Here is a 72089-nt window from a genome sequence, read left to right as displayed (position 1 = left end):
GTTTATCGCGGCTCGGCGGGCGTTGGCGCCGGTAGCTGACCCTCAGGGAGCCGCGGCGGTTCAGTCAGCGGCAGGGCGGCCTGGCCCGTGGCCCCGGGCGCTTGCGTGGGGCCGGGCGGCCGCGACCGAAGCTGAAGGCGGACGGGGAGCCGGAGCGGAAGCGGCGGGGGCGGCATGGGACCCGGCCGCGGCCAGGTGAGCGGGCAGCCGGGCGCAGGGCTGTCGTCGCTGCGTTTCCCTTGCGGGTCCCGCGCGCGCCCTGGGGCTGCTGGAACCCTCGGGAGGGGCCTCGCGGAGACCGTGAGGAAATTCAACAGCAGGAAAGGGCTGAACGGTCTGACTGCCGGATTGTCTCGGCCGCGCAGCCGCCGCAGCCCGCGCCACCCGGCAGCCGCGAGCCGGAGATTGCCGAGACGCTGCAGGCCGAGCACTTCCAGCTCTGCAAGGTGAGCCGGGGCAGGCGCGCGGGTGGCGTAGCGCCGGGAGGGAGGTAGCGGGCGCGGGTGGCGGAGCACACGGCAGGGCTTCGTGCTGGGCGGTGTCGGGGTGTGGGGCAGGGGAAGTAGCGCGGCGCGGGTGGTGAGGCTCCGGGCCTGGGAGTGGGGTGGTTGGACGGGGGAGCGGGGCGCCGGGCAGGGGAGCGGGGCGGTGGGTGCAGGGAGTGGGATGCCGGGCGCGGGAGTGGGGCGGCGGAGCGGAGTCAGGGAGCGGGGTTTTAGATATTTCTCTGTGAGGGCTTGGGCCTGGCGGGGTCTTCTGAGTTGCTCCAAGCACCTGTTAGGAGGGGGTGCTGGCCTCACATACAGTGAGCCCCTTTGCCTTCCTTTTATTTTTTATAATTTTTTTTTACTGTGAATATGACATTTATACAAAAAGCAATATATTTTGAAGCAGATTGTAAGAAATAGTTATCAAACAAGAGTTTGATATGGGTTACAATTCCACAATTTTGGGTTTTCTAGCTGCCCCAAGACGCTAGCGACATAATAGAAATAACAATATAGTGATTTAGCAGTCATGCTCATTTGTTACATTCTAAATTCTCTGTTGTAACACCTCCTTCTCCTTTCACCCTTCTCCCAATCTTTAGGGATATTTGGGCTCTTCCCTTTCTAACTTTTTCATGTTGCAAAGGGGTATCGGCAATATAAGATAGGGGGGTGGAACTAGTTGATGTTCTTGGAGAGGCTGGTCCCTCTGCGTTTCAGGGCTTACCTGGCCTAGGAACCATCTGGAGTTTGTAGGTTTCTATAAGTAATCTTAGTGTGTGAAGCTTGTGTAGAGTCTCTGATAAAACCGTGGGTGTTCTTTAGGGTTGACAGGAATGGTGTTGGTTGGGGTTGGTAGACCATGGTAATTAGCAGTATCTAGCTGAAGCTTGTGTAAGAGTAGCCTCCAGAGCAGCCTTTTGACTCTACTTGAACACCCTTAGCCACTGATACTTTATCTTGTTACATTTCTTTTTCCCCTTTTGTTCCAGAAGGCATTGTTGATCCCATGTGCCAGAGCTAGACTCATCCCTGGGAGTCATGTCCCATGTTCCCAGGAAGACTTTCACCCCGGATGTCATGTCCTACGAAGAGGGAAAGGTAAAGATTTTACTTGTTATGTTGGGCTTAGAGAGAGAGAGAGGCCACATCTGAGCAGCCAAAGAGATGCTCTGGAGGTAACTCTTTGGCATACCTATAGGTAGGCTTTGTATGGCTGCTACATACATGAGCTTCACAAGAGCAAGCCTCAAGATCAAGAGCTTTGCCTATTGACTTAATATTCCGTAACGTTTCAGACAGTATCAGGGGTTTCCTTCATGGCAAAGCTTAATAGTTCCATATTTTTATCTCCCGTTCCTCGAGGGACTTTGCCAATACATTTTACTTATCTGGTCAGCATACTCTGGAATATATCTGGCGTTATATAAAGCTGTACAGAATCACAAGACCTCATTACCATTCTGGACTCTGTGTGCTTGGGTTGTTTAAATGAGCTATCTGTACATGTTGAGTTAGATTGTGTGTTGCAGAAAATTTAGGTTTTGGACAGAATAAACTTCTCTTCCTTTGATCTCATATAGTTGGTAAAGTTCTGAATACAATGCTGTCCTTACCCGTGTATTCTGATCTACCTTATTCCTGACCTGGTTGGCTTCATTCTTATCTCTAATTCAAACCTGATCTCTTTTTCAGTTTCTTTAGCAGTTGTTGCATGTAGTAATGCTGACTTTCAGAGCTACAGAACTCCAACTCTGAGTCTTAGGTGTCACAGGTAGCCAAAGTTCCAGGGAGGTGCTAGATTCTACATATATAGCACAACATCTCAAAATCTAGGTATAACATTTGTAGCTCTTGACTAAATGTGACTACTACAAGACCTTAAAATCCACACCCAAATTTTCTTATAAATATTTTCTATAAGAGACCATACAATATTCTTTTTTTTTTCTGGCTTATTTTGTAGAGCATAATGTCCCCAAGGTTTATTCACCTTGTTGGTTGCCTCACGACTTCATTCCATTCTGTAAGAGCACGATATTCCATCCTAAATACATACCAGAGTTCACCATTCTACTTCTCAGTGTATCTTTCAGCCAGCTCCTTCCATTGGACATCATGTATAATGTCCACTGTCAACAATCCATCTCTCACATTATCTCACTTAGTTGTATAATCATCAGCACTCTCAAGCTTTCACAATGTTCGTTGCTGTAAAGAGAAAATAACAGATAAATGTATCCTTACCAATAGAATTTCCAAACCTCCCCTTAACTCTTTTCCCTCCCTCCCAGTTATTTAGCACTGGTATTGCTGTGGTACTGGTGATGTCTTCCTGTTAAACATATACCACAGTGTGCAATAGTTGTTTTTCCCTTGTACTCTGATATTATTTATTCTTTGAACAAGATTCATACCTTTGGAGTAGTTCATGCAAGAACTTATTTGTATGTATAGTGTCATCACTAGAATACATGGCTCTATACAACCCCTTTGGATCATGTTCACCTTCAGTACAGCAGTATTACTTACAGATCCACTAATGAACTGCCTTCAGTTCTGTCGGTTCCTTACATTTAAGTTCAGCCTCATTAGCTGACCATTCACCCATCTCTGGCTTCTATGTATCTCTAGGTCCCCTATATTCTATATTATAAGCCTCTGAGTTTATCTTTACCAGGGTCATAATCGCGGAATAATAAGGTATCTTTCCTTTTGTGCATGGCTTATTTCTTTCAGCATTATGCCTTCAATGTTCATCTAAGTTGTCATATGCTTCAGGACCTCATTTTGTCTTATGCTGCATAATATTCCATCATGTGTATGTACCACATTTTGTTCATCCACTGGTCTGTAGATGGATGCTTGGGTGGTTTCTATCTGTTGGCAGTTGTGAATAATGCTGCTGTGAACATCAGTGTGCAAATATCTGTCTGTGCCACTGCTCTCAGTCTTCTTTGAAACTTCCTTAACTGGAATTCTATCATTTTGCAGTAAATGTCCAATAGTATTTGAAAAACACAGTCGGTCAACTGCTTCTTTGCCTATTTTATAATTGGATTGTTTGTTCTTTTCTTGTTGAGTTGAATGTTTTCTTTACGTATACAGTATATCAAGCCTTTATCTGATACACGGTTTCCAAATATTTTCTCCCATTGAGTTGGCTGCATCTTCACCTTTCTGACCCCTTTGCTTTCTGACTGTTGCCTGCATTATCCAAGTCAGAGGCTCCACAAGTGCAAACTCCTGTGTACCAAGGCACATTATCGTGATGGGTATTTTTTGATCCTGTGAAAAAGCATTTTCTTTCTGGTGAATTATAATGAGTACGTTAATGAAAGTGCTTAATTAGGTACCTTTGGGTCTATTCCATGATGATACGCCTATTAATGAAGTAATCAGCTTGTTGGAGACCTATACTTTGTAATTTTATTTGAAATAGTTTGCATTTGTACATTTTCCTTAATATTTTCATTGACGCAATAGATAGCTTTAAAGATAAAAGTGGATGTGAGTTTATTTTTAAAATTGTGGCTTCGTAGATGTGTGAACATTGTGGTAAAAACACAACAACCTTATTTTCACTTATGGAACAGAAACAGTTGAAAAATGAATTATATGGGTAAAAACAACTCATCAGGCTCTTTAATGCCGAATCCATGTGCACGGTGTCTGCTTTGGAATTAGATTATCACATGCCCCTTCTGGGCAGATAGGCGTAGCGTAACTTCATGGAAAGTGTTGTCTTTTAAACTTCTAGGAAAAAAATATAGTTGCCCGTCTTTGCATTGTTTTTCAGTATCAGCAGGTATGGGTATAACTTTATTCAGTGAACAAGACTAATTTCCTCTTGATTCTGTTCTCTGGGCCCCCAATTAGTCCTTTTGGAAGTTGTTTTACAGGCAGACGATGAGGGTGGTGACATGGGGAGCTTATGGCATCGGATTTATTGGTGCCATGATGCAAAATGCGTCAATCCACAATAATTTATAGCTGCCTCAATGAGGGAGAATACAGTGTGTTTTAAATAGAAAATAGCTTTTTTTTATTTAAAACTTTAGGTTTACTTAATACACTATGTTCTCTGTAAATATATAAATATTCCTCGAAATTGTGTGCTTGTTATAGTGAAATAATGCTTTGTGTTTTCTTTTATCCTTTTTAAAATTAGGAATTTTTAAAAATAGCTTTTGATCCTGTTTTCCTTTCAAAATTAGTACCGTCTGAAACTTGTGTGGGTTGGCTTCCTGCTGAGGCTCCTGGTGCGCGGTGACCCCACCCATGGCCTCTTGAAAGTGTGCTTTGTGTCCTCAGAAGCGATGTCCCTGCCTCCCACAGGGCTCTGCAGCCATGGCCTCGGCTGCAGCAGTGCTTCCTGCTGAGGGCTTTTCCTTTGAGTTTTCTTTTTGTCTTTTGACAAGGGAAAATAGTGTTGAACCACATTTTTCCATCTCTTTAGCCTTCATACTATATTTTTCATAATGCTTTATTTTCTTTTAAGATTTGCTTTGCTGTACTTGAGAAAACAACTTAACCATTAGGCATCTGAGAGTGGATGATGGGATAAAAGATAGATTTAACTTATTTCATCCCAGTTACTACTCTAATTATATATTGGTATACATGCCACAGTTTCTTTTTCATTTTGAAGCTTGCTTCAGTCACATTAACAGAATCAGTTGACTGACCTAGTTTTTAAAACACTATTGGACTTTTATTGTAAATGTTAGAATAGAGTTCTTGTTAAGGAAGTTTTAAATGCTGACCTAAGAATTTTTTGCAGTTATTCTTAGCATTTTGTTAAGTTCCGCTGTGGAAATAGTGTGCAGTGCAGTTTCTCTAGGGTAGTAGACTAGTGGAATGTTAAGGCTGTGAGTCAGCAGCAAAAACAAAGTATAATCCCTTATAACCGTGAAGTGTGACTGACTTTTTTATTAATTAAAAAAATTTTAATTATTAAAACCAATCAACACAATATGAACATTATTTTTTTATCACATAGTTGTGTATTCATCATCATGATTGTTTCTTAGAACATTTGTTGGCAAAAAAAAGAAAACAGAAAAAAACATTCATACATACCATACCCCTTACCCCTCCCATTCATTGATCACTAGCATTTCAATCTACTAAATTTATTTTGACATTTGTTCCACCCATTATTTATTTATTTTTATCCATATGTTTTACTCATCTGTCCATAAGGTAGGTAGATAAAAGAAACATCAGACACGCGGTTTTCACAGTCACACAGTCAAATTGCAAAAGCTATATCTTTATACAACCATCTTCAAGAAACATGACTATTGGAACATAGGTTTACATTTTCCGGCACTTCACTTCAGCCTCTCTATTATACTTAACTCAAAAGGTGATATCTATTTAATGCATAAGATAACCTCCAGGATAACCTTTCAGCTCTGTTTGGAATCTCTCAGCCACTGATGCTTTATTTTGTCTCATTTCTCTCTTCGCCCTTTTGGTAGAGAAGGTTTTCTCAATCCCTTGATGCTGAGTCCCAGCTCATTCTAGGATTTCTGTCCCATGTTGCCAGGAAGGTCCACACTCCTGGAAGTCATGTCCCACGTAGAGAAGGGGAGGGCAGTGAGTTGTGTTGTGTTGGCTGAGAAAGAGAGACCACATCTGAGCAACAAAAGAGGTTCTCTTGGGAGTGACTCTTAGGCCTAATTTTAAGTAGGCTTAACCTGTTGTTTGTGGGGTTAAGTTTTGTTCTACAGGCAAAAAATACATGATCTTCAAGAAGAGGTTTTAAATTGATGTTTGTTGAGTAGGTGAAATCAAAGAATAGTTTCTCAATTCTGTCAATATACTTTGTTACTGACAAAGGTTTCATATTGCAAAGGTATTCAGAAGTTGTAATATACAAAATGGAATGCCCTGCATGATATTAAACTTTGGTATACCAAAGATGTTAAAGTATTTTGAGCTATACCTGTTGATTCAGTTAGAAGCTAGTTCAGAGAGGAGTTGCAGATTGGAATGTAAGACCTGTGAGGAGATATCAAGAGAATTCACAAATGATAGATTTGAAGAAAGGAAGTCTGAAAATTACTTTATGAATCTTTTATATATAATGCTTAATTATATGTAGGCCTCCAGTGTTTTCAGCATTTCTCACCTGTGACTGTGTGTTAGAATCTTTTCTGGAGCTGAGAAAACAAAACACACGCACAGTGTCTGAACATGAGCTGGATTTCTTCTCTGAAGTTTGTGGCTCAGCCAGCCTGGCAGGGCCAACATCTGCCTTTTTGTTGCCAAACCTCCATGGATGCTCCTGACGCAGAGCACAGGGTTCTCACGGGTGGGTGGTGGGTCTGAAACATGGTGGTGCAGTGTGTTTAGAAGGAGGGGTCCCTTGTAAGCAAGCCTGAGACTGCACATCTCGAGGACGTGGCCACGGGGTGGGCCTGATGCTGTGCCCTGTGCCCCACCGGGGAGCGAGGCCCATATGACTGGCAGCCTGGGACCTGCTGGCACTGGGGACACCAGGCCTGCATCGCAGTGCCCCCTTCCAGCAGAGTGCCATGGCAGTGGGGAGAGCATGTGCTTCATTCATTACTGGACTTTTGGAAAATATCATCCTTATTTTCTTCTTCAACCCTGGCAGCATATTACTGTATTTTTAGAACCTGTGCAAGATATTAGGGTTTTCAGTCACTTCTCATTTTATATATATTCCAGCTTCCCAATCCGAGGCTGGAAAACCGAGTTTGTCACTTCTTTAGAGGTTGGAAAAATATCATTACTTTCTTTGTCTTCATCCTCATTGACAGGAATTGACGAGTAGATTCTCTGAGGAAATGCATAATCTTTAAAAACTTTTAAAGAATTCAGTTAGTACATACTGAGACTGCGATCTGATAGCATCGCATTTCCCACAGCTTCAGAGGTTGCCAGTGTGTGTGTCATATTTCAGGCGTGCAGTGGTGCAGATAGCCAGGTGTCTAGGAACCGCAGCCCGCTGGGGACAGCTGCCCTCTTTACTGTCACTGCTGCCCCGCAGGGCAGCGTCCTGGCCAGAAGGGAGGATGTGCGGTGAGGCGCTGTTGCTGTGCTCGACTGGCCTGGGGATGTAGATCCCTGGGGCGGCAGGGCTGCCAGGGACCCTCCGAGGATCCTGTGCAGCCCCCAGGGAGAGTCTGAGAGCAGGGCCTTCTGCCACCCTCTCGCGTTGGCTTTCAGGAGGATGGCCCTGCGCTCTCACGTGCGGCTCAGGTGCTCAGCGCACAGGAGCCCTCGTGTGCGGTGCTGAGTGGTCCCACCAAGGCGCTGCTCTTCGAAGGCGCGTGGCGTCTGTTTCCTTATGTTATTTCTCGGCTGTTTTCTCTTCGCACTTTTGTTATTTCTCTTTTTTCCAGTGTCCTTGTTAGAGGTCTGCTGTTCTGATAAACCGTTACATGGTGTATCTTTGCTTGCTCTGTGTGCCCCTTCTCTTTTTACGGTGGGATCTTGGAAGGACGTGGCGGCAGAGTTACTTGTTCAGCTTGCCATCTTGAATCAAAACCTCTTTTCCCTAGTTCTAAATCCATATATAATATTTTAAATTGGGATTTCCTGAATAGTTTTCATCCACATAATATGTGGATTAATGTATATTTTAAATTATTAGATGGAAACATAAGTGATCAAATTTAGAAAAGGAATGGTATGTTTTTCTTAGGATTTTAATTTATACTTTTTTCTTGAAGATATTTCTTTATAATCAAAATTAACTTAAAAGAACACTGTATGTTTTTTGTTGTTTCTCATCTTTTAAACACTTCCTGTGTTTAAATTTTGAGTGAAGTGAAAATTTCAGTCTGAAAATATGACAAAAGGAAATAAGGAGTTTACTTGCAAAAGGCTGAACTGTAGTCATATTGGGATAAAGTGTGGTCCTATTGGGATAGAATACCAAAACTTCATTGTTTTAAAATATACAGGCTAGTGGTTTTTAGTATGTTCACAGAGTTGTGCAGTCACTGCCACAGTCTGATTGCAGAATACTTTTGTCCCTCTCAAAAGAAGCCTTGTCCCGGTTAGTAGTTGACCCCAAGCATCTGTCCCCCCCCAAAGCAGTGTAGATATCCCCAACAGTCTGTCCACACCCAGGGCAGCATAGCTGTCCCCAAGCGTCTGTCCCCCCTCAAGGCAGCGTATCCGTCCCAAAACATCTGTCCCTGTTCTTCCCCCATCCAGGGCAGCATAGCTGTCCCCAAGTGTCTGTTCCCCCCTCAGGGCAAGTAACCATCCCCAAGCATCTATCCATGCCCCAGAGCAGTGTAGCCATCCCCAGGTGTCCATCCCCCCAGGGCAGTTATGCTGTCTGTGTGCTCTCTGTGGATTTGCTTGTTTGGGGCATTTCTCGTACAGGGAATCGTGCGTATTAGATGACCTTTTGTGCCTGGTTTCCTTCATTTACTGTGATGTTTCCAGGACCCACCAAGCAGCTGAGGGTTTCTCCACCGCATGGGTTTCCACATTGTCCACTCATTGGGGGACAGGCATTTGGGTGGTCTCTGCTTTGGGGCTGTTGCAGTTAAAGCTGCTGTGAACACTCGTGTGTCACTTTGTGTGGACCTGAGATTTCACTGCTCTGGTGGAATAGTTATGGCGTGGACAGCTGCAGCATGTGGTGACCTCTCAGCCTCCCTGGGGCAAGCCCCTCAGCCATGGGCTTAATCCTTTCCATCTGTCCATGCCCTTGAATTTGTAGGCATTTTGTTGCAGATTTTTGACCCTGTTCCTAGGGGATTTTCCTTAGTTTCTTGCAATGTCTTTGAGGCTGGTGATGTTAATTTTTTAAATGCTTGTTTAGATTGTATTCCCAAGGAAGCAAGTTCTTCTGCAGTGGTATTTTCCAGGTCTCACCAGTTCTTTCATATGTGTTTCATATTCAGTTTTTCACTTGCAGACACCACTGTGGTTGCCATTCTTGCTGCTTGGCCTTTGGACAAATGTGTACAAATGGAATTGATAGATTATGAATATATCTATAAGGTTTTCAGTACGTTTTTCTGAATTATCCTCCAAACAGGTTGTAACAGTTTGTATTTACCTCAGAGTGTCTGAAGGTTCAAAGGACCCTGAATCCCTGTGGATATTATTATCATTTAGAAAAACAATTGTCAATTCTTGAACTCCTTTTCCATTTACTCCTCACCCGCCTCTACACGTCCCTCTCCATCACTCCCTGCCCCGACCCCCACCGCAGAGGCAGGGCTTCTGCATCTGTGCTGTGCTGTCTCACACCTGCTCCCTCTCTATCTGCCGAAGTTTAGGAGTTTTTTAAAGAATGTTTCCTGTTGCCAGTCTTTAATGACTCCAATTATAGGACATCCCTTTTCTTAAACCTCTTTTTGGCCATTGTCTTTTCATTCACTGCCAGGTTATGTTGTACTCTTAGTAGCATTATTTGTATACGTATTATTTTATAGCATTTATATATAATGTGTGTATTTTCACAGTATTTTGTAATTATTTTTCCCACTCTGCCATTGTTCTGTGAGCTTTTTGAAGATAGGGTATTTACTCATTCCTGTTTCATATTCAGCATCACCATGGGCTGCCCCTCGCATGTCACCTTAGGCGCTAGAATGTGGCATCTCCCCAGTGAAGACTCTGCGCAGAGCTGCCCTAGGACCAGCACACAGCTCCAGTGTTCCCTTACCCTGCCTGGGAGGAGCTCTTCATTGCAAAAATTAATATGCTTTTGGTATCACAGCTGTCATGGAAAGTGAGTTCTAGAATAATATTTCTTTGATTGGCATTCCTTTTGCCACCTTTTTGGTTTATGTTTACTTGCTACTAAAAATCACATTTGGTCTAGTTTTTTTAGTATCATTTTAGTCTTATACCAATCTGATTTTATTAACTACTCATGCAAAATATTGATTGTAAGTGTTTCTTGTATGTTCATTCTCCAGTTTTAGGAGGACTTAAATTAAGGCTTAAAGTGACGTTAGCGTATGAAAATTGACTCTTAATGTGTTTTTCTTTGGTGCATAGTGGGGCTGGTGGTTTATAGTGTGGGTTCCAGGGTGGATCTGCCTGGGTTCAGAGTCCTTGCCTCCCCACTGACCGGCTGCATGGCCTTCTATGAAACTTCACCCCATTAGACCTGAGTTTCACCATTTGTAAAACCAGGACTTAGAGTTGAGGGGCTGTTGTGAGATCCACACACACAGAGTGCTCAGCTCACCTCACTGTGGCAGCTTGAGAACGCTGGTGTGCTAAGCTGCCTGCCCCTTTCTCCATCTCCTCCCACAGCAGCCATTTCAGCAGCAGGGTCGATGCTTATTTCAAGTTTGGTGGTACAGTATCATAAAGTGAGTCGTTTTCCTTCCCCTGCTCTTTGTTCCTGCTCATCCATCCTCTACTCTTCCTGATTATTCGTCATTAATTGCTCGTTTTGTTGTCTTATTTCTTTCCTTATGTAATTCTTTGTTCCCTGTGCCGTTCTGAATCTGTGGTGGACCCCAGAAAAGCCATGACCTTTGATCCTCATTGAATATTGCTGAGTGGGAGCAGTTTGATTGTTTCCATGAAGCTGTGACACACCCAATTGTTTTTACTTCTATCTGCTCTAAGATACTGGAGACTAAAAGAAATATCAGTTAATGATTCAGCAATCATATTTGTTTGTTAAACCCTACCTTCTCTGTTTAACACCACCATCACCTTTGATCTTTGTATTTCACTCTTTAGGGGTATTTGGGCTATGGCCATCCTAACTTTTTCATGTTGGAAGGGGCTGTCACTAATATGGGGTAGGGAGATGGAACAATCTGATGTTCTGGAGAGGCTGGGCTCTCTGGGTTTCAGGACTTATTTGGCCCAAAGACCCATCTGGAGGTTATAGGTTTTTGGAAATTTACCCTAGTGAATGGAACCTTTGTAAAATCTTATATATTGTCCTAGGTATTCTTTAGGATTGGCTGGAATGGTCCTGGTTGGGGTTTAGCAGGTATGATAGGTAGCAAGGTCTAACTGAAACTTGCATAAGAACAACCTCCAGAGTCGTCTCTCCATTCTCTTTGAACTCTCTCAGCCACTGATAGTTTATTAGTTACACTTTTTCTCCCTTCTGGTCAGGATGGAATTGTTGATCCCACGGTGCCAGATCTGGATTCATCCCTGGGAGTCTTCTCCCACGCTGCCCAGGGAGACTTTCACTCCTGGATGCCATGTCCCATGTAGTGGGGAGGGCAATGATTTCACTTGCAGAGTTGGGCTTAGAGAGAAGAGGCCACATTTGAGAAAAAAAGAGGTCCTCCAGAAGTAACTCTTAGGCATACCTATAGGTAGGCTAAGCTTCTCTGCTACCTAATAAGCTTCACAAGAGCAAGCCTCAAGATCAAGGGCATGGCCTATTGAGTTGGGTGTCCCTAAAGTTTGACACAGTATCAGGGGATTCCCTGTAGGTAAAATTTAATAGTTCCATATTTTTTCTCCCATCCCTCAAGGGACTTTGCCAGTGCTTTTTGATTATCTGCTTAATGTATTCTAGGATGTATCAGACATTACATAAAACTTTTTAGGATTAAAAGACCTCTTTCTTATTCTGGTCCTCCTGTATTTCAATTGTTCAATTGAGCTATCCAGACAGGCTGAGTTAGATTATGTGCTACAGAATATAAACCTTTCTTCCTTTGGTCTCAAAGAGTAGGTGCTGTTCTAAAATATAGACAGTGTCTTCCTTACCTCTGTGTTCTTAATTATCTTGATCGGCTTCATTCTTATCTCTGAATTCCAGGTTATAGATATATGAAACAGCCTCAAAATCCAGAAATAACAATTACCAGTCCAGGCTAAATGTGTCTGCTGTAAGAGCTTACAGTCTAGGCCTTTAATACACATTTTCTAAATGAGACCATGCAATATTGTTCCTTCATTTTTGGCTTATTTTGCCTCATTAGTTGTCTCACTGGTTCATTCACATTGTTGCATGTCTCATCGTTCTGTTCTGTGGTCGCACAATATTTGATTACATGACCACACCATCGTTTGCCAATCTCCTCCTCAGTCAGTGCCTCCCTCAGCTACCTTCACTCATTAGGCATCAGTATAATGCTCAAAGTCCACAGTCCATCACATTGTCAATTTTAGATAATATCATTGTTTCCAAGAGAAAGATAACCAATAAACACACCCTCACCAAACAGAAAATCTAAACCTCCCCTTAGCTCTTGTCCCTCCCGCATTATTTCCCTCTGCTTTTGCTGTGGTAGTGCTCATGGTTTCCTGTTGAATACAGCCCGTAGCAGGCAATAGCAGTTTTCCCTGTTAAACTTTAGGGAAAATCATACCTTTGAAGTGATTCTTGTAAGAACTTGTTTATATTTGTAGTGTTAATCAGTGGGACACATGGGTCTGGACAACCCATTTCAATCATGTTCACCTTCAATATGGTGATATTACTTACAGACTCACTAGAGAACTGCCTTCACTTCCATCTGTTCCCTTGATGAGGTTACTTTGAAAGCCGATTTCCTTCACTCATCTGAGGTTTTGTATTTGTTCTTGTTCATCAGTAATTCCCCTTCAGACCAAGGCCTGGACCTGAGGCAGGGATGCAACTCCACAAGGACCCGTTTGGAGCGGGCAAGCAGTTTGCCAGCCTGCACTTTCCACTTTGTCCCAGCAGGTCACACACTTGGGCCACCTCCTCCCCCTCCCCTCCACCTCCCACTCCCCTCTCCTCCCCCAGGCCAGCACCTGCAGGTGAGCTGGTTGGAGACCGTGCAATTCCAGCCAGGTCCCTGGTCTTGGTGTGCGCCAAGAGTGGCTACCCCTGGGCTGTGGGTGAGCAGGGTTCACGTCCACAGAGTCCACTGGTGGGCCCGATGGGCTGTGTGCACCAGGCTCTCTCTTCAGCTGACTTGGGCTGTGGACTGGGTACGTCAGCTGCCCCGAGCACAGCCAAACTGGATGTGTCTGTGGGGCGTGCAACTGGCCATGGGGTGCAGGGCTGGCACACTTCCCTGTCCTCGCCTCTCTGTCCGTGCATTCCTGAGGTCTCTGGTGTCTCCCCTGTGTCTCCCTCTCCTTCCAGGGGGAGGCCCCCCCCCTGGTCTCTGCCAAAACCGAGACAGGGCAGCCTGTCTCAGGGTGGGGCCCAGCACCTTGCCCTTGTGCGGGGAAAGCAATCTGCTGCCTTCTGGGAGCCCCCAGCTGCAGAGCCAGGAGGGATGGGTGCAGGGACACCCGCTCCTTTCAAAGCCACACTTGCCTGGGCGCTGCCACTTGTCCTGAGTGGAGTCGTGATGTGCTTGCTCACCCTGTTCTCTCTGGCCCAATCTCTCAGTTTTTTGTCCAGGACCTCCCTGCCTGCTGCAGACCTTCTCTGGTCCCTCATGCCCTGGACTGAAGCCCCAGTCATTTTTCTATCATTTCTCCAATTGTTCCATGGAGTGGGGTGAACTCAGCCTCCCCTATACCACCATCTTCCCAGAAGTCAAGAGAATTAGATTGTATCACTGCATGTGGAGCCTGTCCACCACCCCGTGGGCTCCGGAGGCCGCAGTTGCACTGGCTCCAGCCACAGTGAGCTCAGCCCCTGGCCTCAGGGTGGGGGTCCACAGCAGGGGGTGGCCCGAGGAGGACCTGGGCCCTGCTTCTCAGCAGTCACCCTCCCCCTGGCCACCCCGCAGCAGCCGCTGCCCATCCATGTCCTTCTAATACCAGGCAGGTACAGTGATGGCAAAGCATCACATTTCCCACACCTTGGTGAAAGCTGCCACAGGCCAGAGATTCAGGAGGAAGGAAAATGGACCCGGCTTCATTGGGGTGACTTCGCAGCCATGGCCACCTGTGTCCCCCATTATATTTAGTTCTCTATTTCGATGAGCCACTCTTTCCTTTAGGCCTTCCTTTTGCTTTCTCTGCCTGTATTCTTTTCTCTCTCATTAACTTCTTAGAGTGAATGTTTAAATAATTAATTTTCCCCTTTCTTCTAATATAGCCTCATAAGTATAAAATTTTCCACAAATTATTGCTTTAACTGCATTTCAAAAAGTTTGCTATGTTAGTATTTTCCTCCTCATTCAGTTATAAGCATGTTTAAAGTTCCATCATCATTTCTTCTGTGAGCTATGAGTTTTTTAGAAGTGTGGTTTTAAACTTCCAGTCATATGGGATGTTAGCAACGTATATCCTTGGAATTTAAGAGATAAATCCATCAATTATGTATATTCATTATTTGGATCTTGATTTGATCAAATTAAAAAAATATTATGAGATAATCAGGGAAATTTGAACACTGACTGGATACTTGATGATTTGAGGAATTTTTGTTAGTTTTAGCTGGTATAATGGTATTGTAGTTGTTGTTTTTTAGAATAGTCCTTCTTTTATGGAGTTAGAGACTTAAATATTTATGGATGTGCTTGCTTCAGAATAACCCAAATGGGGTGATGAAAGAAAGGTTGGTCTTCAGGTGAATAATTGATGAAGCTACTTGAAGGGTGCATGAGTACCCTGAGCCTGCCATATACCACTCCATCTGCATTTGTTTGTGTTAGACAGTTTTCATAAGAAGTTTAAAGTTTATTTCTTTGATAATTTTCTTGATCTAATTGTACCAAAATCAGAGAATATAGAAAAAAGTGAAAATCAATATATTTCTCAATTTATTGGGACTCCACTTTTGCTTCATGTCTTAATATTTTCAATTTTGATAAACATGTCATTTGTGCTTGAGAAAAATATTTAATCCTTACATACCTATTCTTTCTGCCCTTCCTTCCTACCTGTCTATCTATCCAACTATTTATCATCTTTGCTGTATATCCATTAAATTAGGTTTGGTAATGCAAATTTTCCATGTTTTCTCTCCGTGTTTTTCTGCTTGGCCTATCTGAAATGCTGAGTAGCTTTGCAGGGTGGCTGCGATGCTGAGTCTGCATGACCTGGAAGGAAACCTGTGGCTTGGTGGAGGGGGGCCAGCACTGTCAGCACCCGCCCTTTTCCTCTCGTGAGTTGTAGAGTTGTCTTTTTGATTATGCTGTTGTGTTCTCTCACCACAGTACATGCAGGCATGGACACCTGCCGTTATCTTTCTAAAACTTTTCATCACTGGAAAATTCTCAGCCCTTGTGCTTTTGAATATTTCCTGTCTCTCATTGTGTCTATATGTCTTTCTAAGATCTCCTCATGCAGTCTTTGTGTCTCCTTATCTCTGTTTTGCATATTGCATCTTCTTTTCTCTGTCAGCTTCATTCTGTGTATCTCCTAACTCTCTCTTCAGCTCTGTCTAAGCTGCTAGTTTGTACCACTAGAATGCTTCTAATTTCAATGAGTACAGTTTCATTTTTTTATCTTTTGAACTGCCTGATCATTTTAGAAATTATTTCTTCTTGGCTACTTCCTTTCTAGAATTTATTATTTATTCTTTTCAATTTATCATTTGTAATTATTTTATACTTCATACCTGGTAATTCTGCAATTGGAAGTTATTAGGGGTCTAAATACATTGCTTATGTTTTATTTTTTTGATTAATACACATGGTGTACTGTTTCCTTATATGCTTGAACACTTTTAATGGCAATCTCATATTTAATTAAATGTAAAGAATATGAATTTATAATGAATTTCAGTGTAATGAATGATTAAATTTGATAGTGTCATGTTTAATTGAATGTGTGGCTCCTGAGATTTTTAATTGGAAGTATTTTCCTTTAGAGAGGATGTGACTCTGGTTCTGCTGAGTGCCAGTGCTGTCACTAACCTGGCTCATTTTGCTCCCCATGAAGGTCCCAGCCTAAGGTTGGGGTTCCAGATCCTGGGCCCCCACCTTGAGCCACAGTCAAGGCTTAGTATCCTGGTTTTAGTATTGGCACCAGTATGTACCCCAGGGTAACCTCATCTTCTGCTTTGTTTGCCTATTGTGCCCATGTCCAGTTCAACTCACTGTTATTTCTCTCTGCCCCTGGTGAGGCAGCCCATGGTGGTTTGCCTTATTTCCTTGTTGATCCAGAAAAATATTTTCATTATCACTATAGTTTATCTATGGACTGGATGGAACTCTCTGGGCATGGCAATTCCTTTGACCTTCTGTTGCTTGATTTGAATTGTGGTTAATATATCTCTTAATCGGATATATCATGAACCATATCATATAGAATTTTCTGAAATTTTCTATCCTTTTAAGGGAAACCTCCCATATTTTCAACACAGATATATATTTTTTATCCTTAAAGCTTTAGCTTCTTTTGTTTGGTCCTTTCCATAGTTATAGGGATACAGAATTGTCAAACACATGGGAGCATCTAGTGTTCTTTAGATTGGAAGTCCATAAATTATTTTTTAAAAAGAAGGCTTGAGGATGAAGTTCTAGCTAAAAGGCATAGAAGTTGAAGTTGAATTTAATATTGACGGACTGATGGGTAGATGAGGTACTTCATGTTATATTTATCCAATACGTGAAATTCATCAGTCTTTTCTCATAGAATAAAAACAATTTGATGCTAACATCAGAGAAGGGTGGCAATTAAGAGTGTATGATTGAGTAAGGAAGGGCTGGGCTGAGGGACACCAGGTTAGAAGCTCTTTATCGATCCACCAGATGTGAGGGACAAAGGGCTGGTTAGGGTGGTGACTCAGGGAAGGGAAGCAAAGCTGCTATTAACAGATGTAATAAGTTTTGGTCTCATTTATAAAGGATTGAGGGAATGCAAAGGAAGCGACGTGCTGTGAATGAGTATAAATGGAGAGGCGTTATTTGGGTTGGGGAGGTGTTCGTCAGGGCTCTCTAGAGAATCAAAACCAACAGGAGAGATCTATAAGTATGGGATTTATAAAGGGTCTCACACAACTGTGGGGATGCAAGAGGCTAGAATCCACAGGGCAGGCTGTGAAGCTGGCGGCTCTGGTGAAGGGTCTGGACGAACTCCACGGGAGAGGCTCGCTGGCTAGAGAAGCAGTGAAAATTCTCTCTTCTCCTTCAAAGCCAGTTGAGTCACATCCACCTTTTTGGATCAGCTCGTCTGCAGGAGGTAAGCCCACTTGGCACAGGTGTCATCAGCCGCAGCTGCAGTTAGCTGACTGATGACATCAGAAACCAGCCCCTGGTTACTCAACCAGCCACGATTATCCAGCAGCCACGGCCAAGCCAGTGGTTGCCTGACCAGACAGCCGAGCACCATCACCTGGCCAGGTTGACCCCAGAACCTACCATCACAGGAGGCCTGGGTGTCCACACGGGATCTGCCTCTTATGAGCCATGTGACCAGTAGAGATTTGCTCAACTTTCTCTGGGCCTTAGTCTTTCTCATGTGTGTGCTGACGATTTAATGTATGTATGCTTTGAGAAGTTATTTTGAAGGTAAAGAAATGTATATAAAGCCTGTAAAAGCCTCAGGGGAAGGGCCCTACCTCACCTGACCCAGCGTCTCAGCTGGGTGAGTGCGGGCGTTTCTGAGCACATGCCACATCCCTGACTGGGGGGAGGGCCGCGGGGTCCCCACGTGGACAGCCATGGACAGTGGGCATGTGAAGGGTGCATGGCAGGAAAACAAGACGGGCTGGCCCAAGGACATGCACTGTGCCTAGATGTGAGCCCCTCAGTCTGGGCAAGCCACGCCTGAGCCCACCATCCCACCAGGCCCTCTTGGAGAACCAGGGGCGATGGGCCTGCCACCTGCCAGGTGATGGCACCAAAGCGGAAGTTGTTAAAATGGGACGAGCAAGGTCAGGAGCTGTGCGAGCAGAGTGGCAGGACTTTATCAGTGTGGAAGGCCCAGTTGAGATTGGACAGGGTCTTTTACAGCCAGGCTTTATTATTTGGAGTTTTGAGGGGATTATTTGGGGTTTTGAGTGGATTGAGGATAATTTCATTGAATAATTTCTCCAGAACAACACATATTTGAAAATAATGAATTCAACATAAAATATACTGTCTGTAAAGCAGTAGACATTAAAATACTATGGTAGTGACACAGAATTAGACAAACCAAGGGAACCAGAATAGGAGACCTTGAAACAGAGCCAGGGATCTCTGGGAAATAAATATACAGAATACTAATGGTAGGACTTATTGATCACTGGGGGAAAGCCTGAATTGAGTATTTAATAAATGGGTATTTAGGAAAATTGGGACATTCAGAAATAAAAAATTAAATTAAATTTTTACCTCATATATATAAATAAATACATTTTAGATGAAAGCATTGACAGATATTTTGGCAGGGAGATAATAAATCCTGATTTTAAAAAGTTGATTTTTGTGGTGCCTAAGAGGTAGCTTACTGTATCTACCAAAAAAAAAAGGAAGAAAGATAGATGTGAAATGATTTTCCATTCCAATTATGGATATATACCAGAATGGATTTTTTTAATTCACCAGGTAATACTAGATATTTTATTACTTTTATTATTCAGTAATTTTTGTATTACTAGTTACTCAAATGTGTTCATTTGGCTAAGGACTTTTTAGTATATGCTGCACATTTTCCCATATACTTAGAGGCTGAGTTAGGTACTTTGTAAGTGGCAGTCTTTACAAGCATAAAAAGTGATAGACCAAATAAAAAAACAAGTTAAAAAAGAACGGATAGACCATTGAGTCTATAAGCTACAGATGTGAATGTCATTTTCCTCATGCCTTTTTGGAAGACCTTATTCAAGTCAGGAGTCTAATTTTAGGCATCATTTTGTGTTCTATGAAATGAGTCATGGAAAGTTCCTTACTGCTCTTTATAATCCTTCTCTCACATTGTGCCTAAGAGCAATGTTGTAAATAGGGCTGATGTAAATTATTCACCTGCCCTCTAAACATTGGAGTTCCATTTATCTTATTTCTTTCTGTGGGAATGCCTCCAATATCTTGACCTACATTTGGTTAGAAGAACCATTGTTTCTAGCTACTACTACTAATGTAGTTCAGGTTATGGAGATTAAATAGACATGGATCTGTTACATAGTTTGAGTTGTCTCTTCCTCTCCCTACCCAGGCCTTTTCCTTTGATTACATGCATGTTTTCAAAGCAGTGTGGTATAATGAAATTTATCAGAAATGTGCAGTGTTTTCTTAATATTCTAAAAATATATATTTCCTTTATCCTGGCCTTCTGTCTAGCTTTTCAGCCTTGTCTCCTCTATTCTTCTTCAGTAGTCTAACACTGCAGCCATATATAACTACTCTCTTCAATTTGTACCTTTGGTCATGCTATTCCCTCTACATGGAATGCCCTTCCCAACCATATCTACAGGCCCAAGGTTCCCCAGTCTTTAAGGATCAGATAAGTGACTCTTTTATTTGAGATGTTTTCCCCTTAATTCTCTCAGTGTGAAGTTGTCTCCCATCTCTACACATTTCTTTGAATAGCTCATTTGGCCCTTAACACTTTTTTATATAGTTATTCACATGTCTATTCATGTCGCATTCTGCATAGAAAGTGTCTTCAGTAACGGTGATTTCCAATTAATTGTTGTATCCCTTCAGTCCCTTATGTTTAGTAGCAGTTTCAGTATTTATTAAATGAAGATATGAATGTGAGGAGCTGGGAGCTCGTTTTTATCAAACATCTACAATGTCTCAAGTACTTGTTAAAATATTTGTCATATTGCCATTTTATTTCATGCACACGGTAGCATTATCTCTATTTTATAGCTAGGTAAACGACAGTTAAAGTTTAAATAACACCCTATTCTTCAACAATTGATACATGTTAAAATGATTTAAACCTGGTTTCCTGACTTCTTTATCCAGCAGCCTATTCTGAACGTCCAATAGGCACCAAGAAACTGAGCTTATGTGAAACTGAATACCTGATTTCCTTTGTCTAGCCCCAAATTTGTTCTTCCAGCATTTTTCCTCTTTTTACTCAGTTCCATCCTTCTGGTTTGTTGCTCTGGTCAAAAACCTTGGTGGCATCTATTCTACGTGCATCTAACCTATCATCAAATCATCATCACAACCTGCTTTCTTTACTCACAAAACATACCTCAAATCACTTCTGATCATCAGTGCTACTGTGGCCCTGGTCAGTCCTCCATCCTCTCCTGCCTAATGTTAACTTCCTTATCCCCAATTCCTAGCACCCCACAGTCTTTGTGCAACCCAGCAGCCAGAATTACTTCTCAGCAATTCAAAACTGAGTTACTTCTCTGCCTAAAACCCACAAATAGTTTTCCATATCACTCAGATTAAAGCCAGTATTCTCATGGCACCCTGGTAGATGAGACCTCCTGGTACCGGTGCCTTCAACTTCTGCTCCTATCCTCTTTCCTTACTCAAATTCAATCACTCAAATTCAATCACATGAGCCTCTTCAGACATGCCTGTCAGACTTTTGCCTATGGACTGTTGAACTTACTGTTCTGTTTGCCAGGAATTTTCTTCCCCCAAACGTCCACATGGCTTGCTCCCTGATTTCTCTGTTTAGATGTCACCTTCACGCTGGGGCCAGTTCCTACTAATGTCCTGGCACTTTCTATTCCTCTTACCCTGTTGCTCAGGGATGCTCAGACTTGGGGGCCTCAGGACGCTTGCAGGGCTACCCTGGAGGGACTGACCCCCCTATTCTGAAGGGCCCCTAGCACCCTCTCATGCCACCACCCATCCCCCAGGTGGTCGCTCTGTACAGCCTGACCCTGCAGGTGGCCAACATATCTGGGGACAGCCTCACTGCCACGGTCTCTGCCCTCATCACCCTTGATGACATCAATGACCACATTCCTGAGTTCACCAGAGACAAGGTGACCCCCAGGGCTGCCCTGGGGGAGATGCAGAGTCCCAGTGTGGGGCCAACGTCGAGAGACTGGAGGGGTGCCTGGGAGCCCAGGGGGCCGCAAGCAGGGGCTGGTCTTCCCCAGGCCCCTGCTGTGGGGTTGGGTGCCCTGCCCCCCAGGAACAGGGGGCTCCCCAGCATCTGCATACACAGGGGCTCATAGGGCTGCCCGGGGGCATGGAGAATGCGAGGAAGCAGTTAGGGCCTCTTCCCTGCAGCATGGGGGTGCAAGGGGAGCTGGGAGAAGGGGGTCCGGACCGAGGTGAGTGACCCCTGGCACCCAGGCTGTGGGAGGCCTCCACTCTGTAATCCTGCAGGTAACCGGGGTGCCTTCCTCAGTTTTTCTTGGAGGCAGTGGAGGCTGTGAGTGGCATGGATGTGGGCTGGCTCAAGGTGCAGGATGCGGACCTGCCAGGCTCCCCCAACTCAGTGGCCAGCTTCTCCATCCTGGAGGGTGACCCCAATGGCCACTTCACCATCCGCACAGACCCCGGGACCAATGCGGGCATCCTGTCTGTGGCAAAGGTGGGGGGCACACCATCGTGTGTGGTGTGGAGGGCAGGGGGCGGCAGGGACCCCCATTTCTGGGTTGCCAGCAATGACCCAAGGAAAGGACTCAGGGGTGCAGATTCTGGGCGTGACCTCAGGAGGGGGGAGAAGGTGCAGCCCCAGGACCTGCTCCTCCACCACTCTGTATGTGTTACCAGGTGGAATCGACATAAGTGCCATGTGGCACACCTCTGCAAGCAGGGCTCGGCCCGAGGCACAGCCAGGGGTGGCTGTGTGCATGTGTGTACACACACATGCGCAGACACACATGGACACATAAGTACACACACATAAAGGGATTTGCTGTGGGGGATGGGCCTGGCGATGGCCAGGGGCAGTGGGCTGGGCTCTACCTGCGAACTGGTGACTGCTCAGAGCGGCAGCGCACCTGTGCAGCCGCCCGCCCATGAGCTGACCTCGCAGCACCCAGCAGACTTGGTTGGGGCAGTGGCTACCTGTCCTATTATTTTTACCTTTGTGCACACTTTTTATTTTTCAAGGTTAGAAGGGGAAGGAGGGAGTGCAGGGCTCTCAGCACAAGTCCAGGAGCTGCCGCCCTGGGCCTTGGCCACCTTGGGCCTGCCCCGGGGTGAGGTGGTGCCCGCGTGCCAGGCAGATGCCATCAGCCCTGCTCCTCCCACAGCTCCTGGCCCATGAGAGTTGAGCACTCCACCAGCTCCACGTGGCAGTGCAGAACGAGGCCCCGCTGCATGTGGTCGCCCCGAAAGCCAGGCGGAGCCAGGTTACGGTCAGCGTGCAGGTGCAGGACGCCAACGAGGCCCCCAAGTTCCTGGAGAACCCACTTCAGACCAGCCTGGCTGAGGGGGCGGCCCCGGGGACCCACGTGGCCATCTTCTCTGCCCGAGACCCCGACACCCAACACCTGCAGAGGCTCAGGTGGGGGCACCTGCGTTTGTTGGGGCGAGGTGGTGGGGGGTGCAGATGGCCGCACTCCTCCTTCCCGGCCAGGCCCGGGACCCTGGTGCCTGGGCGGTGGGGGGCATGTGGAATGCCGTGGAACCCCGGAGCAGGACGGGCTCCGTCCACAGGGGCCGCCTTGGCCAGTCAGTTCCCACCAGCCAGACTGTCTGAGCTGCGTGGGCACCCACATGGGGGTCCTGGCCACCCCCACCCCCACCTCCCCAGGGGTACCAGCGCCAGCTGAGGGCCGAGGGGAGTCAGCCTGGGGGGCTGCAGAAGACGCCGGGGTGGGGGGAGACTCAGGGCTGCCCCACCCGCCCCCAGTCACTCCAAGGACTACGACCCCGAGGACTGGCTGCAGGTGGCTCGAGCCACGGGCTGGATCCAGACACTGCGCATGCTCAGCCCTGCCTCCCTCTTCCTCAAGAGCGGCTGGTACCGGGCCATCATCCTGGCCAGCGATGACGGTGAGTGGCCGCGCGGGTGGGGCGTCGCCGGGGCACCCCCTCAGGGTGGGGGCATGCCAAACCCAGCCGGTGCCCCCGCCCGCAGCCTCCCCGCCGCGCAGGCCACCGGCACCCTGCCCATGGAGATCCTGAAGGTGAACGACCACGCGCCCGTGCTGAGCCCCCCTGCCGGCAGCCTGTGCGCGATCCCGGCCAGGGCCCGTGCCTCCTGCTCCGGGACACGGACGAGGACCTGCCCCCGCACGCGGCCCCCTTCCACTTCAGCTGAGCCCCGGGGCCCCCGAGCTCGCCCGCAACTGGACCGTCACTCAGGTTAACGGTGAGGCGCGGGATCCGGGGACCCACTTGAGGGGGCGGCGTGGGGCGCACCGTCTGCTGACGGCGCCCCCCGCCCCCGCAGTGAGTCACGCGCGGCTGCGGCCACAGCTCTGGGTCGCCGAGGGGCTGCACCGCCTAAGCCTGCTGTTCCGGGACTCAGGACAGCCGCCCCGGCAGCGCGAACAACCCCTGAAGGTGACCGTGTGCCGGTGTGCCCAGGACGGTTCCTGCCTGCCCGCCAACACCTCGCCTCAGCCTCGGGGCTCTTCTCACCGCCCTGCTGCTGCGTGAGCCCCGCCCCCTCCTCCCCGCCCAGTATTCCTCCTGGCTGCCGTAATTGGGAGGTTCCGCCGGGTACCTCTGGACAAGACCCTTCTGAACGGGCCACTGGACGACCCATGGGACAATGTCCTGGACCTCCACGAACAGAGGGACGGGGAGGAAGACCAGGTGAGAAGCGGGGTGGCGTGGGTGCTGAGTCTGAGGAAGGGCTGCCTCGAGCTGGCCAGGAGTTCCGGGCCAGTCCTTTCCTGGAGCCCATCCGGGCTGCCCAGAGACTCAGCATGGGGCCCCCGCCTGTGGTCCAGGGTTTGCTCCCCTCTCTCCCCGCAGGACGCCTATGACATAAACCAGCTGCGCCACCTGACAGGGATGAGGGTCCTGGGTGTCCCTCTAGGGCGGCCACCCCTGCGCTGTGATGCCCGGTTCAGCCACAGCCCCCCCCCCAAGCCACCCCGAGGGTTGCCCAGCAGCCCCGCCAACATCGCTGACTTCATCTGTGAGGTAGGTGCTCTTGGGAGCCCACCACCCCGGACCCCCAGCTGACAGCTACTGGGCACCCAGCCAGGGCTCTGGTGGACACAGGCAGCTGAGGGTGCATGTTTGGGGCACCAGCGCATCCTGTGGGGCCACCTCTGTCTCTGGGTCCCCTGCAGAGTGGTTCTGGCATCTTCTGCACTGCCCTAGGCAGCTGGAAGACTTAGGGTTCTACACCGGCCTGTGTTGAGGATCCCCTTTCTTTCACCAGCTTTACTGAAGAATAACTTTTGGAGAGTGAGAGGGGCACAAAAGCGTGGTTCAGAGCCTCTGGTGACATGGCCTGTGCTCAGGTACCTGCTTCTGGAGATGGCCAGAGGCACAGGGTCTCAACACTCACCCACCAGGGGTAGCGTCACGACTGGACGCTAGGCTGTGGTGGAGACAGTGCTACTGGGGCTGCCCTTCCCCCTCCCTCAGCAGGCTGCCCCCAAGTCCTACTCAACTCCCTGGCCTGTCCCCTCAGTCCTCCTCCAAAGGAGTGTCCACTCACACCCGGGGCCCTCTGAGTAGATTCTCAGCCAGGAAAGTAAACAAGAAAGGGAAGGACATGGAGGAGAAAGGACAGATGCTTCCTCAGGCATGAGCCTGGGGGTCCCCAGATGGAGGGGCAGTAGGATGCAGGCAGCCCTCAGGGTGCACACCCTGCTTCAGGGGCAGTGTCTGTGGTCACAGCTCCAAGGGATGCAGCATTCTGACTGGCCAAACAAGTGAGCCCCTCTGCCCTCGGCCTCTCATGCCAGGCTCTGCCCTGGGACCTTGTGCCTCCTCGAAGCAGGACACCAAGCAAGGGCCACATGCTGGGACGTGGGTCATTAGACTTGGCAGGGGGCAGACAAGAGGACAGAGGGCCATGATGTGCCAGGTCACAACCACTTGGGGTGCAGACTGCCCAGGGCTGTCCTGACCCTGTGGGTGGCTAGACGAGCAGGCCCTTGCAGGCCTCAGCGTTTTCTCCGCCCCGCTGTGCCTGGAATGGCTTGGCACCAAGGGCTGTGAGGTGGGCCAGGAGATGGGCCCAGCATTTTTTCCAAGCCCTTGTGGGCCGCTCCGTGCTGGAAGGATGGGCTGGGAGATGGGGCCTCGGTAGCCTTGATGTGGCTGCTGACCCGACCAGGCATCACGCTGCCTCTGGGCATAGCCATGCCCTGCTGGGGAGCCTGGCTTGATATGATCACTTGGGGCTCTTCCAGTGAGCTCACAGAGACACGGGCACTGCACAGGAGGGCTGCAGATGGGCGCATTGTATCGAATGGCTGGTGCGCGTGTCCACTCTGCTCCCCATGGGAGCCCTCAGGGGCTGGGACAGCTCCTTCTGACTCCCAGGAAGGAGAGGCTGGGAGGACAGCCAGTTGAGCAGAAAGGGGTCTGCACCTGGCCTCACCCCTCAGTGTTGGCTGCCACAGGGAGCCACCCAGAGTTCCTACCAGGGGTTAAGGGACACTGAGCATTAGGGGTCTGGCCTAGCAGGAGGGGGTAGCTGTCACTGACCCCTTGAAACTGTCTCTGGGGAGCTGTCCTGCTGGGCTCCAGACAGAGCCGAGTCAGCACGCACTCCACTTGCGCTGGCTGTAAGAATGGCCGCACTGTGCTGCTCCATGCCTTGTTCTAATGCCTCCACGATTCAGAAAGCTTCACGTCTTGTGGCAATTAGACACTAACCTGCAGTCTAGCTTTTGGTGGGGGTGCCCGGGGCCCCGGTTTCCACGCAGTAGGACCAGCCCCGTGATACCCGAAGAGGCACACGCAGGGACTTCCGAGTCATGAACCCAGCTGCCAGTGCACGGGCGGGCACTGCCACCACTGCTCCTTCCCCAGGGCAGCTGCACCCACCCAGACCACAGCAGGGACAGACCCCCAACTCAGAGGAACCAGGTTTGGACTTGACCCACGAGCTGAGCCTGTGGCCTGTTCCTTCTCACATTCGTGTGTTCATTCATCAGACTATTGGGCCACGAGTGCCAGGTGAGATAGGGCTCAGATGGGCAGAATCTGCTGCTTAGGGGGAGGTGGGTGCTGTGAGCATGGGAGCCAGGCAGGGCAGGGCAGTGCAAGGGCAGCAGTGCAGATGGCCAGGATGGGCCCTGGCCGGCTCCCACAGCCCTCCTTCCTTTCCTTTCCTTTTTGGCTCCTGTGGAGACCCCTGGCTCTGCACACACAGCACCTCCACTTCCCCCTGAGCCGGTCCCTGCCTCTACAGGGCACCTTCCTGTCCCTGGGCCGGGCTGCCCCAGCCTAGCTGCTGCTGGTTCAGCCCTCTAGAGACGCTTCCACAATACCCCTCCCATCACACATCCATATCAGGCCTCAGCCCTGCCTCCCAGCCACAGCAGCCACCTTGCCCTTCGTCCGGTGTTTCTGGTCCATCAGACTACTTGCTGTGCCTCCTCCCTCCTCTGGGGCCCTGTGGCCCTAAGGCCAGGCCTCCTGGCATGCTGAGCAACACCCCAAGCCTACCTCCACGACCAGCCTCGAGTAGCACTCATGGCACATTCCATGGGCCGCTTGGACACTGCCTGAGCCACCCTGGGGGTGAGTGTGCCTCTGCCTCGCTTGCAGAGGAGACCCCTCACCTGCCCGACCTGCCCAGCAGGGCCCCTGCCTCTTGGCCTTCCCCTCCCCAGCCGTCAGCATATGCCACTCACCGAGAAACACGGGTAGACCAGGGGAAAAACTCCAGGCTCACTTCCTGACGTTGGAGGTGCTACTACACGTTTCCTTTTTAAACGAGGGACTTCAGTGGAGGGGTGGGTGGCTCTGGGGAGTGTGGGTGCAGGTAGGGATGTAACTTGCAGCAGAGACTCTGGACGTGCGGGTGAGTGGGGACTGCAAAGCAGCAGAGACCAGTCCCAAGTGCAGGCGGGGCCCCCAGACCACCCCCAGCCATGCACCCATTCACAGCAGGCAGCCTAGACCCACCAAATGGTCCCTGCCCCGGCACGAGCGCACTTTAGGGAGAGGAGCCTCTGAGCCCAGATTGCCGGCTCAGCCTGGCTAATCTCATTAGCTTACCTAAATGTGGCTTTTGCCTGAAGAACAGAATTCTTTATGCTGGTTTCTAGGAAAATCTGAAAATAGCCTAGGAACCTTGATTTGAGGAATTTCCCACCTCCTGCCAATGTGCCAGGATTCTCAGGGTGCTTTGGGGTTGGGTTTCAGGGCAGTCCAAGTGAACCCTGGGGCCGCACACAGGTGCACCTGCGAGCACAGCGTGCAGCCTCCTGGGGCCTCTGCAGTTTCCGGACCCAGCCGGGAGGCGGAAGGAAAGTGGCAATTCGACATCATGCCTTCTGTGGGACAGGGACAGTTGATGCGCCAAAGGCTGGGACTGTTCCTTAATGTTTATGAAAGCTGTCGTTACAGCAGCCCTGCGGCTCACGTTGTCCAGCCCTTTTGGGGGGCTGTTTCTTGTGGCTGCGCAGGTCCTGGGAGGGCACCACCCTGACTGCCGCCCTCCCTTGCATGCATCTGCGGCCGGCAGGCCACCCTGGGGGAGCTGTTGGCCATACACTTGGAGGCCCACGCACTGCTCTAGGGCACCAACCCCCTCAACCGGCAGAAACTGGACAGAGAAACTTCCAGGGATTTCACGACCTCGCTCACACTCAGTGCAGGTCCAGTCGCCCCACACAGTGGGTCCAGCGAGGCCTCTCGGTGCCTCAGGAAAAGACGGGACCCATTTCCCGCCGGTGACACCCTCGGCTGCGGCCACTATGGGTGCTGACCTGCACGGGCTGGCAGGCAGGACAGCTGTGTCATGAGGTCTAGCACTGGGAGGGCGAGGCTCAGCCTGAGAGGTCTCGCAAGCCCTGGGTTCTGATCGGTGGCCTCTGGGCAGGCGAAGACGCGAGCGCCACACTTCAGGGGTGCCTTGGGCAGCAGCTCAGGTCCAGGAGGCTGAGCAGATGACTCAGACCCCAAAGCCCTGCCCAGCCACATTTCCCCATGCAGGGGCTCCACACTACGCCGGCTCTAAGGCCCGCAGGCAATGCCGAGGGGGCCCACGAGGGTTCCTGCATAGCCAGGCACATGGTGCTCTCCCTGAGGTGCACTTCAGCTCCAGGAGCAGAAAACTGGTGTTTCCAGCAGGCGGCCCCTCGGGTGGGGGAGCGGGGAGAGAGCTCTGACAGAGGATGGTGAGCACTGGAGGGCAGGGCCTGCTCGCCCCAGGCACAGGCTCCAGGCACCAGCAGCTGGCTGCCCCCTTTCTCCTGGGATGGACCAGAACAGCCGTCCATGACGGGCCTCCTTCCCTGGCTCCCTGTCTCCGCCTGTGCTGACCCTCCCTGCACACTTGCCAGCAGGAGCAGAGAAGGGGTTGCAGGACCACAGCAGCTGTGCTCCCAGGGCCGTGGAGGGCAGCCGTCTCTTGTTGGCACCCACCTCACTGCTGCAGGTCTGCGTGGGCCACGGCACCACCCCCATGGCACAGCCCCCACACACTTGCGCCTCTGCTGCCGTGGACCCCTGCCTCGGAGCACAGCGGGCTGGCGTGAGGCCTCGAGCAAGCCCTGTGGGGCCAGGCTGCCGTCAGCTGTTTCTGGAGCCCTCCTACTCCTGCTGACATGGCTCTGTAAAGGGACATAAACCTGCATGCTGGAGGAAAAGAGACAGGAGAGCAGGAACAGGCTTGTGAAAAACAAAGTTGGAAAGCGCATGGACAGGCGGTACTGACTCCAGAGCCAATTCCAGGAATGCCAACCCCCCCCACCACACATACATCCCACTCACAGATGGGCAGAGCCCCAGGACCTGGGCTGAGGGGCAGGAGAGGCCTAGGCAGGCTACTGAGAAGCTTTTAGTTTCTGTGTTCACCCTGTGGCCCCGTGGTTCTAGATCACTGCTTCCCTCTTTCTTCTCCAGAAAGGACAAGTCAGAGGTGCCTGGATGTGTCTGGAGAGATCATGGGCACCAGGCCCACCTCTCCACCCCCTCCCCTTTGGCTCCAGCCCACTGACCTCTGCCCTCCAGGTTGAAGACTGCGACTTCTCCAGGGGCTTAGCCTCCCACAGGAAGCTGACCTGGGATGCCCCCAGTGGTCTAAATTGATCTCTCATGTTGACACTCTTGGGGTCACCAGAACTGGAAAAACATTCCCAGCAGGAAGTGGAGATGAGGATAAGGCAGAGCAGAGCCTCCAGGGGCATGGGCCAGCAGGACACAGTGGTCACAACACCACTGCTCATGTCCTCAAGGACAGGAGATCCACAGCCTCTGAGCACGATCGGTACAGTGAAAAACGAAAAGGTGCAGAACACTCAGAGGAGATTATAAGTTCAAACTCAGGAGCAGAGAGGGTGGAAGATGCATGCAGGGGCTCTCCAGGGCTTTCAGACCCATCCCACTCGACACCTCCCTGCCATCTCACCACTTCTGGCCCAGCTTTAACTTCTCGTATCCTGATGACCACCCTGACCAGAGACACTATTAGTAGTTTACCTACCAGAGTAACCACTGCTGACCTCACACTTGGTTAGCAAAGGGCCTTCGGGTGACACTGCTCTCACAGCACACTGCAGATCACTGCCCGCCGAAGAACAGCTGAGGACTCCATGAGAAGCCTGCCTCCCTTGCCATGTCGGTCAGCCCACTGCCCCCATTCCCAGGCCTGGTGCCTCTGCAGCCTGGTCCTGGTGACTGTGTCCAGCCACAGGAGGCCCCTGCTGGGGCACTCGGGTTAGGCAGGCTGCTCTCTGCACCCACCATCTTCACAGGGGTTCAGCTGCCAGAGCGGCCTCCCTGTTTGGACTCCCACAGCCCATTGTCCAGCCAGCACATGGAGGTGTGTGTTTGAATATTTGAAACCCTCCCTTTTCATAATTTTGGTCATTGCTTATCACAAAACAACAGAATGAAAATAGGTGATTGGTGTTTCAACAGCAGCATTATCAGCTCTAAGGTTGGGGAGTGAGCCCCAGCCTTCCCTGGGTGGACCCTCCTGCACTTGGGGTTCCCCACGCCATGCCAGTGAGTCTTGTACACACTGCTTAGGTGGGTGGAAAGAAATGGGGTCCCTATTCACATGCTGGGTCCCCCTGCATGCCTGAAGAGCTGCTACTGGGAGAACTGGTCGTGAATCCCTTGGACCCCAGCTGGCTGCCTGGAATCTGGCCACTCTCTGAAGGCAGAGTCCCATCTGAAAGCAGTGGGAGCTGGAATGTTCCTTAATAAACAAAACCATGTGTGGAATCTGTCACAGGTGGTGTGCGGGCAAAGTAGGGAGCAGTTGTTTGGGGAGACCCACCCTTCCTGTCCCAGCCCTGCTCCCCCAACTCCCCCCCCCCGTCTCTGTCCCCCAGGAACCTCCAAAAGGGTTTGAAGGGAGGCAGAGTCAGCCCCATTATAAACCACTCTCCCTTGGCAGCTGCATCTGCAGACCCATGTGACCTACCTGCTCATTCCCTCAGCAGATCTGCTCCTCATCACTGCTTGGGCAAGGAATTGGGGTACAAGGAGGGCACGGAGAATGGGCACTGGCCTTGCAGTAAGATCAGGCTGGAACCTGTGCCTCTGTTGGGAAGCAGCTGATTGACAGCAGTGCACACTGCAGAGGCAGCAGGGGTGGGGGGAGGCCGTGGTGGGGATGAAGGCTAACCTGCCAACTGCAGCAGGAGGGCCCCCGGGTGGTCCCTGAGCTGACCTGTTGTTTGGCCCTTCCATGATCCAGGCTGAGAGGTGGCCTGAATCGGGCCCGGGGCCTCTGGGGTGTCTGGCCAGCATGGTGACACAGCACAGGCCATTGAGGACCCCAGGACACCTGCTCCCTCAGCAGCACACCAGCATCTTCTCAAGGGCATCCTGTTTTTAAGTGGAGCTTTGCACCTGCAGCCTCGCTTCGGAGCAGGCATGATGTGTCCCCAGACTGCAGGTTTCTCCCATCAGGCAGGAACACTTTTACCGTCTCCTGGAGGCTCCTGGGGCCTCTGAGCCCATCCTGCCCTCCTGCCCTGGAGCATAGCCTGGAGGGCCAGCCCAAGCCTCTGACCCCACAGCCGCTTCAGGTGCAGAAGTGGACCTGGGCTCTGGCCAGGGACGTTGCAGGGAGCACAGGACACGTGTGGTTTGAGAGAGTGATGCCTGCACTCTTGGGCTGGCTCCTCTGTGGCTCTGACATCACAGCTGCTCATCCACAAACCCTGGGATATGGAAGTGTCCTTCAGAGAAGATGTGGCCTTCCTCACTGTTCTAGTTTGCTAGATGCCGGAATGCAACACACCAGAAATGGAATGACTTTTTAAAGGGGGAATTTAAAAAGTTGCTAGTTTACAATTCTAAGGTCTAGAAAATGTCCCAGTTAAAACAAATCTATAGAAATGTCCAATCTAGGGCATCCAGAGAAAGATACCTTGGTTCGAGAAGGCCAAAGAAGTTCAGGGTTTCTCTCTCAAGTGAGAAGGCACATGGTGAACATGGTCACAGTTTCTCTCTCAGCTAGAAGGGCACGTGGCAAACAGGGCATCATCAGCTAGCTTTCTCTCCTGGCTTATGGTTTCATGAAGCTCCCCAGGAGGTGTTTTCCTTCTTCATCTCAAAAAGGTCACTGGTTCGTAGACTCTGCTTTGTGGTGCTGTAGCATTCTCTGCTCTCTTGAATCTCCTTCATTCTCCAAAATGTTTCTCTTTTATAGAACTCAAGAAACTAATCAAGACCCACCCACATGGGTGGAGACATGTCATCACCTGATAATCCAGTTTAACAACCACTCTTGATTAAATCACATCTCCAGGGAGATGATCTCATTACATACAGTATTGAATAGGGATTATTCTGCCTCTGTGAAATGGGATTTTGATTAAAACATGGCTTTTTTAGAAGACACACATCCTTTCAAACCAGCACACTCCCCAAGGTCACCCACCAGCCAGCAGACAGTGGAGGCCAGAGCAGTCCAGGCCACCAGCCCCATGTCATCCAGCCAGGAGCTGGGATTCCAGGTCAGGCAGTAGACACAGCCTGGCCAGATCCAGAAAGGCCCCGGGCTGGGTTAAGGAAGTTACTAGAGCAATGAGCTCATCAGCAGCCTGTGTCTCGCAGAAGCAGGTGGGACCCCACCATGCAGATCTGTCCTGGATGCACCTGGAAGCCAGAGGAGACAGAGTCAGGGCCTCCTCCCTCCTGACGGGTCTCAGGCCTGTTGCCTTGTTCAGCCAACCCTGGGATTGCACTGAGGAAGCTGGGATTCTGGAACCTCATGGCCAGGACTGGCCTCAGCCTGCCATGGCTTCCTGGCAGCTGTGCAGTCTGAGAGCTTAACATGGGTGTGAACAGGGCCAGAGGGTGGCACAAGGAACGCACCTGAGAGCTGCTAGTGGCCAGGCCTCACTGCAGATATTTGATCCTACACTCCTGCTCCTTGTTTGTAGCTAGAGGGGCTGCTGGAGACCCCACAAGGTAGAATAGGTTTGGGGAGCTGCAGGAGAGGCCCCGTGAGGCACCCAATAAGTGCTTGTGGGTGTTTAGTTGTCCCATGCAGAGTGCCAGCACAGGCCTGAGGTCCCACTGTGGCTGTCCCTTCTCTCTGAGGTGCCTCCCTTTCTCCTGCCTGCTCTCTGAGGAGTGGGCTGCTGCTGGCCATGGGGAATGAGAGGCCCCCCACAGGCTCTGCTGGCTGAGACCCTGCAGTGGGCTCACACTGGTGTATGGGAGGGGGCAGTCCTACTTGACACGGGACAGTCGTACTCGGGAACCGTTTGCTCACACAGAGCACAGACATGCTCTGTGCATCACACATGCCTCTGCCCTGGTGGGAGCATCCAGGGACCAGGCAACGTGCACAGGCTCCTCATTTCCAGGATGAAGTTTAAGAAGCAGATAGGCCTTATCCATCCTCTCTTTATCCTCCTTCTCATAGAAAGAAACCAAACAACAACAACAACAACAACACTGGATTCCTAAGGCATGGGGATGACAAACATTTCTATAAAGTGCCGGATAGTAAATATTTCAGACTCTGAGGGCCAGGATTTCTATGTCACAACTATTCAATAGATTTTACTTCTTAGCATTAAACCAGAAAACATATGTATTAGTTACGGTTCTCTAGAGAAACAGAACCAACAGGAAATATTCATAAATATAAAATTTACAAAAGTGTCTGACGTAACCATGGGAACGTAAAGTCGAAAATCTGTAGGGCAGGCTGTGAAGCCGATGATTCCGATGGAGGATCTGGATGAACTCCACAGGAGAGGCTCGCTCGCCAAAGGAAGAGAACCTGTCTCTTCTGAATCCTCCTTGAAAGGCTTCCAGTGATTACATTAAACATCATTCACTGCAGGAGACACTCCCCTTAGCCGATTACAGATGGAATCAGCTGTGGATATAGCCAACTTGTTTATGATTTAATTCTATGAAATGTCCTCATAGCAAAAGACAGGCCAGCACTTGCCCAACCAGACAAACAGGTACCACCACCTGGCCAAGTTGACACATGAACCTGACCATGACAATAGGCAATGTGTAAATAAATGAATATTCAAATAAAAAATATTTATGTGCACTGAGACTTCAATTTAATCAATTTATTTTAACATTTGTTCCCCTATTATTTATTTTTTATCCATATTTTTTACTCATCTGTCCATACTATTAAAAAAAGGAGCATCAGACACAAGGTTTTCACAATCACACAGTCACATTGAGAAAGCTATATCATTATACAATCATCTTCAAGAAACATTGTTATTGGAACAGAGCTCTACAGTTTCAGGCACTTCCCTCTAGCCTCTCTAATATAACTTAAACTAAAAAGGGGATATCTATATAATGCATAAGAATAAACTCCAGGATAACCTCTCAACTCTGTTTGAAATCTCTTAGCCATGGACACTTTATTTTGTCTTATTTCTCTCTTCCCCCTTTTGGTTGAGAAGGTTTTTCTCAAGCCTTTGATGCAGGGTCCCAGCTCATTCTAGAATTTCTGTCCCACATTGCAAGGGAGGTTTACACCCCTGGGAGTCATGTCCCACGTAAAGACAGGGAGGGTGGTGAGTTTGCTTGCCTTGTTGGCTGAGAGAGAGAGATAGCCCAAATCTGGGCAACAAACGAGGTTCTCAAGGGGTGAGTCTTAGGCCTAATTTTGAAAGCAGGCCTAGCCTATCTTTTGTGGGGCTAAGTTTCATATGAACAAACCCCAAGATTGAGGACTTGGCCTATTGATTTGTTGTCTCCACTGCTTGTAAGAATATCAGGAATTCTCCACCTGGGGAAGCTGAATTCCCCCAAGGGGGTCTTTGCAAAGACTTCTTTATTCACTGTTCAAATCACTCTGGGATTTATCAGGGTGTCACCCTGTATAAACCTGCAAAATCTCATGCCCTATTTAAGGTTCCATGCACTTATGGTGTTCAATTAACCTGTCCATATAAGTTATATTAGGAAATGTACTAGTCAAAATGTAAATTTTGTACCAAATAGACAGTTTTGCTTTAGGGAGACTTAAATTTTGTATGATTTTAATGAAACATGGTTTTGTGTTTGATTCTTCAATTATTTAGAAATGTGAACCCTGCTGTTCACATTCTTAGCTTACGGACCGTGCAAAACAGGCAGGTCCCCAACTCCCTGCTCAGGCTGGAAGCAGCTTTGGTCCCTAACTTCCATGAGAAAGGTCACATGCAAAATACCTGCTTGGGACTGCTGCGTCAGCAAGAAGTAAGCTACATTTAAGCCAGAAATTTATGGCTATTTATATCCATTAGTGTCATTTTACCAATAAAGAAATTAGCACCGAAGTGGGGTGCTCATGGAACCTTTACTTGTCACTGGCTTGGTGGCTGCCTGATGGGCAGCAAGGAAATTTATATTTGAAGTTGGAAAGTTGAAGATTTATGCAAACAATGGAAAACATTCAGTACCAAAATCTCTAGCATTAACTTGGAAAGTGAAATATGTGCTGATGAGCCAAAATCTCTTTGAGAAGAATTATAAAAGACCAGAAAGTTAGGGTTAGCTGATTGTTCCTTGCAATATATAGCAATGTATGAAATGAAAGTGATGAGCTCAAAAAGAATTATTTGAATGACAAGCAGTATTTAAAGGAAATGAAATTTAGTATATTTTGCCTCTGACTTAGCAAAAACTGGAGATTTTGAGAGGCTGCTGCTTAACAAAAAGATTTGTCCATTAGGAAAAAAATCAACTTAATCCTCAGGGCCATTGCACCTAATTTTAATGTTTGAGTTTAAACTATTTTAAAGGAATATTTTCATGTCTTCTTATTTTCTTTAAAGTTCTTCCAAATAAAAAAGGGATTATTTACTTATTTTTAATTGAATGGCATTCATTTTATTTATGGGCTTATTAGACCGGTTTGAAAAATGAAGATCCATTATGGAGTTTAGTAATCTTATTTTTCCTATGTCTTGATATATTTTGCTAGTTCTTCATCCTAGGAATTAATATTGTGGTACATATTACATTTTCCCAACTGTTCTAAAAATATACCAACATGTTAGGAAAATGGAAGAACAAAGGCATCTCCTAGAGGATGATGTTTGTGATGAAATCATTTGTGGCTCTTCCACCATCCTTCAGTTTTCTTATTGTGTCACCCAAAGTATTGTGTCAACTTTCAGAAAGGTATCAGATAAGTCTGGAGACACCTTCTTTGTACTCCCCTTTTTAGGTTTCATTAAACAAAATATAGAATGCATAGTTTTTCATTATATGCCTATGATGTCAAAGAGAAGATAATTACAAAAGAAGAGGCATCACAATTATTACATGACTCAGCAGATGACTGTAGAAAGAATACAGCACTCTGGACTACACTGATTATAGTGAAATTGATCTTATAAGTGAGCCCTCAGATGCTGAGTTTTCAAATGATGATATCCAGTTGAACTTTTTCAAACTCAAGAATCAGTGTATGAACAATATATTTCTAAATTGAGAAAGGAAATATGATATTTTCACCCAGTTTGTCTTTCAACAGGAAGAATTTTTGTTTTGACAATATTTTGCTACAAGAACCTAGGCCGTCCCGTTTTGCTAAAAGAATGTGTCAGTATTATTTCATATTTTATGACATTTGTGCAGTATGCTTTCCTTGATATGGTTCATAAATGGGCAAGTGGTGAAAGTGTATATTTATACAGAGGTGACTGGAGGAAAATTGGAAAAATGGAAAAAATGACGTTGACTTGATCGTTATGAATCCAAAAGTTGAAAAAAAAAGTTCACAGTTATTAAGCAAAGAAATTGCCTTTGTTTCAACAAAATTAGAAGCCACAAAAGTTTTTAAAATAACTTATTTCAGTGATGTGAGTTCAAGAAGTGCCAGGAGTATGATAAGCTAAAGCCTATTAGAGATTTATTTTCAATCTGGAATCAGTATGTACAAGAAAAATTTATTCCTAGTTCATGCATGACAGTTAATGAGCCCTTGGTTGCATTCAAAGGAAAATTCAGAGAACATCAGCCCTATTAGGATACAGAACATGTATACGCAATGAAAAATCTCAAAGAAAGTATAGGAGATAAAATTTCTTCCAGAAAGTTGAGCAATAAGACAAAGAGTGAAAAAAATTAATGATAAGACAGAAAAATTAGAGAACTTGCCCTGAGTGCTGAATAGTAGGAATGCCAGAAGGATAAAAGAGAGAAAATAAGGGGAAAAAGCAATGAAAAATTAAGAAGCTTTCCCAGAACTGAAAGAAAAGTGTTTATAGATTAAAATGCCCTGCAGAGTAAGTAAGCAGTGGATGAAAAATGTTCCATGGAAAGGCATATTATTTTGAAATTCATAATACTGGGACACTAAAAGTTCCTATGAGTAGAGAGGAAGAGAGAGCAAGAGAACTAACTGGTCACAGCAAAGATCAGAATGAATTTGGAATTTTTCTTTTTTAAACAGCTAGAAGTAACACTAGAAGCAATTACTGAAGGTAATAGAATACCTTCAAAATTCTGAATGGTGTTTATTTCCATTCTAAAACTTATTTTCAGTCAAAAATCAATCAGCTGTAAGAGTAGAATAAAACACATTTTTTACAGCAAGACCTGAAAAATATTTAACTCACAAGCAATTTATTCTCAGTGAGCTGGAAAAATGAAAACTAGCTCTAAGAAAAGAAAAGAAAAAAAGAAAAAAAAAAAGATTGGCCATCTCACAGGGGCAGGTCTCCAAGAAAAGTCTGATGAGATTGACTCTGTGGAAAATTGTACTAAGAGACTTTTAGAATATATAGGAAGACCACAAACAAAACTAAGCTGATTTTCTCTAGGAAAAACAAAAGAGAAAAGAACATAAATACACTATACTGTTCAGCTTGAGAATAACCTTTCATCAGAATAATATGTAAACACTGTCTACTATATTAAATAAATTGAAACATTAATAATGATATTTGGAAGATGGGAGAGAGGAAGCAAATGGGATGATAATTGTAAGAGAGAAATTCATATGTATTTGAATAAGAAGTCAATAGGTGATTTCTAAAATTGAAGTATCAAAATAGAGCAAGTTATGCACATTATTTTTATAATAGTTGAAAGGGATTGTCTTTGGCAGGGATGATAAGGGATGGAGAAAGCATCAGAAAACTACTGCATTTTGTTATAACCTTTTTGTATTATTTAATGTTTTTAACCATATGTCAGCTTATTAAAATGAAATTAACTGGACCAGGAATTGTATATAATCATTTCAGGCATAAAATATTAAAAAGTTACATCTTTTATAAAGAAAAATATATACCGAGGTTATGGTCACAGAAATACAAGTTTCCTGTTAAAATGTAAAAAAAGATTGAGTTTGTAATATTGATATTTCCCTGAGTTTATTTTTACCCTTAATTATTACATAAATTTACTAGTTTTAAAAATCAAACTCCATATAGATGCCCCAAACCCCTTATATTTTGTGAAGCACTGATCTAAATTACTATTCCTTCCTCTTCTTATGATCATAAAATGACATTTGGGGGGGTACAATGGTGGCTCAGTAGCAGAATTCTCACCTGTCATGCCAGAGACCCAGGTTCGATTCCTGCTCATGCAAAAAAAAAAAAGGAGTTTAAGTAATTGCCATAGTTAATAAACATTATATTCCTAGTCCTGTGACTGCAGGACACTTGAACTCAATAACACCTTTAGTGATCAGTAACTTTTTGATTGTATTCCTAATCCTGTGACTGCAGGACACTTGAACTCAATAACACCTTTAGTGATCAGTAACTTTTTGAGGCCAGCCTCCAAAGCTTATATAATACATTCTATAGCTTTTAGTTTCAATGACTTCATCCTTTTCCATAGGGCAGGGTTGATAGCTAATTTTTCTTTATCCCACTATTAGCTAGCATTGTGTCTGATACAGAGTAGGTGTTTAATAAATGTTTTTAAACCTTAGAAAGCACCTTATCCACATTCATTTTAATAAGTTTATGTGGGCTGTGTGGCTAATGAATCCTTCAATCATCAATTTTTCTCTGACAAGTGTTATAGTTTGCTGAAGCTGCTGGAATGCAATACACCAGAAATGGAACGACTTTTAAAAAGGGAATTTATTAAGTTGCAAGTCTACAGTTCTAAGGCCTTAAAAATGTCCAAATTAAGGTATCAACAAGAGGTTACATTCACTCAGGAAACGCTGAGACCATCTGGAACACCTCTGTCAGGTGGGAAGGCAAGGGGCTGCCATCTGCTGGGGTCTCTGGCTTCTGGACACTTCTCAGCTGGGAAGGCACCTGGGAATGTCTGCTAACTCTCCCTCCTCATTTCATAAGGCTTTCCCAGGGGCATTTTCCTTCTGCATCTCTGAAGATCTCTGGGTGTGTGGGCTTTGTCTGCACTTTCCTGAATGGGTTCCTCTTAAAGGGAACTATTAAGCAACCCCACCTTGAATGTCTGGAGATGCATCTCCATGGAAACCACGTAATCAAAGTTACCACCCACAATTCGGTAGGTCACATCTCCATGGAAACAATCAGAAAGATCCTACCCAGCAATATTGAATGAGGACTAAAGAACATGGCTTTTCTGGGGTACACGATAGTTTCAAGCCGGCACAGGTAGGATATATTTTTAATTCTTCTTTACTTCACAAATTAATAAAATTTGATGAAACTTATATCTAACCCCAAGAGCTTTTCTAACCAAAGTTAACAGTCAAGTTATTTAAGAAACAGTATGCTATAGGCAGCATTCAATGTGATTGGCTGCCTAATAATGAAGATTAAATGTATTCATACAAATAGTGGGCATAGCCTTGAATGAAGCAATCTCATTCCCCTTTCGTGGGGAAAATTGCATTTTAGTCTCTAAATAATTAACTTAAATATTACAAATAAAATTAATCTGCCACTCTGGTATTCCTGTATAAGACTGTGAGCTTCCTATTCAAAAATAAATGCTTCCAAAGAAGGCTTAGTTTCTTTGAACAAGTCATAGCTAGAAAGAGCAATATTTTTCTAAGCTACTGAATCAGCATGAAGAAAGAGGGCACATTCAGTAGCATTAATGAAGTATGTCATGTCTTATTGCTGTTGAGTAAAGAGGCAGGAAATTACAGACCTGGATAAAGATGATCAGGTGTTGGGAATTTGATCAAATTTGCTTATTCACTGTGTGATTCAGATAGATGTACATCCCCAGCTGAATGTTCAGTCTGTACTGTGATCGTAGACAAGGAAATAGAAATGACTCTGGCATTTTCTTTGGTCCTATGACCTCATTCCACTTCAGCCACATGAGCACCTTTTCTCCTTCACTAAAACCTCCAGCCCATTCTTATTTGTGATATGTCATTCCTGATAATACTACCCTCTTTGCCCAACATGTACTGACTGACACTATCACCCCATCAGCACCACAGTATCACATTCATCCTCTATCATTCAGTGTTTACCAGCACTGTAATGTGCCGTAAAATAGGCACCTGATGAATGCTGCAGTGGGCTTGAGCTTTCAAGAAGCCCATTTACCCTTGAGACCACACAAGATTTATTATTGGTAAGGTAGTTCTTAACTTTGCTTGCATCCCTGATTTAATTGATGCTGATTTCCTGATTCCAATCTTGATTTTAGTTTTGTCACTCCATGCTATGACTATAGCCTCTAGTAACTCAGAAAGTCTATCGTTATTGTCATGAGCATCTTTTTTTTATTAATTAAAAAAATTAACTAACACAACATTTAGAAATATTCCATTCCACATATGCAATCAGTAATTCTTAATATCATCACATAGATGTATGATCATCATTTCTTAGTACATTTGCATCGATTTAGGAAAAGAACTAGCAAAACAACAGAAAAAGATATAGAATGGTAATATAGAGAAAAAAATAAAAATAATAATAAAAATAAAAAATAATAAATATATATATATTAAAAAGGAAAAAAAACAAAAAACACAAACATAAAAAACTATAGCTCAGATGCAGCTTCATTCAGTGTTTCAACATAATTTCATTTCAATTAGATAGTGTTGTGCTGCCCATTTTTGAGTTTTTGTATCTAGTCCTGTTGCACAGTCTGTAACCCTTCAGCTCCAATTACCCATTGTCTTACCCTGTTTCTAACTCCTGATGGTCTCTGTTACCAATGACATATTCCAAGTTTATTCTCTAATGTCGGTTTACATCAGTGGGACCATACAGTATTTGTCCTTTAGTTTTTGGCTAGTCTCACTCAGCATAATGTTCTCTAGGTCCATCCATGTTACATGCTTCATAAGTTTATCCTGTCTTAAAGCTGCATAATATTCCATTGTATGTATATACCACAGTTTTTTTAACCACTCATCTGTTGATGGACATTTTGGCTGTTTCCATCTCTTTGCAATTGTAAATAATGCTGCTATAAATATTGGTATGCAAATGTCCGTTTGTGTCTTTGCCCTTAAGTCCTTTGAGTAGATACCTAGCAATGGTATTGCTGGGTCGTATGGCAATTCTATATTCAGTTTTTTGAGGAACCGCCAAACTGCCTTCCACAGTGGTTGCACCATTTGACATTCCCACCAACAGTGGATAAGTATGCCTCTTTCTCCGCATCCTCTCCAGCACTTGTCATTTTCTGTTTTGTTGATAATGGCCATTCTGGTGGGTGTGAGATGATATCTCATTGTGTTTGATTTGCATTTCTCTAATGGCCAGGGACATTGAGCATCTCTTCATGTGCCTTTTGGCCATTTGTATTTCCTCTTCTGAGAGGTGTCTGTTCAAGTCTTTTTCCCATTTTGTAATTGGGTTGGCTGTCTTTTTGTTGTTGAGTTGGACAATCTCTTTATAAATTCTGGATACTAGACCTTTATCTGATATGTCATTTCCAAATATTGTCTCCCATTGTGTAGGCTGTCTTTCTACTTTCTTGATGAAGTTCTTTGATGCACAAAAGTGTTTAATTTTGAGGAGCTCCCATTTATTTATTTCTTTCTTCAGTGCTCTTGCTTTAGGTTTAAGGTCCATAAAACTGTGTCATGAGCATCTTCATTATCTGTTGCTGGTACGGTCATTTTAGTTTTCAAAGTGCATTCATTTAAGTTATGTTTCCTCTGGCCATTACTCATGTGTTCACATACATGGACTTTCCTCTCCCTATCCCTACTTATTAAGTCCTGTACTTTCTTCAAATTGGATGATTTTTATCTGTATAAGAAAGGGTTCCAATAGGAAACAGATGGCACACTTGAAATTGGATTACTTGAGGAGGGTTTATTTAAAAGGGGGTTGTTTACAGAAGTTAAGTGCTGGAGAAATGCAAAGATAATACAGTAGCAAGCGATTTACCATCCCTCGGCCTAAAAGTTTAGGCCTTCCTAATGAAAAAACAATCCCTGATATCCTGTAGTATTTTCTAGAATTTATAATGCAGTTTCAGGTCCATACATTATTTAATTTTCTCAACAGTACTGTAAGGTTGCTATTGTTATTCCTAGTTTTCAGAAGATGAAACTATGACTGAGAGAATTTTAACAACTTGTCCAATTAGTAAATGATAGGTAGAATTTCAAATCTGGTCTTTTGAAAAATGGTTTTACTACATTTCCACTACAGCTTACTGCCTAATACATATCTAGAACCATTTACAAAATTTAAAATATTTTTCCTGTTAGTTTCATGAAAACAACTTAAGTGGCTTATGTCTTATAAATCACATTTTCTTGAAGTATATGAACAAGTATGCATTCTTAATCTTGCTCATAAGGTATTTGAGACTTTGAAGGATAATACATTTGTGTACAAGCTTAAGTGACTCTACAATTTTAAATATCTCATACAGAAAAATAGAACATATTTAACTGTGACGTCTTTAGAATAATTTAGAACTGTGTTCAAATGCTAGTTTTACCATTTACTAATGTCATGGTCTGGTAAAGGTGATAATTCCTCTGAGTGTCAGTCTCTTCACCAATAAAATGTGGAAGGTAATTCCCTAAAAGATTTTGTGGGAGATTAGATAAAATTTTATATGTAACTCTTCTGACTCAGTCCTTGGCATAAACTATTCAGTATAATATAATTGTTATAATTATGTACACCATTATTCAAAACTTCAGAAGGTTGGGTATGTATGTGTTCCTATCACCATTTATTTAATATGCAAGGCACATGTGCACTTTATTGACTATAAACATACATACATACACGCAGAAATTTTATTAATGACAATTTACATTCAATTTTAGGTTTATATTAGGCTTTTCCTTTTAAAATTTTATTTGAAATAATTTATAGGTTTATAAGAAATTTGCAAGCACAATACAAATAATTCCCAATCACTTCTCACACCAATTCCCCGAATATATATGTACGTATTTATATAAATATGTTCATATATAATTATTTTCTAAACTGTTTGAATGAGTTGCAGACATGATGCCTCTTTACCTCCAAATGCTTCACTCTGTTTTCTAAAAAAAAAACAAAAGAAAATCTTTTCTTCTCATGTAAACACAGTACAATGATCACAACTGAGACAATATTGTCTAATCTACAGACCTTATTCAGAGTTCACTATTCATCTGTGAATAATGAATTACTTTCAGGTCCTATGCTTTTTTAGTCTTCTTTAATTTGGAAAAATTCCTTGACTATTTTAAGAATTTAAACCAATCATATTGTAAAATTCCCCTAATTGGGGTTTGTCTCCTGTTTTCACCTCATGAGATTCGGGTTATGATTTTTTTTCCTTTGGCAGTGATACCACAGAAATAATACCCTAATTTTTCACAGTGTATCAAATTAGGAGGCAAATTACATGGTGTCGATGTGCTTCTTAGCTGGTGAAGTTGACTTTGATAATGTGGTTAATGTGGTAAATGTCAGGTTACTATTTTTTTTGCTTTGTAATGAAAAGGTAACTTGTGGAAAATAATTTAAGGGTATAAAAAGACTGTTATTTCTCAAACATTCATCCATTAATCTTAACATACATGGGTGATTTTTTCCTGAGTTAATTATTGTTTAATGGTTGCCAAAGAATGAATTTCTAATTTCATCATTCTATTAGTTAGCTTTCTACTTTGATGAAAAACTTGCCTTCCTTATTTATCTATTTATTTACATCAATATGGTCTTATGGATTTTTATTTTACTCATTGGGTTATAGTCCATTACAATACTAATTTATTATGATGCTCAACTGTGGCATATTTGATCAGTGGGAACCTTTCAAATGGCAGCTCTGTCCTCTTGACACATGCTTGCTTTGAGTGCTTTCTTGCTTTCTAGCACAGAAGATGTTCTAGGATCATCTTGAACTACCCCAGCTCCAACCTTAGAATCAGGCATTTCTTCAAAATAATTGATTCCTTTAGTATAAAATAGTATTTAAAAATCAGTACACGGGCACTAGAGGTTCTCATTCCTCTAGAGTGTTGTTGCTTATTAAGTCCTTTTATTGGCAGAGCTAGGATATAGAACTGGTATAAAGATGTTTATATAATACCACACCTGTCTATATCTCTCTCTCCCTCTCCATTTTCTTCTCCCTCTCGTTCTCTCAAGGTAAATATAAATATATATACATACATACATATTTATAGTTATGTTTATATAATTATTCATTTGTATAGATACTTTACATTTCAATTCATCACCATCATTCTTTTTATCTTTAACTTGAAGGTGAGTGTACTATTATTTCATACTATGTCCAAGGCTACTAGTATTAGGTCTCTCCCTACATTTCATTGTGTTTAAATTTCTCATTTGTTGTATGGTTCATTTCACGTGTTGCTATTTACATACTGTTTTAGGATTCTTTTTCCATTATAACTCATGAGTTAATTAATTCATTGAATAATTTATTTGTCTATTTATTAAGTATGTGAATTATTAACATTGTTTCAAAAGTCAGAATTGTACAATAAGATATATCTAGGGAAGCATCACTCCCACCCCATATCTTCTATTTAAAAAACAACTGTGAAACAGAAATGAATAATGTCTTCAATTGGCTCTTCAAATGATTTGACATCACTGAGTAAGCTTGAAACTACAAGGCAAAGAGAACTCAAAAGAAAGAACAACAAAGAAAGGTGGGACAAAAACAAAATGTGTCACATGTACTTAATTGGAATGCCAGAAAGAGAAGGAAATGAGAATGCAAGAGAAGACATATTTGAAGTAATAATATAAAGCATTTTCTTAAATCAATGATGGACAGTGAATCACAAATTCAGAGATAATAAAATATCAATCAAAACGCACAGGAAACAAAAACCAAAAGCAAAACCCACACCTAGGCATATCATATTCAAACAACAGAAAACCAAAAATAAAGAGAAAGTCTTGAAGGGAACCAGAAAAAAAAAACTCCTTAACTAAAGAAGAATAAAATAATAATTAAAGTGAATGTCTCATCAGAAATCACAAGAAAGAGCAGTAAAGTAAAAGCATAAACTTCTTGAAAGAAAACAAATAAATAACAAAAAGTCAACCTAAAATTCTGTTCAGAAAAAAATTTCTTAAAAAATGAAGAATAAGACTTGCTCAAACAAACAAAAATAGAAATAATTCATTTACAGTAGCTTTGCTCTACAAAAAATGTTGAAAGAAGTGTTTTCACAAGAAAAATATCAATCAGAAACTTGAATTTTTATAAAGAAAGAATAAGTAAAATTAAAATTAAATATTTAATTTTCTAATTCTTTATCAAATGGATAACTGTTGGGCATAGAATCTTGGCCCCCCAAAAAAACATGTTCAAGTCTCACTCCACATTCCTGGGGGTGTGCATTCATCTGTGAATGAGATATTGGAAGATCCTACTTAGATGAGGCCAAATTAAATCAAGATGGGTCTTAATCTGGTTGGATAAAGACTTTATAAGGAGGGAAAATCTAAACATATTATGGATGATTGAGCAGGGGAAGTGGAAACCAAAAGGAGAAGCCATGTGCTGGAAACAGGATGCAAGCTAAGGAGCCACCAAGATTGTGGCAAGACAGCAGCAGAATCGTACAGAATTTGGAGAAAGCATAGTCTATTGAGACCTTGATTTTAGGCTTTCAGCCTCCAAAATCTTGAGAAAATAAACTATTGCTACTTAAGCTAACCCATTGTCTTGTATTTGTCCTAGAAGCCCTGGAAAGCTAAAACAATAACTGCTTAGCTTAAAGCAATAATAGTAACAAGGCACTGTGTGAAGATAACATATAGAAAAGTGACATGAATAGTAGCAGTGTCACAAAGGATGAGAGGGAGGGATTGGTAATATGCTGTTAAAGGATAACTGTGAAGAGGTATGGTATTATTTGAAGTGGAAATCGATTAGTTCAGCATGCATAATGTAAATTCTATGGCAACCACCCCCCCCAAAACATTAAGGGAAATAAAAATGACAAACTAGGAGCTGAGACAAGATGGAATCACATAAAATGCTAAAGTAAAATCAGAGAAATAGAAAAAAAGCAGAGAAATTATTAAGAGGGGAAAAGGAAAGAAAGAACACATGCAATTATTAATAAAGAGTGACTAACATAGCAGATGTAAACTCCACTGTATCACTTTTCACTTTAAGTGTGAATTGACTACATATAACAATTTAAAAATAGAGATTGGTAGAGTGGATAAAAAACAAACAGAACAGATCTATATATTGTCTACAAGAAACACAATTTAAATATAAAAACTCAGATGATTAAAAGTAAAAGTATCAAACTAACAAATATATCAAACCAACAAAATCAAAGTAAAGGTAGAGTATAGCTATATTAATTTCAGACAAAGGAGACTTCAAAACAAGAAAATGATCAGGAATAAAGAGATATGTTACATAATGAAAAATGGATCAAATCTCCAAGAAGACATAAAAGTCCTAAATGTGTATGCAGCTTACAACTGAGCATCAAAAAACATTGGTCAAAACTGATTGAACTGAAATTGAAAACAGCCAAATCAACTATTATGGGTAGAAATTTTTAAGTTATTAATACATAAATCAGGCATAAAATCACTAAGGATGCAGAAGACCCTGGACAGTATACTCAATCGGATTCATCAAATTGATATAGAGTAATCCATCCAGCAGGAGCAGAATACATATTCTTCTCAAGTGTATCAGGACAGACCACATTCTGGACCATAAAATACACCTTGACAAATTTAAAAGAATAGAAATCATGCAAAGTACTTTCTGATAAAAAATAAACTAAACTAGAAATCAATAGTATAAAAATGGTTAGTAGTAAGCAGCACACTTCTAATTAACAGCTGGATTGAGTAAGTTTCAAGAAAATGTTTTAAAATAAAATAAAAATTAATGTACAACTCATCCAAATTTGATGGATGTATAAAAAGCAGTGCATAGAGGGATGTTATAAGCATATATATGTTTATAACAATATATATTATGTATATTTATAAACACATATATTTATCACATGTATAAAGATATTTCAGAAAACAATAAAGGCTTTAAATCAATAATCTTTTATCAACTTTATGATACTACAGAAATAAGACCAATTTAATAGAAAAACATAATAAAAAGTAGAAAAGTGAATGAAGTTGAAAAAAGTAAAATGATATAGAATATTAACAAATCAAAAGCTCATTCTTTCAATAGATCAATAACATTGATAAAACTCTAGCTAGGCTAATGAATAATTAAAGAGAGAAGGCACAAAACACCCATATCACAAATGAATAATTCATATCTATTGATTCCACAGACATTAATAGGATAATAAAGATAAGCTATTAACTCTATATCAACATATTTTTAACTCAGACTAAAAAATGCAAAACCCTAAAAGGACGCAATCCCCCAAAAATCTCACAAAGAAAAATAGGTAACCTGAATAGGCTTATATCTATTCAAAATATTAATAAAAACGAATGGAATCTCTTTCAAAAAAGAAAGATATATTCTCAGGTGGTTTCACTGTTGTATCATTTCCAAACATTTAAAGAGGAAATGATACAAATTTTCTGCAATCTCTTCAAGAAAACAAAAACAAGAGGAGGTGTTTCCTAACTCATTCTATGAGGCTAGTGTTACTCTGATATCAGAACTAGATAAAAACATCAAGGATAACTGCATACTAATATTTCTCATGAGCAGAGATGCAGTACTACTCAACAAAATATTAGCAAGTCAAAAAATAGTAAAAAGCATCATGACCAAATTCATATTCAAAGGAACATAATATTAGTTCAGCATTCTCAATCAATTTAAACCATCCCAGTAACAGAGTAAATAAGAAAAACTATGTTATTATATCCATGGATGTAGAGGAGGCATTCAAACAAATTCAGAACAGCTTTAGTATAATATTGCTCCAAAAAACTAGAAATAGAAGGTAGCTTCCTTAACCAAATACAGGGTAGGTATTAAAAACTTACAAGTAACATTATATTTAATGGTGAGAGATTTAACACTCTCCTTCTAAAATTGGGAAAAATGCAAATGGTTCCTCTTTAACCACTGCTACTCAACATAATATTATTGTGTTAAAAGTCCAAGATAGTTTTAATAAGAGAAAAAAAATACAAGTTATAATATTGAAAAGAAAAAAATACAACTCTCTGTATTTGCAGATATTATTATATATGTAGAAAATTCCATAGAGTGGGCAAAAAATATATAATAACCTCCTAGAACTAATCAATAAGTATAGCAGGGTCAAAAACAAGAGTCAGGGCGGGCCGCGGTGGCTCAGCGGGCAAAGTGCTTGCCTGCTATGCCGGAGGACCTCGGTTCGATTCCCGGCCCCAGCCCATGTAACAAAAACGGAGAAACAGAATACAATAAAACAAGAAAATGTTTAAAAAATGTTTCCCTTTCTTCCTTCCTTCCTTCCTTCTATCCTTCCTTCCTTCTCTCTGTCTTTCCTTTAAAAAAAAAAAAATAAAAACAAGAGTCAATATTAAAAAGACAATACATACTGGAAAAGAACAATTGTTCTTTCCTACATACTGGAAAAGAACAATTGATTTAAAAAATTTAAAAATAGCACTAAAAGTGAAATGCTTAGGGATAAATCTAATAATTGTATACCATTTGTATGCACAAAAATCCCACCAACCACTAATGAAAGAAATAAAAAAAGATCTAAATAAATGGAGAGATATTCTGTGTTCATGGATTGGATAACTCAGTATAGTTGAGATGTCAATTCTGATTCAATAAAATTGTAATAAAAACTGAGCAACGTATTTTGTGGTTATTGACAAACTGCTTCTAAATTTTACATGGAAGACAAGAGACTTAAAACAGCTAAAACAATAATGGACACAATACCAGAGGAGAAAAACAAAGTTGAAAGACTCACAGTACTTAAATTCTAGATTTACTACAAGGTACAGTAGTTAAGATGTATATTATTGGTGAAAAAATAGAAAAAAAGATCAGTGGAGAGATACAAGTGCTGGAGACAATGTGGAGAGAGAGAGAGATGTCCCTGTTCACTGTTGGTAGGGAAGCTGAGAGGTGTAGCCCCCTCTGGAAGGCTCTGTGGTGGGGTTGCCAAATGATCCTGCAACCCAGTAATTAGGTGTTTACTTGCAAGAACTAAGAGCTAGACAGGGAAGAACATTTCCACACTGGTGTTTATGATGACAGTATTCAAGATTTGCATTGAATGGAGTTGGACTAAGGGTACAGTGACTGAGGAAGGGAAAGGGGAACTGTGGTGTGTACATACAATGAGCTATTGAGCAGCTGCAAGAACGAATGAAGTTGTGGGGCATGAAACAAGGTGAATGAAACTTGAGTCCAGTGAAATAAGCCAGAAATGGAAAAATGAATATCATAATGCCTCACTAATACAAGCTAACTATAACATGCAGACTCTGAGAATTGAATTCAAGACCTTAGGTTTTCAGATTAGGGCCTATTGTAAAGGGGCCTAGATGGTGAGCTCTTACAGCAGTCATCTATTCTGGAGTTGTAACTGTTGCATCTAAATTCTGAGATGCTGAGCTCTTTGTGTATAACCAGTTCCTTGGAACTTTGGGTATCTGTGTGACACCTGAGACTCAGAGCTAGAGTTCTGCAGTTCTGAAAATCACCATTATCCCAGACAGCAATGGTTAAAAACACTGAAAAAGTGATCAAACTTCAAATAGAGCTATGAATGAAGCAGATTTGCTTAGGAATATAGTAAATCAGACTAAAGGATAAAGAATTATATTGACTGTAGTTTAAAACTTCAATTTCTATATGAAACCAAAGGAAGAGATGTTTATTTGGTACAAAGTTTATATTTTTGGTAGCACACTATCTAATATAACTTGCTTGATGAGCTTATTTGTACACCATAATTATATGGAAACTTGAATATGGAGTTTGTACAGGTTGGCTCGGTATGAACAGTAGTTGTGATGCCCCGATACATCCCAGAGTAATATGATCAGAAGATTAAACATACTTTGCAAAGTCCCCTTGAAGGACTGAATTAAACTTCCCCACCAGGGGAAAATCTGATATTCTCACAAGTATTGGGGACTGCCAATTTGATGGGCCATGTCCTCAATTTTGGGGTTTGCCTCTATGAAACTGATTCCTGCAAAGGAGAAGCTAAGCCTACTTATGATAATGCCTAAGGGTCACCCCCAGAGAACCTCTTTTGTTGCTCAGATGTGGCCTCTCTCTCTAAGCCAATTCGGCAGGTGAACTTACTGCCCTGCCCACCCCAACCCCCCTCGACATGAGACATGACTCCCAGGGGTATAAATCTCCCTGGCAACATGGGACAGGACTCTTTGAAATGGCATCATGGAATTGAGAAAACGTTCTGGACCAAAAAGGGAAAGAGAAATGAAACAAAATAAAGTTTCAGTGACTGACAGATTCCGATTAGAGTTGAGAGGTGATTCTTCAGGTTTTTCTTATGCATTATATAGATATCCCTTTTCAATTTTTGATGTATTAGAATAGCTAGAGGGAATACCTGAAACTGTTGAACTATAATCTAGTAGTCTTGATCTTGAAATTGATTGAATAACTACAGAGATTTTAAGGTGTGGTCATGTAACTCAGAAAAACCTTGAGACTGACATCCCTTTATTCAGTGTATGGACAGATAAGTAAGGAAAAAAAAAGAGAAAACCAAAACAAAACAATTGTGGGGTATGAGGTGTATGGGATATTTTGGGTATTCTTTTTATTCTTACTTTTTTTGAAGTGAAGAAAATGTTCAAAAATTGATTGTGATGATGAAGGCACAGTTATATGATGATACTGTGAACCATTGGTTATACACTTTGGATGATTATATGGCATGTGAATATACAATATATCACAGTTTAAAAGAGGGATAATAACTGCAGTGAATTAAAAAAATCACATTAAAAATTTACTCAGCTGAAATTCACATAATATGCAATTAACCATTTTAAAGTGTTTGATGCAGTGGTATTTAGAATATTCACAGTGTTGTATAATAATTAGCTTTCTTCTTCCAAAATTTTTACATCACCCTAGAGAAATATTCTATACCCATTAAATAATTAGTCTGCATTCTTCCCTCCCCCCATCCACAGTAACCTCTAATCCACTTTCTGTCTCTGTGGATTTGCCCATTCTGGGTATATCATATAATTGAAATATGAAAGAAAAGATCAGTGGAACAGAATTGAGAGCACAGAAATAGACTCACACAAATATATTCAATTATTTCCTGACAAAGAAACAAGGGCAATTAAATGGAAAAAGGACAATCTTTCCAATAAATGGTTTTGAAACAGACTTCTACATGGATAAAATGCACCAAGCTGCACTTTAAGACTCTCACAAAAATTAACTCAAAATGGAACATAGACATAAGGGTAAAATGCAAATCCATAAAGAATACTTGTTAAAAACCTGGGAGAATCTACAGGACATTGATAGTAATCTTATAATCTTATAAGATACTTGCAACTAAAATATAAAAAGAAATTGTTTTAATTCAAGAATAAGGAAAAGAAAAGCAATCTGATTAAAAACGGGCAAAATAATTGAACAGACACCTCACCAAAGAAATACATAAATAGTAAATAAGGCTATGAAAAGATTTGCAGCATTATTCATCATTAGGGAAACACAAATTAAACAACAATGAAATACCACTATATACTTAGAATGGCTTAAATTTAAAAAATATGGCCATAGCTATTGATGATAACAATATCAAGCAAAAGGATCTCTCATTAATTGCCAGTGAAATGTTATTCAGGGATACAAGGGAATGAGCTACCAAATCATGCAGGAATGACTTTTAAATTTATATTGCTAAATAAAAGAAGTCAGTGTGGAAAAGGCTATATACTATATGGAAAAGGCTATATACTATATGAAAAAGGCTACATACTATATAATCTGGAACTGGCAAAAGTATAGAGACAGTAAATAGTATAGGTGGTGTCAGAGAGTGGGGGAAAAACAGAAAGTTGGATAGGTGAAACACAGAGGGTATTTAGGGTGGTAAAAACTATACTATTAGGTATTATATTGATGGATGTATAATATTAAACATTTTTCAAAACTCATAGAACCTTATCACACAAAGGAGGTGCTTAATATATGCAAAAATGAGCAGATAAGTGTATCATATAATAGGATGCAGAATGTGACAAAACAATATATTGAATCCCAAATACAGGAAAAGTCTAACTTAAGTGGGAGGGGCAAAAAGATGCTACCTTAAGTACCTTTGGAAATGAGTGTGTCTGTAAGAGTAAAGGCAAAAGGAACTGTACAGAAACAGTATACTCTTGTTGACAATTTTGTTTGCCTCACATGGATCTGGGTTAAACATTCTGGTAGCATTTTGTATACTGGAAATAAACCATTATGTAAATCATTGGTGAATGATTTATCTACCAACGATTAGGTTACTCATTGTAGAGTAGAGTTTATAGATAAGTGTCATGGTTAGGGACAGGTGTCAACTTGGCCAAGTTGTGGTACCTGTTCATCTGATTGGGCAAGCGCTGGCCTGTCTGTTGCAATGAGGACATTTTATAGGATTAGGTCATGATCACGTCAGCTACATCCACAGCTGATTCCATTTGTAATCAGCCAAAGGGGAGTGTCTTCTGCAATTAGTGATGCTAAATCCAATCATGGGAAGCCTTTTAAGGAGGACTCAGAGGAGACAGGTTCCATTCCTGCTTTGGCTGGTGAGCCTCTCCTGTGGAGTTCGTCCAGGCCATCCATTGGAGTCATCGGCTTCGCAGCCTGCCCTGTGGATTTTGGACTCTGCGTTTCTACGGTCATGTGAGACACTTTCATAAATTTTATATTTGCAAGTGTTCCCTGTTGATTCTGTTTCTCTAGAGAACCCTAACTAATACAATAAGCAAGGGGAAGTAGCTAGAAATGTCTATATATACATGAATATATACATGCTGATATGCACATATATTTGATGGCTCTGCTGAGAGTGCACAGAAGCCATGGCACTCCACCAGCTATGTGCACACAACAGCACCAGATATTAGTATCTAATACCATTCTCCAGTGAAAGGAACTGGGGATCTTTAGAGGACTTGCTAATTTTAGGACTATGACAGGAAATATCTAAGATGAATCAGAAGCATCTTGTGGTAACAAGGTAAGGAAGTACTTGAACACATGCATGCATTCACACAGTGTGATGGGGTATTTCAAAGAACAAAGAGTTCAACTTAAAGAGCTCCCAATGTCAAAAGCAGGAAAATTTTAAGCAATAAAGTAAAGTAGTATAGGATCATAATCTAAAGTACAAAGTACGTATCCATACATCCAACAAATATAAAAACATGATTGAATAAACAAATACCTGTGGGAGAAGACAGCAAATTTCTCAAGCAGCAGAATTCAAACTAATTTAGAAAAATACTCCACCCTTATGGAAATAAACTATAACCCCCCATTCCTTAAGGATTTCCTCCTAAAGAGTAAAAGAGGGAGGGAGTAACTTTACAGTGGAGGAAACTGACAAAAATCCCTCAGCTAAGTGAGGGATTTTCAAGGGTAATAAAATGTAGCCTTGATATGATAGGATGAGAATGGCACTTGAACTCTGTGCTTGTGCATCCGCAAACTCATAACTCCAGTTTATACAGGGGAAAAAAACATTAGCCCATCTTAGATGAGCAGCATTCTTCAAAATACCTGAGACTGAGATACATTCCTCAATATGGTCAAGGACATCAAAAACAAGGAAAGTCTGAGAAAATGTCACAGCCAAGGGGATCCTAAAGCGACAGAGTAACCAACTACATTTAATGTGGTATCCTGCACAGGATCCTGGGATAGAAAAAGACCTTAGCTAAAGATTAAGGAAATATTAACAAAATATGAACTTTATGAGCTCTTATCAGTCGCCAATTCCTTTGATAGGTGAGATTTTGCAGTATGAAGAGAATCAAGTATTGACTTGTAGTATAAAGCCTGAGGCCTGAATTCAGCTGTACATCTTACTTTCTGCATATTGAATCTTAGCAAGTTGCAGACCATTTTGTGCTCTCATTTTCTTCTCTGTAAAATGATACCTACTTTGTTATGAAGAGCAAATGAGACAAGCATATATAAAAATAGTTTATTAAACATCTTGTAATTTAGAACTATAGAAAGCCCCCTATTTGTAATGTTGTCTTGCATCTGATTTAAGACCTCATGATGTGCTAAAGTGTCCTGTTATCTCAATCCTATCAACAATAACAAGAAAAAAAACCAATATTAAATGTATTAAACAATGATAAATTATTTTGAAAGATCTTTCAGTTTGTAACAAGATTTATGTTTTGGATTCCTATGAGTATTTTCAGAAAAAGTGAAATTGGGATGAAATTGGCCCTATCATTGTGCATTATTTATACATTTGGTACAAATGGAAAAAGAACTCCACATATGAAACAAAAGGTAATGGAATTTTCCTCCTGACACAAATCCTCTTGAAAATATCAAAACAAGTGTTATAAAGATTTATTGAACTGAGTTGTTATATTAGAAACATAATTTAAAAACAAAAGGAGACCTTTTATAACAAAATTCGTATTTTTACAGATGAGAAATCAAAAGCCCAAGAGGTTAAGTGATATGCTCAAGGTTACACAGAGAACTTGCTGCATGTTAAAGATGATTTCACAAATCTCCTGTTAGTCCAGGGATCTTGCCACTACATTACATTATGCTTTTGTGATAAAATGTGTCCCATTGCCTTTTATTTTAAATAGACTTTTTATTTTAAAATAGTTTTAGAGTTACAGAAAATTGCAACAATGGTAGAGATAATTCTCATATACCCCCCAGCCCAATTTGTCCTATTATAAACATATTAGTCTGGCGCATTTGTTACAATTAATGAGGCAATATTGAAATATTCATAGTTTATTCAGAGTTCATTAGTTTCTACCTAATGTCCTTTTTCTGCTCCAGGAACTCATCCAGGATATCACATTACATTTGGTTGTCATGTCTCATTAGGCTTCTGTTGGCTGTAACAATTTGTCAGAATTTCCTTGTTTTTTGGGACACTGACATAGTGAGGAGCACAGGAAAGGTTCTCTGAAGAAGAGTTTGGTGGTTTCTCATGATTAGATTGGGGTTGCAGGTTTTGGAGAAGATCACAGAGGCAAAGTGCCATTTTTCATTGTATCATATCAAAGGCACATACTGTCCCCATGACTTACCACTGCAAAGGTTTATATTGATCACCTGGCTGGGGTAGTGGTTGCCAGTTTTGTCTACTGTAAAGTTACTCTTTTTCCCCTATTTTCCATACTTCGGAAGGAAATAACTATGTGCAGCCCACAGATAAAGAGTGGGGAGTTATGCTGTACCTCTTTGATGGCAGAGTATCATCCTAAATTACTTGGAATTTTCCTATATAGATTTATTTCTTCCACATTTATTTATTGATTCAATTATCTATATCAGTATAGCTTCATGGGTATTTATTTGATAACTGGGTTCATCGCCTAATACCACTTTCTTTATTTGATTGCTCAAAAATTTCCAGCTTTGGCCATTGAGAGCTCTTTCTTTTGCTCCCTGTGTTTCTTTGAATACCTCAATCATTGTGGGAATTTTTTTCTTTCTTTTTTTTTGAGCATTTCCTTACTTTGTTACCATGAGGCGTTCTTCTTCTTGACTCATCAAGAACAAGACTCTTGTATATTTTTTGCCTCAGTCCTATAACCAGCCGTGTCTTGGAGGAACTCTTGTTTCTTTTAATGTCAAATGGTTTTAGAATGTAAGGTCCAGGATTTCAATGTGCTCATTCTATTGGGATTCTATTGCTTCTAGGCACTCTCAGGTGACAGAGCAAGAAAATATATATACATGTATTAGCCCAGGTATTTTCACATATCTGTAAATATTTATGTATGTAACCATCTATATATGTTATAGTAAACATGAATTCATTCAAGTGACTCCAACTGTAATCCATTACCACATGGTATATTCTAGCCTTCTTCCCTTGCTTAACTTTAATCTCCTACTCCAACAGTGAGAAATCTGATTCCTACCATCTACTATCCATTTACTTAAAATTGTTCAATTCCAGTTTGCATACCTAGTGGTATCAGAATGATTAACTCATATCCTCATGGGAAACAACTCTTTCAATGAGAGTACAGTGCATATTTACAGGTATTTTTATATTTACTTACAAATATCATTCATTTCCAAATATCTTTAGGACACTGCCTTTTATTCCTTCTCCTTTCAGTGATGTTGTTTCTTATATTTTTAATTCATTTAGATTGCTTTGTTTGGGTGTTCCATCCTGGGATCCCTTAAAATCATAAATCATAATTTTTTAAATTTGCATACTTCAACATTCACCCTTCATGCTGTAAAGCTTGTGGGTTTTGTCAAGTGCATAATGTCATGCACCCAATATTACAATACAATTCAGAAAAGTCTCAGCACCCAAACATCCTCAATTGTCAATCCTCGTTACCAATCCATTGAGCCCCTGGCAACCAATGATTTTTTTTATTTTCTCTATAGTTTTGTCTTCATGAGAATGCCATATAGTTTCAATCATAGAGAATGCAGCCTTTACAGATTAACTTCTTTCACTTAGAATTGTATTTTTAAGATCCATATATGTCTATTAGTGGTTTGAGAGCTTATTTCTTTTTATTGCTAAATAATATTACATTGATGCACCAGTTTATTCATCTACTAAATTATTAAAAGACGTGTTAGTTGTTTTCAGTTCTTAGAGTTAAGAATGGAGATGCTATAAATATTCAAATACAGGATTTTGTATGGACATAAGTTTTCATATTGTTGGGGTAAATATCTAGGAGCACAACTGCTAGATGGCATGGTAAGAGTATATTAGCATTGTAAGAAATTGTCAAACTATCTTCCTCATGGTTACTTTACCTTACAATGGACTACTCTTCCTGTTTCTCTGCATTCTCTTCAGAAATTGGTATTATTAGTTTTATTATTATTTTTAGCCATTATAATAGGTATATTGTAGTATCTCATCATTGTTATAATGCAATTTTATAATGTCAAATTCTGTTGAACATCTTTTTATATCTTTATTTGCCATCTGCATGTCTTTTTTTGGTGGGATGTCTATTCTGATACTTCCTACTTTTGAGTTGTCATCTTATTAAATTTTAAGAATTATTTGTACATTTTAGTACAAATCATTCTGGGTTAGAAAGTTTCCAAGCATTTTCACAATCTGTAGCTTATCTTTTGATTCTCTCTTGCCTTTCACTGAGCAGAACTTTTCATTTTAATAAAGCCCAACTTATTAACTTTCTTCCATTGATTGTGCCTTTGGTCTTGCATATATAAACCTCATCACCAATCTCAAAGGCATGCATTTTCCGCTATAGTTCTTCAAAATATTTTGTGTTGTTTTAAGTTCCAAAATCCATTTGAGTTAATGCTATATGAAAGGTGTAAGGACTAGTTCTATACATTTTTTCATATAGATATTCAGTTATTCCTGCAGCATTAGTGGAAGAGGTTATTCTTCTTCCATCAAAGTGCCTTTGTCATAAATCAATTGACTATGTTGTAGGGGCCTATATTGGGGTTCCCTATTCTTTTCTATTATCTATTCTTTTATCAGTACCATAATGTGCTATTTACTGAGCTTCATAGTAAATATTGAAATAAAGTCGTATGAACCTACCAAAGCTGTGCATTTTTAAAATATTGTTGTGGCTTTTGTAGGTCATTTGCATTTCCATAAATGCTTTCAAAGAATTTTGTCAATATGCACAAAATGGTTACCTGAGATTTCTTGATTTGGATTGAGTTGAATCTGTATATCAAGTTGGCAAGAATTCATTCTTTAAAATATTTACTCTTCCAAGTGTGAACATGAAACTTGTCTCCATTAATTCAGATTTTCTTTAATTTTTGGTTTTTTCTAATATTTTTTGTAGGGCAAGTTTACTTGCCATGAAAGATATTAATTATCAACATGCATACAAGAAAAATGAAAATTAAAATATCCCTGTATCCATTGAAGAACATGACTTTTTAACTAAATGTATTCATACAAAATATATTTATATATTCATATAATATATATATATTCATACAAAAATAACCCCAGGCCCAGAAGGCTTTACAGATGAATTTCATCAAGCATGTATACCAATACCATACAGTCTCTTTGATAAATTGAGGAGGAGGAACACTCACTTGATAAAATCACTTACCCTGATGCCAAAACCAGACAAGGATATTACAAGAAAAAAAATTACAATCCAATATATCTTATGAATATATAATATTAACAAACCAAATACATGGATATTTAAAAAGGATAATGTACCATGAGCAAACGGGCTTTATCCCACTAATTCAGGGTTGGGTCTTGTTCTAGTTTGCCACCTGCCAGAATGTAATATACAAGAAATGGAATGGCTCTTTAAAAAGGGGAATTTAATAAGTTGCTAGTTTACAGTTCTATGGCTGAGAAAATGTCCTAATTAAAGCAAGTCTATAAAATGTCCATTTTATGGCACCAACAAGAGCTTATCTTCACTTAAGAAAGGCTGATGAAGTTCAGGGTTTCTCTCTCAACCGGAAAGGCACATGGCAAACATGGCAATGTCTGCTAGCTTGCTCTCCAGGCTCCTTGTTTCATGAAGCTCTTTTGGGGGTGTATTCCTTCTTCATCTTCAGGTCTTTCATTGCATGGGTTCTGGCTCTTATCATTCTGAAGCTTCCTCCAAATGCTTCCTCTTTTAAAGGATTCCAGTAAACTAAACAAGACCTACCTGGGGTAGGTGGAATCACATCTCCCTCTAATCAAAAGTTAATACCCCCATCTGGGTAGTCACATCTCCATGGGAATAATCATAAAGTTCCCAGCTAGCAATATTGAATGAAGATTAAAGGACATGGCTTTTCTGGGGCCCACCACAGATTCAAACCAGCACAAGTTTTATATATGAAAACATTTTATCCACAACATTAAGAATTAAAGTAAGCAAATATATAAAATTATTTTATCACATTTGTCATTTGGCAAAATACAACACACATTTATGAAATAAAACTTTCAGCAAGGCCTGAATAGAAAGAAAATTCCTCACTCTGGTAAACAGTATCTATGAAAATACTAAGTCTATTACCAGAGATTATCATCATGAAATACTAAATGCATTCTCCCTAAGATGGGAGAATACCAACATTTTTGTTTAATCTTGTATGGGAGAGCCTAACTGGAGCAATAATACTAAAAAAGAAAGTGTATACTTTTCAGAAAGAAACAAAACTGTTCCTTACTCATTGCTGGAATCATCCTACAGATAGAAAATTTGAAGGAATGTACAAAAATACTATCAAAATTACTAAGTGAATTTATCTATGACATAATTTACATGATCAATACAGAAATATCCATTTTAAATAATACCTTTTATGATAACACAAAAACATCAAATACGTAAAGAAAATTTAACAAAATATGTGCAAGACACCTCTTTGAAAACTGTAAAACATCATTGAGAGCAAGTAAAGAAACTCTAAATAAAGATATATGCCATTTAACATGAATCAGAATATTCAATCTGGGTAAAATGACAGGTTCCCTCAAAATTATGTATATTCAGCACAATCTCAATCAGAATTTCAGCAGGCCTGTTGTAAAAAATGATAAGCTAATTTGAAAATTTATTTGGAAAGGCAAAGATTCTAGTTTACCCAAAATAATCTTTAATAAAAGAAAAAAGTTTGGAGGAGTTATACTATCTGAATTCAAGACTTATTTAAAGTTACAGCTACCAAGATTGTGTAGTACTGTTGAAAGCATTGAAAAATAAATTAATAGAGCAGAATGGTCTAGGTATAAACTCACTCAACTATGTTTGGAGTTTTCTACCAGGTTGCCAAAGCACTTCAAAGAAGAACTATGTCTTCAGTAACTGATGGTAGAAAATCTGGATATCCATAGGGTATCAAAGAGGTGTCTTGCACATATTTTGTTCAAGGTAACTTGAACCCTATCTAAATATACATGTAATCAATTTGAAGTGGATCATAAACCTAAATGTAAATGATAAAACAATAAAAAAATTAAAAGAAAGTATATAAGGATCTCTCACTCGTGAGGAAAACAAAGATTCCTTAGGTAAAAATGAAACTATTAGACAAAAGAAAAATCAATAAATTTGACTTTATAGTATTTAAAAATCTTGTACTTTTCTAATGATTCAATTATAAAAACAAAAAGACAATCCATAACCTGGAAAAAATGTTTTCAAAACTTATACTATTAAAGACCTTGTATCCATAAAATACAGAGAGCTCCTACAACTTGAAAATAAAAACACAAACAATCCAATAAGAATAGGAAAATACTTTGAACAGACACCTCACAGAAAAAAATAAACAAATGTATAATAAATGTGAAAATATTAACATTATAAGATACCAAGAAAATAAAAATACAAATTAAAATGAGTCACCACTGCATATCTACTATAATAGCTAAAATTAAATAGAATATTACCCAATGGTGAAGGGAATGTGAAGCAACGGGACCTTTCATATATCACTGGTGAGAGTAAAAAACATTGTGTATTAGATTTCTCTTGCATCCATAATATATTGCTACAAACTTAATGGCTCAAAACAACACAACTTTATCTTATAGTCCTGTAGGTTGAAAGTCTGATGTGGATCTCACACAGCTAAAATCAATGTATCAACAGGGCCTCATTTCTCCTCTCTAGAAGATAATCTGTTTCATTTCTTATTCAGGTTTTGGCAACATTTGCCACCTTGTGGTTGTAGGACTGAGGTTTCCATTTCTTTGTTGGCTGTCAGCTGAAGGTCATTCCCTTCTTCTAGATGTCCCCAGCATTCCTTACCTTCTGGCTGTTTTCCTCTTTCTCTCTTTTCTGATTACCACTTCCACATTTAAGGACTTTTGTAATTAGATTGTACACAGCCGGGTAATTCAGGATAATTTCCCCAATGCAAGGGCCTTAACCTCAATCACATCTGCAAAGCACCATTTGCCATCTAAGGTATACATTCACAGGTTCTGGGGAGTAGGGTTATTGACATCTTTGGGGAACAATTATTCTGACTACCACAAATGGTGCAAACCACTTTATAAAGCTGATTGTTAGTTTCTTAAAAATTAAACATATATCTGCTCTATGGTCTAGCAGTTCTTCCTCTAAGCACATAACCAAGAGAAAGAAAAACACAATGTACTGAAGAACCCATGTGAATAAGGTTTATAACAGCTTTATTCATACTAGCTGAAAATATGAACCATCCAAATGTCCATCAACAGGAAAAGGGAGAAATTGTTGGTGATATGTGCTTAAAATGGTGGCATATATATCAATAAAAAGGAACAAACTTTTGATAAGTGCTAAAAAATGGATAAAATTTTAAAATATGCTGAGTAAAAGAAATAGGACACAGAAATATCCATTCTGTATGGTCACCATGATATAAAATTCAAAAATATGCAAAATTAGCCTATGGTGAAGAAATGAGATTATTTGCTCTACTAGGAGGAACATAGGAAGGGGCAAGAGAAATCTGATTTGACTTTATATTCATGAAAATGAAATGCATATGTCTTTATGTCATTAATCAAAACTATGTAAATCCACATCAAAAAATAAAACAAAAAGTTCCTTCAAACTCTCAGATATTCTTTTCCTACTATTATTGATAATATCTTTCATTTATCTCTTTTACAATTCGAAGCAGAGATTTTTACAAAAAAACTTATTCGGTTCCTCAAATTTCTTAGGTGGTTTAGAAAGGAATAATATATTTTCCAAGAAAAATGATCAGCCAAATTTTAATTCTATGTCCAAACACTACAAGCAATACTTTGAATTTTTCTTCTTTAGTTCCAGAATTTTATTAGCCAAGCTGATAATTAGTGAAATGTTTTTGAGGAGGAAAATATTCATTTCAATATGGCAGATTTAGCATTAAAAAATAGCTCAAATTAAGTTAGATTTCTTTCCACAGATGACAATTAACCAACAGCTTTCAATATTGTTGGCCAATTTCAACACTGATGTGATTCAGAGAGATGTTTTAGATTTTAATGTTATTTCGTGTTATCTTGTTCCCAAAGCTGTTGAAAACAACATCACAGAGTGCTGTGATCAAACAGGTGTGGATAGGGATACAGATTTCTTTTTGCAAACATTTCCCATAGTGAGTGTGACTCACAGAAAGACAGTTCTTGGGTCATGGACCTTCTCCACATGAATAACAAATGTGGAGCTGCCAAAGAGAGACTAAATCTCTTCTGAGGCATAAAGACTCTAGGTAGCAACTTCCTCAAGGAGAGTTGATTAATTACATTTTAAGGCCTCTTATCCAGTGCAATCAAGGACAATACTTGGCCCATTAATTGAAAAGAATAGATGAATGAGGAATCATGTAATATGATACAAAACACAAATATTTTAATTTAAAATATATAAGTGCATATTATTCAAAATTTTCTATATCTTTATAGAATTTTCTCACTATTTACTCCACAGCAGTTTTAGTAGATTATATCTGTTTAGCCACTTTAAAGCATCTATTTGCATAGAAACAATATCTCTGTTTATGCACTCATTTGAATGTAATTATAGTGAGTCTAAGTGGCAGGAATATTTTGACAACTATAGTAGTCAGGTTCCCTAGGGAAACAGGAACAACAGGAGATATCTGGAAATAGCATAAGATTTTATGAAAAGTGTTTCACGCACCTGTGTGGATGCTCAAGTCCAAAGTCCATGGGGCAGGCTTCAAACTGGCAACTTCCATGAAGGTTTTCAAGGAATTATCCAGGAGATGCTTGGTGGCTGAAATAGAGATGAAAGTACTCTCTTCTGACTTCTGAATTCATGACCCCTCCCTTAAAAGCATTCAACTGATCGGATTAGTTGTGTCTCCTAGTAGAAGAAGCTCCCTTAGTTGATCATAGATGTAATCAGCATAGCTGATCATAGATGTAATCAGCCATAGATGTCAGCATTGACTGATGATTTAAGCCCAAGAAATGTCCTCATAGTAATAGTTAGGCCAGTGCTTGCTTGACCAGACAACCAGGCACCATCACTTGGCCAAGTTGACACATGAACCTGACCATCACAGCAATAAATGCAACTTATTCTCACCTGAAACTGCTTATTTGGCTTACCAGGTGAGAAATATATAGGGGCGGCCTGGAGAGTAATATTCTAGCTATACACATTCAGTGAAATGTCAGCATCTGTTAATATCCCTTACAGAGAGAGTAAGTATTCTGGTGGAATTTTTAAGTGGAGGTTGAGAGCTTCTACTTAAGTAATTATTAAGATAATTATACATGATAACCATTACTTTGTCATTTTCCCTAAACCTGCTTTCTTTATGGACTCATTATATGGTATTCAATGGTGTCCCTATCCTTTCAGAAACCCAAGTCAGAAACCTGATGACCAACTGTGACTGTTATATTTCCCCATTTCTGATCACCACTCATGGTGATCTATCAGTTTCTACCCTTTGTAGTTTTTCCATTTCTATCTCTGCCAGTCATTGACCAATCCAATTGATTCTTCTTATAAAATCACATACACTAGTATACACATATAATGCACTAAGGGAAGAGGTTATTGCTATTCAATATTATAAAAAGACAAAATAACAAATCAGAACCATGCTAGGCAATAGACTAATTGTTCCACAGTCTTGTAACTCATGATCCATTTAAACATTTGAAAACTTAGACACCACATGCACATGCACTTACCGCATGCACACATGCGTGCACACACACACACACATGCTCCCGTACAAACTAGTCCCTCCTGTAAGGTAGCATAGTTATATCTGACTTTCCCTTAGAGTACACAAAAAACTTTTTATGATATAGATTCTATCTCCATTATCACTTGTTTTTTTAGTATTATGGATGGAGTTGTCATTAAGCAAGGATCTCAGCCATTCAAATAATGAAAAAAAGGGCTTTCTCTAAGCCCTCAGAGTGACACCCAATCCCACCACCATCCTTCTCCTAATTCTTCCTCTCATTCCTCTGTGCTGGTATCTGAGTGAAAAATAGCCCCTGCTATCCACATTCATCCACCCTTCAAAGAAGGCTTCAGCCTCAAACTCCACAAGCTCACCTGAAATAGAACAGCATCCCAGCAGTAGGGCAGCTAATGGTCTCTACATTTGTCCCTGATAGGGCTTAGCAGATGGTGGAGCCTTCCCCACGCAGAATGCTCAGCAAAGAAAAAGAACACCTTTAGGCTACAGTGTGATAGGAAGCAGTTGGCTTTCATGAGAAACAGTTATACTTGAATGGGGATTCGATTTGGGAATAGAGTAGTAGAAAAAACACACCTAGAGAGATGCTGTCATGATGGCAGATGCTTAGAGAATGAACAGAGACAAGGAATTAGTAGCAGCTGGCAATAAAGGAAATAATGGCATCATAATCCATGTCCTGGAGTTTAAGTTCAAGATGACCTTTAACATTGCCTTTATCCCCCATCTTAATTAAAATACTTGCAAGTACCTCCAATGGTGGAGGTGAGGGAAGAGAGTATTTCACAACAACACCCAAAGCTTAAGCTTAGTTGATTATAGAACTGAACCAAAGATCATAGCGATAGCAATGGATTGACACATGCCATGTGCCTGACACTCTAGTAGGTAGGCACAAATTTAGAAATATTTTACTCACCTACCCCCTCTATCTTTCCCAGTTTGGGATCAAAAGCTATGTCAACAGACAATTAGGTAGTAATTTCCTCCCCCCACTTCTGCACAATGTTTTTTTTTTTCTTCTGGTATTAGAATCCCTCTGAGCCTTGTCATTCCTTTTTCACATATTGATTCAGAAATTGTAACTTTCTGTCTAAACAGGAATTCTTAATCAAGAATTAACCATATTCCAATCATTTTCCACCGGTGAGAACTAGGAATAAGACAACAGAATTTCACACTCCTGGTAAAAGAATTACATAGTGTTATCAGGCAGAACTCTAACTAAATCTATCAGCAGCCAAGTGCACAATGAGGCTAAAGAGAAAAATAAAGCATCCTGCCCACTGGTGAGCAACATGTCCAGATACATCTGTTGTTATTCAAAGATGAAAATAAAATAGAATAAGCAAAAAAGAACAACAATTGGTAGGAGGAGGGAAGGCATAACATTTATGCAACCCAAGATAAAGGGACCCATAAAGCTACCTCTGAAAAATATTGAGAACAAAGAGCAAAGAAAATTTTAGAAAATATCTTCTCAGCAAAGATAAAGCAATTACTGTAAGGAATGTTTAATAAATAGAGGCTAGTGTGTAAGAAAATGACAAAGGCTCAATCTGAAAAAGGAAGGAGAAAAGTCTTGAGAAAAAATGTTTTTGAGAAAAGACTACAAGAAAATGAAATACATTCCATGGAATTACAATCCATATTGGGGGAAATGGGGAATAGATAATCTGCAGAAAACTTTATAGGGAAAACATTGGAAATTATGCCATAATGAAAATAAAAGTTTCATAACAGATAGCGTGATATGACTGAAACAAAGCAAAGGTTCAGTATTAAACAAAATGTGTACTATTTTTCTGTATTTTGATGTAGTTGGGCTACACAGCTATATAAGTTTGCCAAAATCAATTGAATTAAAATTGATCTATATATATACTATATATATTATACCTCAAAAAACTGAACAAAATATACTCAAGAAAACATAAGTAGACAAATGGGTCAGAAGTAAACATTAAAGGCATGATATGAAATAAAACCCAAACAACACTGAGAAGAGAGATTTATTTATAAATAAAAGGGCTTATCATATTTTAAGTAAAAGGCACTATACCGGTTTGAATCTGTTTTGAACCCCAGAAAACCAAGTTCTTTAATCCTCATTTAATATTGCTGGGTGGAAGCTTTTTGATGGTTCCCATGGAGATGTGACCCATCCAATTGTGTGTGGTAACTTGATTAGTTGGTTTCCATGAAGATGTGTCTTCACCCATTCAAGGTAGGGTTGCTTACTGGAGCCCTTTAAGAGGGAACCATTTTGGATAAAGCTTTAGAACCCATGCAGCTAGAGACGTTTGGAGATGAAGAAGGAAAACACCCCTGGGGGAGCTTCATGAAACAAGAAGCCTGGAGAGAAAGCTAGCAGCCTCACCATGTTGGCCATGCGCCTTTCCAGTTGAGAGAGAAACCCTGAATGTCATTAACCTTGAAACAAGGTATCTTTCCCTGGATGCCTTAGATCAGACATTTCTATAGCCTTGCTTTAATTTGGACATTTTCATGGCCTTAGAACATGCAAACTTGCAACTTAATAAATTCCCCTTTTTAAAAGCCATTCCATTTCTGGTCTATTGAATTCTGGCAGCTTACAAACTAAAACAGGTATAAAGCAAAGAACGTTTAGACATGCTTTACAATTTTATCAAGAATAAAGAGAAGGCATGTAACAAGATAGGCAGAAAGAATACATATATACTTAGAATAAATAAAATTGCAACGTTTTTCCAGTGTTAAGCATCAAGAGAAATAAAGCAATTTCTAGTGAGTTTTGGTAAAAATGTATCTCTAAAATTCTGTATAGAATTTTTAGTTATAGAGAACTAAAATTTCTTTTGTATGTGACAATAATAGATACTTTCAAATATGAAAAGTTTCAGACAATGTATCACTAATACACACATTTGGGGAAAAACAGATAATGCTACTAAGAAAGATCATTCCATAAATAGAAATTCATTTCAAAAAGACAATGTAAGTTGGCCTTGAAGCAATAAAATAAAAACTAATTATTGGTCTTGATTTTTATATCAAGAAAGTAGGTCAAATATTTTCCCTAAAATAAGCCACTAGTAAAATTACACATTACTAAAGAAGATAAAAAGCAAGCACATATATTTTAGATGGCAAATGACAAGAAACAAAAGCAACAAAAAAGAAACATAAAAAGTAAAACTGAGAACATAAAACAAAATGACAGAATTAAGGCTACCCATAATGGTGATAACAGTAAAGGAAATAGCTTTAAACTACTGTGTTATTAGGAAGAGAATATTCTTAGGAAGGATTGCAAAAAAAACAAATCAAATGTTTAAGCACCTAAAGAAAATAACATAAAAAGATTTCAAATAAAAGATGGATAAAGTTTATCAGGCATGAACAAACAAAAAGCAAATGAGCTTGAAATGCTAATATCAAGGGAGAATTTAATGCAAAGTGTATTAACCAAGATGAATAGGTCATTTTATAATTCTAAAATTGGCTCTCAGTGGTGCAAACCAAAAGGTATTAAATCCTTGATTATTGAATAATGTACTGTCAAAACACATAAAGTAAAAGCTAATGAAAAAAAGAAATTGATTATAGGAGATTGCACAGATTACGATATATTAAAATATGCAGATTTTTACAATATAGTATAAATATATTAATTTTAGAATTAGTGTGTATCATTCAGTTTTTACAGAGGCTATCCCTTCATTGTAAGTACACATGCGATATTTTGGAGGAAAATTATTCCCTACTTGGTCAAAAAAGAACCACTAATTCTAAAATGTGAAAATTACTCTGTTGATGAACTAGGAGTTATTATTAATGTTTATACTGAAGTATCCCAACATTATAAGAACAAAATGTAAAATAACTATAGAGTAGGATGGTGTTAAAAAATGAATAACCCTATTGTAGCAGATTACGCCAAGTTATTTAATAAATAAAAGTTTTTATTTTTAATGAAAAATAGCTTAAATAAATACTAAGCAGAATACTCAAGAAGCAAAAATGTCCTCCGCAGTATATGAAGCATTTGGTAATTGGTATAAAGGCAAACAAATTGCAAGAAGGAAAATAAGATGGATATTATATAAATTTGAAAAACCGATTCTAAAAATACTCAAAAAACAAAAACAGATAGATAGTGTCTTACTTCTTTTCTGTACTATCTCAAATTTATTTATCTTTCCATACCCATAGGGGTTGCTGACAACCACAGGCAAGTAGAGTTTATATGAGGTTTATATAAGGCTTTGTTGGACTCTTAGTAAAAAAAATACAAAATAAAAATAACTGTTGTGGGTTTTCAATTGTGTGGGCCAGGTAAGAGGTAGAAAATTATCATTGTAGCAGCAAATCATGAAATGCAATTGGAGTACAAAAATTTGTGAACTTGCAAAGCGTCAGAATTCATCATAGACTTTCATGACTTTGCCAGGTCACCCTGGCTCTCAAAACAAAAGAAGGAACTGAATGAGCACATTGAGTCTCACCGTCCCTTAAGGAATGAGGATACAAGGAGCCTGGAAAACAGGTAACAGGGACTGCAGTAGGAGCCCAGACCTTACGGAGCTTCTACCGATTAACCTGGTCCCCAATAAATCAATCAAGAAATTCACACCCATCAAAAGAATTCAGCATGCAGAGGGAGAAGGAGTAAATCAACTAAAAATATAAATTCAGTGTAATAGAGTTGCTAGTGTAGACAGATGAAACTTCAATAACAAAGAAAAAGAAAAAAAGAGGCACCGTCTCACACCCCAAAAAAGACAGTCTGAAACTGAAAACAAAATGAAACCAAAGACTAAAACTCAAAACATGATTTCTAGTTTATTAGTTAGCAATGCATTCAGCTGAAATTAACAGAAAATTTGGTTTACACTGGTTTAATGGAAAAGGGTCAGTTTTCCTTACACAATGAGCAGTAATGAATTAAGTAGACAAGGAGTGGTGCAGAGAGAGGAGGGAAACAGCCAGTCGGTTGAGCAGTTAGAGAACACACACAACATTAATCGAGTAAGTCCGCATCTTATATAGGCATAGTTCCTGGTGTCCCAAAACAATTACAATAGTAACATCAAAGGTCGCTGATCACAGATCACCATAAAGATGAAAAATAATGAAGAATGTGCGAATTACCAAAATGTGACACAGGGACACAAAGTGAACGCCTGATGTGGAAAAAATGGTGCCGATAGACTAAGTGGAACCTTCAATTTGTAACAAATGCAATATCTTCAAAACACCATAAAGCTAAATATATTGAGGAATGCCTGTACAAGAAGCTGGTATATAGGCTGGGTTTTTGAGCTTGATTACCAGGAGAGTTGTTGCTGTGACACAATGCAGGAAGGGAGGGACATGCATAAAACTTGGTGATCCATTTAATGCATCTCTTGTTTCTCCTTGCTCTTTTGTGACCATAAATACAAGGCTCAACTGATGGTATAAAGGTCCTGTTTTCCTCCACCTTCCAGAAAAGCTGTGGCTGAATGGTATTCAAGATTGCTGATTTCAATCTCAAACTCAAATATTACCAGGCTAGCAACATCCAAAAAACAAACATATTATTAGGTGGCTGGCAGAAATCATCTCAGAATTCTGGTGGCTTGACATGTCACTAAGGCACACTAATAGAATGCTCCATTTCATCTTGCCTCATTCATAGAAACCCTCTCCTTCCAAATAGGACACCACTATATAGACCGAAAGGAAAATTTCCTCATGGAATGAGGGCTTCTGTTATTAAAAACAACAACAAAGGAATTTGAGAAGACAAACAGCTGATGTTCACCGCAAATCAAGCGAATAACCTTGTATTGAGGATATTTGAATGATTCAATCCTGATAACACAGAGATCAGATTAGGGGCAGCAGTTAGATATGTAAGCACAAATAGCTACAGGAAAGAAAGATGATAGATTTGTGGGTGTGTGTGTATGTTTGATATAGTGGAGAAGTACTTAATTCTGCAAGGTAAATGACAGATGAGCCATCATAGAGGTGATCATTGAGTAGGCTGTGTTCTGGCTGATGATGGATAGAAGGAGATTATTACAGTAGAGGAATATGAGTAATCAAAGAGAAAGAGATTCCACAATCATTGTCATCATGAACAGCAACATGGTAGAGTCAGGTAGTTCTGGCTGCTTAGAGTTAGGGACGAAAATGCAGAGCATGTTGAAGCTGGAAGTGTTGATTCTGGCCAGATAACGGAAGGCCTTGCATGGCATGGTAATTTATTTAGAAGGCTAGTGATTTTCAAAGCCTTCTCTGTGGAAGAATCCCATAGAGTACTATAAGCATTATAAAAACAATTTATACACACGCACATACACACACACACACACACACACACACACACACATATATGTGCCTTTCTGAAAAGGGAAAATTTTATACCTGTTCTTAGAGAAAAAAATCAGAAATATGAAATTATCATTTAGAAGGTATTCTAGTTTACTAGCTGCCGGAATGCAATATACCAGAAACAGAATGGCTTTTAAAAAGGGGAATTTAATGAATTGCTAGTTTATAATTCTAAGGCCGAGATACTGTTCCAATTACAACAAGTCTATAGAAATATCCAACCAAAGGTATCCAGGGAAAGATACCTTGGTTCAAGAAGGCCGATGAAGTTCAGGGTTTCCCTCTCAAGTGGAAGGGCACATGGCAAACAGAGTCAGGGTTTCTCTCTCAGCTGGAAGGGCACATGGCGAACATGGCATCATCTTCTAGCTTTCTCTCCTGGCTTCCTGTGTGATGAAACTCCCCGGAGAGGCATTTTCCTTCTTCATCTCCAAAGGTTGCAGGTTTGTGAACTCTGCTTCTCATGGCTATGTCATTCTTCTCTGCTCTCTCTGAAGCTCTCATTCTCCAAAATGTTTCCTCTTATATAGGACCCCAGAAACTAATCAAGACCCACCCAAATGGGTGGAGACATGTTGTCATGTAAACCAGTTTAACAACTGCTCTTGATTAAATCACATCTTCAACAAGATGATCTGATTACAGTTTCAAACACACAGTATTGAATAGGGGTTATTCTACCTTTATGAAATGGGATTTTGATTAAAGCATGGCTTTTCTAGAGTCCATACATCTTTTCAAACCAGCATAGAAGGTAATCGTCTTTAGTACTTGGGAAACTACAAAACAAGTAACTTGGACCTTTAAAGTACTTTGTTTATTCAGATACATGGCCATACGTTTCTTCCCTCTTTTCCTAACAATGCTAAAAGATGCAGAATATTTTCAACTCAGGTTGGTCAATAAAGAACGTGATTGATCAGGTTGTGGCAAAGTTTTCAGTTTATGATAGATGTACTCTATCACCACCACAAATGCTGTTCTGTTTTCCTAATATCTGATGTAAATTTATAACTTTTCTGTCATCAAAGTATTATTACATTGAGTCTTGCTTTTCCATGTTGGAATGGAAAACTCTATGATGGCATAAGCACGCAGGTTTGCAAAATGTGTTTTAGACAATTGTGGAATATAAAATATTTTAAACAGTAATGATTCCTAATTTATACTTACTTCATATTTTAGTATGTATTGAATGTAAGTCAACTTAGTTCTTTTTCTCTCTTTTTCTGTCTTTTTGTTTTGTATAAATTAAATAAGTGCTGATAACTTCTGTGGAGACTGCTTTAATCTCTTTTTGCTAAACAAGTTTAAATTAAAAATGTGGATTTTGGGTGTTTTGAAACCTAAATTTCACTATATATACTTCCTTATCTTTGAAAGCTTTTTATCCATTAATTTTTTAGGTGCTTTCTAACATTATTTTGAAAAGAATTTTCTATTTAAGAAAATTTTGCAAACCACTGCTGCAGGCAATGGAAAACTATTGAGTGAATGGTTTAAAACTGGGGAGACAGTTGGATTTGCACTATAAAAGGATAATTATAGTAGTTGGAGGTAAATGTATCAGATGTATTTCTAATTTTTCTGTGCTTAATGTAGATATTTTAGAAGCCATAACCATAACCAAGGAAGAGAGGCTGATTTCCTCATTTAGGGTAAAAGTAATAGAGTTGTAAAAGAAGTCATAGTTAAAATAGATGTTAAGGAAATAAACTTGACTTTAGTTGATCACTAACTAGATATGTGGGAGGTAAGGAATAGAAAGAAATATAGGGTAAATCTC

The 72089-nt window shown here is 41.2% G+C and overlaps 1 pseudogene across 1 annotated transcript; it reads left to right on the top strand.

Moving 5' to 3' along the window:
• The first annotated feature begins 20974 nt into the window (after positions 1–20974).
• On the top strand, positions 20975–33392 carry LOC143651838 (cadherin-15-like; annotated as a pseudogene). The gene is made up of 7 exons (XR_013160266.1): positions 20975–21186; positions 21558–21743; positions 22411–22664; positions 23013–23155; positions 23241–23474; positions 23556–23923; positions 24086–33392. The product of XR_013160266.1 is annotated as a cadherin-15-like (transcript).
• The last annotated feature ends 38697 nt before the right edge of the window (positions 33393–72089 follow it).

This window comes from Tamandua tetradactyla, chromosome 12, assembly GCF_023851605.1.
Source record: "Tamandua tetradactyla isolate mTamTet1 chromosome 12, mTamTet1.pri, whole genome shotgun sequence".
Lineage (NCBI taxonomy): Eukaryota > Metazoa > Chordata > Mammalia > Pilosa > Myrmecophagidae > Tamandua > Tamandua tetradactyla.
The sequence above is the reverse complement of the archived record's forward strand: the minus strand, read 5'-3'. Positions and strand labels throughout refer to the sequence as shown.